This window comes from Elephas maximus, chromosome 4 (genome assembly GCF_024166365.1).
Source record: "Elephas maximus indicus isolate mEleMax1 chromosome 4, mEleMax1 primary haplotype, whole genome shotgun sequence".
NCBI lineage: Eukaryota > Metazoa > Chordata > Mammalia > Proboscidea > Elephantidae > Elephas > Elephas maximus.
This window is the reverse complement of record NC_064822.1, coordinates 103203947-103276035: the sequence shown is the minus strand read 5'-3', so window position 1 is coordinate 103276035 and position 72089 is coordinate 103203947. Positions and strand designations below refer to the sequence as shown.

Here is a 72089-nt window from a genome sequence, read left to right as displayed (position 1 = left end):
AAACGATCACAATAATCAAAAAGAGGGACTAAATATAGGAGGCATTGAACTGCCAGATGGAGAGTGATACAAGGCGATATAGAACGATACAAGTTAGGTTTTTACTTAGAAAAATAGGGATAAATAATAAGGTAACCACAAAAAGGAATATCAATTGATAACTCAAGAAAAACGTAACGACTCAACTAACATAAACTTAAACATTATGAAAACGAGGATCTCACAATCTACTAAGAAAACCGTCTCAGCACAAAAAAGTATGTGGAAAAATGAAATGGCCAACAACCCACATGAAAAGGCATCAAAATGACAGCACTAAAAACTTATTTATCTATAATTACGCTGAATGTAAATGGATTAAATGCACCAATAAAGAGACAGAGAGTCACGGACTGGATAAAGAAACACGATCCATCTATATGCTGCCTACAAGAGACACACCTTAGACTTAGAGACACAAACAAACTAAAACTCAAAGGATGGAAAAAAATATATCAAGCAAATAATAAGCAAAAAAGAAGAGGAGTAGCAATGTTACTTTCTGAAAAAATAGACTTTAGACTTAAATCCGCCACAAAGGATAAAGAAGGACACTATATAATGATAAAAGAGACAATTGATCAGGAAGACATAACCATATTAAATATTTAGGCACCCAATGACAGGGCTGCAAGATACATAAATCAAATTTTAACAGAACTGAAAAGTGAGATAGACACCTCCACATTTATAGTAGGAGACTTCAACACACCACTTTCGGAGAAGGACAGGACATCCAGTAAGAAGCTCAATAGAGACAGGGAAGACCTACTTACAACAATCAACCAACTTGACCTCATTGACTTATACAGAACTCCCCACCCAACTGCTGCAAAGTATACTTTTTTTTCTAGCGCACATGGAACATTCTCTAGAATAGACCACATATTAGGTCATAAAACAAACCCTTGCAGAGTCCAAAACATCAAAATATTACAAAGCATCTTCTCAGACCACAAGGCAATAAAACTAGAAATCAATAACAGAAAAACTAGGGAAAAGAAATCAAATACTTGGAAAATGAACAATACCCTCCTGAAAAAAGACTGGGTTATTGAAGACATCAAGGAGGGAATAAGGAAATTCATAGAATGCAACGAGAATGAAAATACTTCCTATCAAAACCTCTGGGACACAGCAAAAGCAGTGCTCAGAGGCCAATTTATATCGATAAATGCACACATACAAAAAGAAGAAAGAGCCAAAATCAGAGAACTGTCCCGACAACTTGAACAAATAGAAAGTGAGCAACAAAAGAACCCATCAGGCACCAGAAGAAAACAAATAATAAAAATTAGAGCTGAACTAAATGAATTAGAGAACAGAAAAACAATTGAAAGAATTAACAAAGCCAAAAGCTGGTTCTTTGAAAAAATTAATAAAATTGATAAACCATTGGCTAGACTGACTAAAGAAAAACAGGAAAGGAAACAAATAACCCGAATAAGAAACGAGAAGGACCACATCACAACAGAGCCAAATGAAATTAAAAGAATCATTTCAGATTACTACAAAAAATTGTACTCTAACAAATTTGAAAACCTAGAAGAAATGGATAAATTCTTGGAAAAATACTACCTACCTAAACTAACACATTCAGAAGTAGAACAACTAAATAGACCCATAACAAAAAAAGAGATTGAAACGGCAATAAAAAACTTCCAACAAAAAACAGTCCTGGCCCAGACGGCTTCACTGCAGAGTTCTACCAAACCTTCAGAGAAGACTTAATACCACTACTACTGAAGGTATTTCAAAGCATGGAAAATGACGGAATACTACCCAACTCATTCTATGAAGCTAGCATCTCCCTGATACCAAAACCAGGTAAAGACATTACAAAAAAAGAAAATTATAGACCTATATCCCTCATGAACATAGATGCAAAAATCCTCAACAAAATTCTAGCCAATAGAATCCAACAACACATCAAAAAAATAATTCACCCTGATCAAGTGGGATTTATACCAGGTATGCAAGGCTGGTTTAATATTAGAAAAACCATTAATGTAATCCATCACATAAATAAAACAAAAGATAAAAACCACATTACCTTATCAATTGATGCAGAAAAGGCATTTGACAAAGTTCAACACCCATTTATGACAAAAACTCTTAGCAAAATAGGAATTGAAGGAAAATTCCTCAACATAATAAAGGGCATCTATGCAAAGCCAACAGCCAATATCACTCTAAATGGAGAGAACCTGAAAGCATTTCCCTTGAGAACGGGAACCAGACAAGGATGCCCTTTATCACCGCTCTTATTCAACATCGTACTTGAAGTCCTAGCCAGGGCAATTAGGCTAGACAAAGAAATAAAGGGTATCCGGATTGGCAAGGAGGAAGTAAAGCTATCACTATTTGCAGATGACATGATCGTATACATGGAAAACCCTAAGGAATCCTCCAGAAAACTACTGAAACTGATAGAAGAGTTTGGAAGAGTCTCAGGTTATAAAATAAACATACAAAAATCACTTGGATTCCTCTACATCAACAAAAAGAACACCGAAGAGGAAATAACCAAATCAATACCATTCACAGTAGCCCCCAAGAAGATAAAATACTTAGGAATAAATCTTACCAAAGATGTAAAAGACCTATACAAAGAAAACTATAAAACTCTGCTACAAGAAATTCAAAAGGACATATTTAAGTGGAAAAACATACCCTGCTCATGGATAGGAAGACTTAACATAGTAAAAATCTCTATTCTACCAAAAGCCATCTATACATATAACGCACTTCCAATCCAAATACCAATGTAATATTTTAAGGGGATAGAGAAACAAATCACTAATTTCATATGGAAGGGAAAGAACCCCCGGATAAGCAAAGCATTACTGAAAAAGAAGAAGAAAGTGGGAGGCCTCACTCTACCTGATTTCAGAACCTATTATACAGCCACAGTAGTCAAAACAGCCTGGGACTGGTACAACAACAGGCACATAGACCAATGGAACAGAATTGAGAACCCAGATATAAATCCATCCATGTATGAGCAGCTGATATTTGACAAGGGACCAGTGTCAGTCAATTGGGGAAATGATAGTCTTTTTAACAAATGGTGCTGGCATAACTGGATATCCATTTGCAAAAGAATGAAACAGGACCTATACCTCACACCATGAACAAAAACTAACTCCAAGTGGATCAAAGACCTAAACATAAAGACTAAAACGATAAAGATCATGGAAGAAAAAATAGGGACAACCCTAGAAGCCCTAATACAAGGCATAAACAGAATACAAAACATTACCAAAAATGATGAAGAGAAACCAGATAACTGGGAGCTCCTAAAAATCAAACACCTATGCTCATCTAAAGACTTCACCAAAAGAGTAAAAAGACCACCTACAGACTGGGAAAGAATATTCAGCTATGACATCTCAGACCAGCACCTGATCTCTAAAATCTACATGATTCTGTCAAAATTCAACCACAAAAAGACAAACAACCCAATCAAGAAGTGGGCAAAGGATATGAACACACATTTCACTAAAGAAGATATTCAGGCAGCCAACAGACACATGAGAAAATGCTCTCGATCATTAGCCATTAGAGAAATGCAAATTAAAACTACGATGAGATTCCATCTCACACCAACTAGACTGGCATTAATCCAAAAAACACAAAATAATAAATGTTGGAGAGGCTGCGGAGAGATTGGAACTCTCATACACTGCTGGTGGGATTGTAAAATGGTACAACCACTTTGGAAATCCATCTGGCGTTGTCTTAAACAGTTAGAAATAGAACTACCATACAACCCAGAAATCCCACTCCTCGGAATATACCCTAGAGATACAAGAGCCTGCACACAAACAGATATATATGCACACCCATGTTTATTGCAGCTCTGTTTACAATAGCAAAAAGCTGGAGGCAACCAAGGTGTCCATCAACGGATGAATGGGTAAATAAATTGTGGTATATTCACACAATGGAATACTACGCATCGATAAAGAACAGTGAGGAATTTGTGAAACATTTCATAACATGGAGGAATCTGGAAGGCATTATGCTGAGCGAAATGAGTCAGAGGCAAAAGGACAAATATTGTATAAGACCACTATTATAAGATCTTGAGAAATAGAAAAAACGGAGAAGAACACATACTTTTGTGGTTACAAAGCGGGGAGGGAGGGAGGGAGGGAGAGGGTTTTTTATTGATCAATCAGTAGATAAGAACTGCTTTGGGTGAAGGGAAAGACAGCACTCAATACAAGGAAGGTCAGTCTAATTGGACTGGACTAAAAGCAAAGAGGTTTCCGGGATAAAATGAAAGCTTCAAAGGTCAGCGGAGCATGGTTTGAGGGGACTTCTAAGTCAATGGGCAAAACAATTCTATTATGAAAACATTCTGCATCCCACTTTGAAATGTGGCGTCTGGGGTCCTAAATGCCAACAAGCGGCCATCTAAGATACATCAATTGGTCTCAACCCACCTGGAGCAAAGGCAAAGGAAGAACACCAAGGTCACACGACAACTAAGAACCCAAGAGACAGAAAGGGCCACATGAACCAGAGACCTACATTATCCTGAGACCAGAAGAACTAGTTGGTGCCCAGCCACAATCGATGTCTGCCCTGTCAGGGAGCACAACAGACAACTCCTGAGGGAGCAGGAGACCAATGGGATACAGACCCCAAATTCTCATAAAAAGACCATACTTAATGGTCTGACTGAGACTAGAGGAATCCCAGAGGCAACGCTCCCCAGAACTTCTGATGGCACAGGACAGGAACCATCCCCGAAGACAACTCATCAGGCGTGAAAAGGACTGGTCAGCGGGGGGTAGAGAGATGCTGATGAAGAGTGAGCTAATTAAATCAGGTGGACACTGGAGAGTGTGTTGGCAACTCTTGACTGGAGGGGGGATGGGAAGATAGGGAGAGAGGGAAGACGGCAAAATTGGCACGAAACGAGAGACTGAAAGGGCTGACTCAATAGGGGGAGAGCAAGTGGGAGATGGGAGTAAGATGTATGTAAGCTTACATGTGACAGACTGTTCGGAATGGTAAATGTTCACTTGAAGCTTAATAAAAATTAATTAAAAAAAAAAAACCTAAGTCTTAAGAAATTCAGCTTCAAAAGGACCGACACTAGAGCCCAGTGGATACCAAAACACCACCAGCTGTCTGTACCTATCACTGGTCACTAAATCCACGTTTCCTGGAACCTGGTTTTTTTTTTTTTTTTTTTTTTTTTGGCTAGAAGCCTCTCATCTCCAGCTATGGAGCCAAGTCTCCTTCCAGCAAGAGTGCCCTGTGGCAGGCAACCTGGCTCAAAGTCCAGAAGACACGTCAGACCCACAGCAACTCTGCTAAATAAGGTTGGTGAGAGGCACGTAGATGTAACTGGGAGGAATTTGTATAGGCATCTGGTCCAAGCCTCTCATTTTACAATCAATCCAGATTAACCAGTTCCCAGACCAAGGTTAGGGGGTGTCTTTCTTAAAGTCAGAATCTGTTACCTCTAGTTAAGTACTGGCTGAGCTAGGAGGTTGAGCCTTCGGCCCTTGCTATTCTGGAGTCTTCCTGTTCTATTTCTCTATGCATCAGGTTTTGGACCAGAAAAAGGAAAAAAAAAAGTTAGGCTTTTACATTAAAGGGAAATAGGAGGTGGTAGATTCGAACCGCCAACATTTTTTTTTAATAATTTTTATTGAGCTTTAAGTGAACGTTTACAAATTAAGTCAGTCTGTCACATATAAGCTTATATACACCTTACTCCATACTCCCACTTACTCTCCCCCTAATGAGTCAGCCCTTCCAGTCTATCCTTTTGTGACAATTTTGCCAGTTTCTAACCCTCTCTACCCTCCTATCTCCCCTCCAGACAGGAGATGCCAACACAGTCTCAAGTGTCCACCTGATACAAGTAGCTCACTCTTCCTCAGCGTCTCTCTCCAACCCATTGTCCAGTCCCTTCCATGTCTGATGAGTTGTCTTTGGGAATGGTTCCTGTCCTGGGCCAACAGAAGGTTTGGGGACTATGACCGCCAGGATTCCTCTAGTCTCAGTCAGATCATTAAGTCTGGTCTTTTCATGAGAATTTGGGGTCTGCATCCCACTATTCTCCTGCTCCCTCAGGGGTTCTCTGTCGTGCTCCCTGTCAGGGCAGTCATCGTTTGTGGCCGGGCACCATCTAGTTCTTCTGGTCTCAGGATGATGTAAATCTCTGATTCATGTGGCCCTTTCTGTCTCTTGGGCTCATAGTTATCCTGTGACCTTGGTGTTCTTCATTCTCCTTTGATCCAGGTGGGTTGAGACAAATTGATGCATCTTAGATGGCCGCTTGTTAGCATTTAAGACCCCAGACGCCACATTTCAAAGTGGGATGCAGAGTGTTTTCATAATAGAATTATTTTGCCAATTGACTTAGAAGTCCCCTTAAGCCATAATCCCCAAACCCCCGTCCTTGCTCCGCTGACCTTTGAAGCATCCAGTTTATCCCGGAAACTTCTTTGCTTTTGGTCCAGTACAGTTGAGCTGACCTTTCGTGTATTGAGTATTGACCTTCCCTTCACCTAAAGTAGTTCTTATCTACTAACTAATCAGTAAATAACCCTCTCCCACCCTCCCTCCCTCCCCCCCTCGTAACCACAAAAGTGTGTGTTCTTCTCAGTTTATACTATTTCTCAAGATCTTATAATAGTGGTCTTATACAATATTTGTCCTTTTGCCTCTGACTAATTTCACTCAGCATAATGCCTTCCAGGTTCCTCCATGTTATGAAATGTTTCACAGATTCCTCACTGTTCTTTATCGATGCGTAGTATTCCATTGTGTGAATATACCACAGTTTATTTACCCATTCATCCATTGATGGACACCTTGGTTGCTTCCAGCTTTTTGCTATTGTAAACAGAGCTGCAATAAACATGGGTGTGCATATATCTGTTTGTGTGAAGGCTCTTATTTCTCTAGGGTATATTCTGAGGAGTGGGATTTCTGGGTTGTATGGTAGTTCTATTTCTAAGTTTTTAAGAAAACGCCAGATAGATTTCCAAAGTGGTTGTACCATTTTACATTCCCACCAGCAGTGTATAAGAGTTCCAATCTCTCCGCAGCCTCTCCAACATTTATTATTTTGTGTTTTTTGGATTAATGCCAGCCTTGTTGGAGTGAGATGGAATCTCATCGTGGTTTTAATTTGCATTTCTCTAATGGCTAATGATCGAGAGCATTTTCTCATGTATCTGTTAGCTGCTTGAATATCTTCTTTAGTGAAATGTGTGTTCATATCCCTTGCCCACTTCTTGATTGGATTGTCTTTTTGTGGTTGAGTTTTAACAGAATCATGTAGATTTTAGAGATCAGGCACTGGTCGGAGATGTCATAGATGAAAATTCTTTCCCAGTCTGTAGGTGGTCTTTCCACTCTTTTGGTGAAGTCTTTAGGTGAGCATAGGTGTTTGATTTTTAGGAGCTTCCAGTTATCTGGTTTCTCTTCATCATTTTTGGTAATGTTTTGTATTCTGTTTATGCCTTGTATTAGGGCTCCTAACGTTGTCCCTATTTTTTCTTCCATGATCTTTATTGTTTTAGTCTTTATCTTCAGGTCTTTGATCCACTTGGAGTTAGTTTTTGTTCATGGTGTGAGGTATGGGTCCTGTTTCATTTTTTTGCAAATGGATATCCCGTTATGCCAGCACCATTTGTTAAAAAGACTACCTTTTCCCCATTTAACTGACACTGGGCCTTTGTCAAATATCAGCTGCTCATATGTGGATGGATTTATATCTGGGTTCTCAATTCTGTTCCATTGGTCTATGTGCCTGTTGTTGTACCAGTCCCAGGTTGTTTTGACTACTGTGACTGTATAATAATAGGTTCTAAAATCAGGTAGCCTGAGGCCTCCCACTTTCTTCTTCTTTTTCAGTAATGCTTTACTTATCTGAGCCTTCTTTCCCTTCCATATGAAGTTGGTGATTTGTTTCTCCATCACATTAAAAAGTGTCATGGGAATTTGGATCGGAAGTGCATTGTGTGCATAGATGGCTTTTGGTAGGATAGACATTTTTACTATGTTAAGTCTTCCTATCCATGAGCAAGGTATGTTTTTCCACTTAAGTAGGTCCTTTTTAGTTTCTTGCAGTAGTACTTTGTAGTTTTCTTTGTATAGGTCTTTTACATCTTTGGTAAGATTTATTCCTAAGTATTTTATCTTCTTGGGGGCTACTGTGAATGGTATTGATTTTGTGATTTCCTCTTCGATGTTCTTTTTGTTGATGTAGAGGAATCCAAGTGATTTTTGTATGTTTATCTTATAACCTGAGACTCTTCCAAACTCTTCTATTAGTTTCAGTAGTTTTCTGGAGGATTCCTTAGGGTTTTCTTTGTATAAGATCATGTCATCTGCAAATAGAGATAATTTTACTTCCTCCTTGCCAATCCGGATACCCTTTATTTCTTTGTCTAGCCTAATTGCTCTGGCTAGGACCTCTAGCACAATGTTGAATAAGAGCGGTGATAAAGGGCATCCTTGTCTGGTTCCCATTCTCAAGGGAAATGCTTTCAGGCTCTCTCCATTTAGAGTGATGGTGGCTGTTGGCTTTGTATAGATGCCCTTTATTATGCTGAGGAATTTTCCTTCAATTCCTATTTTGCTGAGAGTTTTTATCATGAATGGGTGTTGGACTTTGTCAAATGCCTTTTCTGCATCAATTGATAAGATCATGTGGTTTTTGTCTTTTGTTTTATTTATATGGTGGATTACATTAATGGTTTTTCTAATATTAAACCAGCCTTGCATATCTGGTATAAATCCCACTTGGTCGTGGTGGATTATTTTTCTGATATGTTGTTGAATTCTATTGGCTAGAATTTTGTTGAGGATTTTTGCATCTATGTTCATGAGGGATATAGGTCTGTAATTTTCTTTTTTTGTGATGTCTTTGCCTGGTTTTGGTATCAGGGATATGGCGGCTTCATAGAATGAGTTAGGCAGTATTCCATCATCTTCTATGCTTTGAAATACCTTTAGTAGTAGTGGTGTTAACTCTTCTCTGAAAGTTTGGTAGAACTCTGCAGTAAAGCCGTCCGGGCCAGGGCTTTTTTTTGTTGGGAGTATTTTGATTACCGTTTCAATCTCTTTTTTTGTTATGGGTCTATTTAGTTGTTCTACTTCTGAATGTGTTAGTTTAGGTAGGTAGTGTTTTTCCAGGAATTCATCCATTTCTTCTAGGTTTGCAAATTTGTTAGAGTACAATTTTTTGTAGTAATCTGAAATGATTCTTTTAATTTCATTTGGCTCTGTTGTGATGTGGTCCTTCTCGTTTCTTAATCGGGTTATTTGTTTCCTTTCCTGTATTTCTTTAGTCAGTCTGGCCAATGGTTTATCAATTTTATTAATTTTTTCAAAGAACCAGCTTTTGGCTTTGTTAATTCTTTCAATTGTTTTTTTGTTCTCTAATTCATTCAGCTCTAATTTTTATTATTTGTTTTCTTCTGGTTCCTGATGGATTCTTTTGTTGCTCACTTTCTATTTGTTCAAGTTGTCGGGACAGTTCTCTGATTTTGGCTCTTTCTTCTTTTTGTATGTGTGCATTTATCGATCTAAATTGACCTCTGAGCACTACTTTTGCTGTGTCCCAGAGGTTTTGATAGGAAGTATTTTCATTCTCGTTGCATTCTATGAATGTCTTTATTCCCTCCTTAATGTCTTCTATAACCCAGTCTTTTTTGAGCAGGGTATTGTTCATTTTCCAAGTATTTGATTTCTTTTCCCTAATTTTTCTGTTATTGATTTCCACTTTTATGGCCTTTTGATCTGAGAAGATGCTTTGTAATATTTCGATGTTTTGGATTCTGCAAAGGTTTGTTTTATGACCTAATATGTGGTCTATTCTGGAGAATGTTCCATGTGCGCTAGAAAAAAAAGTATACTTTGCAGCTGTTGGGTGGAGTGTTCTGTATAAGTCAATGAGGTCAAGTTGGTTGATTGTAGTAATTAGGTTTTCCATGTCTCTATTGAGCTTCTTACTGGATGTCCTGTCCTTCTCCGAAAGTGGTGTGTTGAAGTCTCCTACTATAATTGTGGAGGTGTCTATCTCACTTTTCAGTTCTGTTAAAATTTGTTTTACGTATCTTGCAGCCCTGTCATTGGGTGCATAAATATTTAATACGGTTATATCCTCCTGGTCAATTGGCCCTTTAATCATTATGTAGTGTCCTTCTTTATCCTTTGTGGTGGACTTAGCTTTAAAGTCTATTTTGTCAGAAATTAATATTGCTACTCCTGCTCTTTTTTGCTTATTGTTTGCTTGATATATTTTTTTCCATCCTTTGAGTTTCAGTTTGTTTGTGTCTCTAAGTCTAAGGTGTGTCTCTTGTAGGCAGCATACAGACGGATTGTGTTTCTTTATCCAGTCTGAGACTCTCTGTCTCTTTATTGGTGCGTTTAGTCCATTTACATTCAGCGTAATTATAGATAAGTATGTGTTTAGTGCTGTCATTTTGATGCCTTTTTATGTGTGTTGTTGACAATTTCATTTGCCCACATACTTTTTTGTGCTGAGATGTTTTTCTTTGTAAATTGCGTGTTCCTCATTTTCATAGTGTTTGACTTATGTTTGCTGAGTCGTAATGTTTTTCTTGGTTTTTATTTTGAGTTATGGAGTTGTTATACCTCTTTGTGGTTACCTTAATATTTACCCCTATTTTTCTAAGTAAAAACCTAACTTGTATTGTCCTGTATCGCCTTGTATCTCTCTCCATATCCACGAACATTTTTGTTAGCAGCTGAGCCCTTAACCACTGCACGACCAGGCCTCCAGATGGAGAGTAAGAAAGAGATTTCCTGACAGATTAGAAGTAAAAAGGGTGGAGAATAGGGAGAGAAATCTTTTTATTTCTTCTGGCCATGGAATCTCTAGTTCACTGAGTTTCAAAAGTTTTTAGTAATAGAGCCCTTGTTTCAATGAAATGCAAAATTACATAGGATTCAATAGGTAAAAGGAGAAGAGAGACAATTGAGGTGAATGTGAGAACCCAGAGACTTCCCCTAACTCTTCACTCCCTCATCACTTATGGCGGCATCTAGAGCACTATGATACACCATATGTAGGGTTCCCCTCAACACACTTTGAAGACATTACCCTCATAGTGTTCTGGGATCCTAGGTCTAACAGACTTCCATAGGGTATAATCCAGTCCCATGTAGCCAAGTGGTATCAAACTACTGAGATTCCTGACGGTGATGGGGAAGGTACCACTGCAATTTGCTCTTTATGGGTTCAGTTTGTCTCTCCCTGGGGCTTTCCTCTCACTTCAATCCAGTTTCTCTTTTGCCTTTTCTCTCTGAAGAAAACAAAGCTAAGCTGAGAATTTCCCGCAGGTCACCAAGTCTTTTCTTTACAAAAAAAAAAAAAAGAAGTACACAATGGAGAAGTCTTTTTCTTTACCTGCCCAAAAAAGTATGCAACAGAAAAATAATCTTACACTATAGAAACTGTTTAAAAGGGGGAAAAAAGTCCATAAACCTACTACCCAGGGAGAAATCATTTCCATTGTTTAATAGTCTATGTCAATCTTTGTTTATACATACATAAATTTGATTTTTGCAGAACATGTCATGGCTTATATGGTTTACAAAGCTGTCCATTTCATCTGTCTGATTTTACAAATGAATGAGGTCAGGCTTAAAGAAAGTAAGTAGCTCCTCCTAGACGATACAGCTAGAATATGTGGGCCAGAATGGAAACTAAGGTTCTGACTGTAAGACCTGTACTCTTTATTCTTCAAGAGCAGCTAACACAGAACCACAGAGACCACTCTCTAAGTTTCAGAGCCAAGAGATATTTGGGTATAATTGGAGTGAGCTCCCTACTAGTGAAGTCGCAGATGACTGCCAAATTATACAAGACTTAGCCCTAACAATCAATTCAAAACAATTGATTCAAAAACATTTATCCATCACCCCTATGTGTGGTGCACTGGAATGCATATCTGATTAGTTAGAAAGTCTGGTTGTAGTCCCACCCTTGGCCCCACTCAGCTATGAGACCTTAGGTGATGCATTCTCTTCATTTGTAAAATGAAGGGGTGGAAGTCCATTATGAGAATATCCTCACAATAACATTACTATCACTTTCCCATGGGCTTTCCCATGACCTCCCAGCCCTTACCCATTGAGGGTTTTCCAGGCTTTGCTACTGGGGTGATTCCCCTTCTTTTGACTCCAGGGCCTACCTGATTTGTATGCATTGAGTACAATTACTAAAGGGTCATGAAATAGGATGAAGGATAGAGATCATGACAGAACAGTGCCAGAAGGTAGAAAAGGGCAAGTGAAGAGATTGTAGCTGAGAAGACACTTTCTTATCCAGAGTTTCCCATTTTAGTCTATAGGTAAGGAAGTATACGTACTGTCCGTGAGTATAGAACTCCTGTTCACTGAAACTGACTCAGATCAAATCCCACCAAGTGGAGAACTATGCATTTCTCTTGACGTACTGAATCTTTAAGCAACAATGAAAAATGTCAGCACTATTACTGAGTTTGTCCTCCTGGGATTGTCCAGTGACTCCCAGGTTCAGACTCTCCTCTTCATGATGTTCCTGGTGATTTACCTCCTGACCTTGTTGGGGAACGTGGTAATGATCCTTGTGATCAGGGTTGATTCTCACCTCCACACCCCAATGTACTCCTTCCTTGGACATTTGTCCTTCCTGGATCTCAGCTTCTCCTCAGTCACCGTGCCCAAGAGGCTGCAGAACTTCTTGTCTCAGAAGAAAAACATCTCAGTGTGGGGCTGCATTACCCAGAGTTTCTTTTTCACTCTCTCTGGGGGAACCGAAGCCTGTCTGCTGTCTGCCATGGCCTATGACTGCTATGCTGCCATCTGCTACCCTCTGGTCTACACTATGGTCATGAACAGACCTTTCTGCAGTGTAATTGTGAGCACAATTTGGGCAGTGGGGTTTCTGATCTCCTTTATAAACAGTCTCTTCATCCACAACTTACATTTTTTGTGGGCCCAACATTATCCCTCACTTCAGTTATGAGCTGCCTCCACTCTTCCTGCTGTCCTGCACTGATCCTACTGCCAATGAGATTCTTCTAGCTATGTCATGTGCATTCATGGGGCTGCTGACACTTCCCCTGATCCTCTTCTCTTACTCCAGAATCATCTCTGCTATACTGAGCATTCACTCTCGTAAGGGTCAAGGCAAAGCCTTCTCCACCTGCTCCTTGCACCTCACTGTGGTGTTCTTATTCTATGGGACAACATTTTTCTAGTACCTAAGCCCCACTTTGGGCTTCATGTTGGAGCAAGTGGTCTCCATTCAGTACAGCGTGATCACATCCTTGCTGAACCTCATCAACTACAGCCTCAAGAACAAGGAGGTAAAGGTAGCACTGCAAAGGATGCTCAGGCAGCAAATGTTTTCCTCCAGGTAAGAAAAAGCTGTGTGATTCTGCTCAGGAAATAGAGAAATCATCTGTAAAGGGGAAAGATTTTTACAGGCAGAGAGAACTTGGGGATATTGCATTTCAATTAAATTCAAGTATCTGTCTTTTTTCTTCAAAGTAAATAAACTTCCACAAAAGCTGAGGCCGGAGGGCAGGAGTTTGATGAAGGGACTCCTACCCAGCTGTACTTTGTAAAGTAATCCGAGATGAGGATTCTGGCTCCATCTGAAGGATCTTGGCTCCATCAGGGCTGAGAGAGGTGAAGTAGGTTGGCCAAATTGCTAATCTTTTCTTAGGGTTTCCACAAAGGTGCACGATAAAGAAAGAAACCTATGACAAAGGGGGAGCCAGATACTAATAATATTCCATAATGAATACAGTCAGAGCCTCCATTCACCTGACCTGGTGATACCAACTGGTATCAAATGGCCTATATACATAGGCAGGAAAAGTTTTAAAAAATTAGTAGATTATCATTTTGGAAATCACTATATCACACCTATTGTATTTTTTTTCAAAGCTCTCTTACCTGGGCCCTTCCATTAAAAAATATAGTATTTGCATTTGTTCTAGGTATATACTTTATACCAGTATACGGAATATGTATGTGGCAAAGGGAGGTAACATGAAAATCACAGAAGTGAATTAAAAGATCAATATGGTATTTACTTAATTAATAAACAAAAATATGTAATAACCTACTGAGAAACATAAAAAAAAAGATCTAAATAAATGTAAAGCAATATCATTTTCATGAATTGACAGACTATTGTAAAGATGTCAATTGTTCTCAAATTTATTTGTATATTTGGTAGAACATCAATCAAAATTCCAGGTTATTTCTTCTGAATTTGAAAAGTTGATTATAAAATTTATATAAAAATAAATGTCAAGCTACTCTTAAAAAGAAAAACAAGGTAGAAGACTGTAATAATATCAACACATATTATAATTTAAAACTAATTAATACTATTTGTTATTGACACAAAGACAAATTTGCCAATGGAAAAGGAAAGAGAACCTAGAAATGAATCCCAAATACATAAGTGGACCCTTGATATATGACTAAGTGGCAAAGCAAATCAATTAGATCAGGGTGGACTTTTAAATAAATGGTGCTGGAAAAATTAGCCCTCCGTATAGAAAATAAACAAAATACTATCAACACCCGTCATATGCAAAAATCAATTCTGATTGGATTGAAGTATTAAATGTGAAAGGCAAAACTATAAATCTTTTAAAAATAGTGTAAGACAATGTATTGAGGTGGTGGTGGTGGTTGTTTGTTGCCATGGCGACCTTAGGTATAACAGAACAAAACATTACCCAGTCCTGTGCCATCTTCATGATCTTGGATATATTTGAGCCCATTGTTGCAGCTATTGTATCAATCCATCTCATTGAGTGTTTCCCTCCTTTTTGCTGACTCTCTAACAAACATGATGTCCTTCTCTAATGATTGGTCTTTCTAGATGATGTGTCCAAAGTAAGCAAGATGAAGCCTCACCAGGAAGAATTTTTGAAATCAAGACACAAAAAGCACTAGCTATGAAAAAAAAAAAAATTGATAAGTAAAATTGCATTAAAATTAAGAGCTTTGATTCAATGAAAGACCTTAAAAGAGAATGAAAAGACAAACTATGGAGTGTGAAAAGATATTTGCCACACATATAAACAGCAAAGCCTAGTATTCTACATTATCAAAAAGAAAAAAAAATCAACTTGATAGGAAAATGGGCAAAAGAAAAGAATAGGAATTTCACAAAAGAGGAACTCCAATGTCTAAGGTTCTCAGTCTCAACAGAAATTATGCAGATTAAAATCACAATGAAAAATATCATTAAACATACATCAGATTGGCAAAAACTAAGAAGTTCAATAAAACAAAGTATTGACAAGAGTGCAGAGTAATGGGTACTCTCATTTTGGAAACAGTTTTGGCATTACGTTGTAAAGTTAAAGATACGCATATTTTCATCCCAGAATTCCACTACTAGGTATTTATCCTAGAAAAATTCATACACATTGTACCCAAAAAAAAGTACAAGAATAGTCATGGTAGCACTATATATAATAGCCAAAACCCTAAGCAGCTCAAATGTTCATCTACAGTAGGAACCAAAAAAAAAGTTGTGATAACTTCACCCAGTGGATTATATACACCAATGAAAACAAACAAACTACAATCACATGAAATACCGTGGGTGAATCTCAGATATAAAAAGGGACATATACCATTATTCCATTCACTAAAGTTCAAAAAAGGTAAACATGACTGTATTGTTTAGGGATGCATGCATAGGTGCTAAAACCATCAATAATGCAAGGAAATTACAATAAGAATGTTAGGCTGCCTGGGTTATCATTAAGGGGGAAGGGATAGAGTTCTGATAGCAGAGGGGTGCACTGAGACTTTCCTCGTGCTGATAATATACTATTACTTAATCTTTGTAAAAAAAAAAAAAAATTGTATATACTGATCAAGTAAAACTTTGCTTTATAATTATTTGTTAAATAATACATACATGTTATATATACTTTTCAGTGTATATGTCATATTTTATTTTTAAAAAAACTGAACGTTAAACTAAATGATGAAACACTGAAGCAGCTTCTATTAAAAGCAGAAGTTGGGCAGAGATGTCTGCCTCCAACACTATTTTCTAACATTATTTTGCAGAGTCTAACTAAGGTAATAAGGCATAAAAATGAAATACTTAGAAGAACTAGAAAAGACCAAATTCCTTATTTTTTATGTGACAGTATGATTATATTCTAGAAAACTCAAGAGATTCTATAGGGGAAAAGCTATCATAATTAAGGAGAGTTTGTTAAGTTGGCAAGATACAAAATAAACACACAAAAATAACATTTCACTATCCTATCAATAACCAGGTTTGAAAAGGAAATAAAAAAAAATTCCATTCACAGCAGCAAAAACCATAAAATAAAATTAACAAACATAGATACAGAACTTACATGAAGAAAACTGTATTGAATGACATAAAAACAAGATCTGAATAAATGGAGAGACATACCACATAGCCATCCTAAGCAAAAAATAAATTAAAATAATAATAGTAATAAAATCAACTTGAAAGACATTGAGAGTCTTACAAATCAAAGAGAAATCTAAAGATGCAGGTTTTGTGAAAGTAGGAACTAGAGAGGCTGTGGAAATCTATGTCATGGAAACTAATGAATAATCTCTTTAAATCACCTCTGTTGGACAACCACAGCCTTTGTTGATTCAAATTCCTGGGTGAAAGGGCCCAACTGAATTAGCTTGGGTCACCTTTAGCCTGGGAAAGGACATTTAAATTTTCTCTGCAACGTCATTTTTCCCATTGAACCCAACTTATTAACCTGTCCTTGAAAAAGGACCTAAAACTCAGTGACCACACAAAAGAAAACAGCACTGCTCTTTTAGTGTGTGAGTGGTTTGGCATGTCAGTCTCGAAATCAGACAATCATATCCATAAATTATTAAAGGACAGCCTTGTGGCCTTTAATTAGCTTTTCTCAACTTCAAGGCTAATTTCTGTGACATTTTTCTCTGATTTTTCTCAGTGATCATTTTGACCTTCTGTTTTTCTCAGCCTGCCTAGTAAGCCACTATTTCCTTTAGTGGTCCTCCTAGAAGCCTCCTTAAGTGACTAGGACAGGTCTTCTTAACTTTTCTCTTCATCCTGACTTCCAGCTCTGAGCCCTTTTGAAGATGCCCTTGGCCTTCCCCCCACTCGCCAAGATCAGAGTTTCTTAGCAGGCCACATTCTTTACTTCCTCCTGGTGCGTTTGTTGTGCCAGTGAGAGCCCTACTTCCAAGGGCTCAGCTCCCTTTTAACTCCCCTTGTCCCAAGGCAGTCAGTGAGCTGGACTCTACAGCCTTCTTCTTGCTCAGAGACAATGAGACTCCTTCCCTGTCCTGAAACTCATGTGCCTATGCAGGACATCAAATGACAGTACAGAATTAGTCCTCCTAGTCCTGTATGCGACCGAATGTAATGGCACCTACAACAACCCAAACTGTGATTCATTTACTTAACCTCTAGTCCTTTCTTCTTCTCCAAGACCCTACAGCTCCAAGCCATGCATTCAACTTAGGATGCTTGTGTATCCCTTTACTTGTTACAAGCTGAAGTTCTTTTGTATTTTGCTAGAAATGTAAATACCATTTTTAGATGAAGCAAACATGGAAAACCAACCTTGGGTGATTGTATCACAAGCTTTCGCTAAACAGAGGTAATGAGATCTGGAAGCCTGAGACCTTAAGAACACTTGGAACCCTGGAAGGGTTAGAAGGAGCCAGCAAAGAAAGACTTGAGCTAGCCTGGATAGCTAGACAGATTATGTAATAGCTTATTCCTGTATAGTAGAACAAGGACTGTGTCCAAATTCTTGTATTTTGATCTCAATACCTGTGTTTTTTCCTTATTTTATCACATTTTCATCTACGTTAACTATCCAAAGCCCTGATCATCCCAAAATACTTACTAGTTAGAAGGTGGAATTCTAGACAATCTTTTTATTTAAAAAATTCCTGTTCATATTGTTATGATGAATTGTAATAAATAGAATTTGGGGGTAGCTGAAAACAAAAATAAAAAGATGAACTACCCCCCAAAAGAATAACTGTTATATTTACCATATATTTATTTAAAGAAAATGAATATTGTATAATTCAGTCATTAATTAATGATACAGTAGAATCTATTTCAAATTCAGATTTTATGCTTGTTTCTCATTCTAATTACAGGTGTCTATTTTACTTAGCAAACTTCCAGCGTCTACTGTGTTAAATCAGGAACAGGGAATAAGGAACAGCATGATTTATACATGTCTCAGGAAGATTTTTACTTTCAAGAAACCTCATTCAACATTCAGTGGGTCTGTCAAAAAAAAAAAAAAAGATGTAGTGAGTATTTAATAGTGCTAGGTTCTGAGGACAAAAGACTGAATAAAACACAGTCATTCCCTCAAATATCTTGCCATCTATCTCCCTTTTTTCTCTCCTGTGTAGTATGCCAAATGAGTTTATAATCAAACGCGTGTGCTACAGTCTGTTCTGATTAATGTGTTTTTTCATATTGCCAATGCACCTTGATGAAAACCCATTTTTTCTTTTATTATACTATTAAGAAATGCCTAGTAAAGCAAATTTAAGTAGGGATTATTCAAGGATGAGGAAAAATAGAAAGTGTTCTCAGTAATAAAATTATCAGTTTTATAAAATGTGAAAGAATGAAGCCATAGTGACACAAACAGTAAGTCTCATCTGGGTCTGAGGAAGGTCCCCAGGCAAGGAGAGATCCCAAAACTATCACCTATGGTCTTCAGGATTGCTGCATTCCCACCATGGTATTCTACACAGGATTGTTTCTAACCAGGAAGTTCATTTTACAACAAAAATTTGTGAGCAATGGGCTCAGGATGATGCAATTTACTGGTCTTACTATGTTCCCCATCACCCTGAAGCAGCTGCCCTAATAGAACATTGGAATGGCCTTTTGAAATCTGTTATCATGGCAGCTGAGTGACAACACTTTGTGGGAGTGAGGTAATGTTCTACAGTAGCATTTCTCAAACATTTGGTATCAAGACCTCTTATATATTTTTAAGAATTCTTGGGGACCTCAAAGAGGTTTGTTGTTGTTGTTTTTAATATGGGTTATATCTATTGATATTTACTCTATTAGAAATTAAACTCGAGAAATTTAAAAAATATTTATCAATTCATTTAATAATAATAATAAATCCTTTATGTGTTAAATTAAATGGCATATGGGGAGGCAGGGCCAGATGGTGGAGTAGTCAGACGCTCCTGGTGATCTGTCTTACAACAAAGACCCCAAAAAACAAGCGAATTAGTTATATATATGACAAGTTAGGAGCCCTGAACATCAAAGGCAAAGTTAAGAAATTGGACCGAGCAGCCAGAGGAAGGAGAGACGGTTCAGAAGCAGCAAGGAGTTGCCAGACCTGACTCGGTGAGAACCAGTGCCCCTCTGGCCCAGTCCCCTGGCATGACTGCAGCCAAACTGGTGGTAGCGTTAAGGACACAGTTTCCCTAGCCACAGAGAGCTAGCAGCACAGAGTCTACTCACACCTCCAGAACCAGAGAAGAACAGCACTCTCAGCATAAATGATTGCGTCTAATTTACAGCACAGATCAAATAGCTCCCCTTTCAGAAGAGCTCCCTCCCATTTATCTGATCCCTCTGCCCTAGGCCCTGAGCCAGCTTTAGTGACAGTCATTTTCCCTGGACCTGAGATATGTCTTGCCGCACACACTGAGCTATTATCCCGGCCTTGGAGAAGGAACAAATTAACAAATGGAGAAAAAATAACCTGCTGGCTCCCAAAGCTGGGAACATAGGGCAGAAGCAGCTCCTGTCCAGGCACAAGTGATCCATGGACTTCAAATCCCTTTCACTCCTGCATGGACACATGTGGTCCCATTTCAGCACCTAGGCCCTTGTTGTTGCAGTGCAAGGGTGTATGTGCCTGAGGTCCGACTTCAACTGTTTCAGCTTTGTGGTGGAGAGATGGGTTTTTTATGTTTGACACCACTCTACCTATTAAGCAGGGGCTTCACCTGCCCACATCAGAGGCCTGAGGACTTGTGGCTCCACCCAGGCCACCTAGCCACCCACAACAGGGGTCCAAGGATAAGTAGTGCCTCCTAGTCCTTACATTTAAAAGCATTGGGTGCCTATGGTACAGCTGCAGAGCACATCCACCTGTGCACTCTAGAGAAGTATGCGCCTTCCTCACAGACAGGGGACAGTTGTCAGCCCCCTGCCTTGCTCAGAGTGTGACCTCCTGCTGCAACCAGAAACCTGTGCATATACCAATTACCATGGCTCCTCTAAGACCATTGGTGAGAGCCTGCACCATGTACTTGTACCTGGACACCTGAGCTGAATCCATACAAGAAAAGCAAATAGACTTCTAGGCTCATATGCCTGGTAACAGGTCTAGCCATCTGGTGACAGGACATTAGAGCTTCAAAGGCTAAAATAATCAAGCTACCTCACTCGAGCAGCCTATTTGGGTATATCAAAACAAAACAAAGCAGGAAGCTAGGACACAGTAAGCAAATATAAAACAAATTAATACAATAACTTGTAGATGGCTCAGAGACAACAGTCTATATCAAATCACATAAAGAAGCCAACCATGATCATTTCAACAAGCTCCCAAAACGAAGAATCAAGGAATCTTCTGGATGAAGATGTTTTCCTGGAATTACCAGAGGTAGAATACAAAAGATCAATATACAGAACTCCAAGAGATCAGGAAGGAGATCAGGCAAAATGCAGAAAAAGCCAAGGAACTCACAGAAAAAGCAGTCAAGGAAATTAAGAAGGCTATTCAAGAACATAAAGAGAAATTTAATAGGCTGCAAGAATCCGTAGAGAGACAGCAATTGGAAATTCAGAAGATTAATAATAAAGTTTCAGAATTAGACAACTCAGTAGAAAGTTAGAGGAGCAGAATTGAGACAATGGAAGTCAGAATTAGTGAAACTGAAGATAAGGCACTTGGCACCAACATATTTGAGGAAAATCCAGATGAAAGAATTTTAAAAAATGAAGAGACCCTAAGAAATTATGTGGAGCTCTATCAAGAGGAATAACCTACTAGTGATTAGAATACCAGAACAGGGAGAGATAACAGAAAATACAGAGAGAACTGTAGAAGATTTATTGGCATAATTGTGAAAGATGAGATGATATCTGTCCAAGATGCTCATCAAACACCACACAAGGTAGATCCCCCAAAAAAGTCACCAAGACATATTATAATCAAACTTGCCAAAACCAAAGATAAAAGAGAATTTTAAGAGCAGCAAGAGATAAAAGAAAATCACTTACAAAGGAGAGTCAATAAGAATAAGCTCAGACTACTCAGCAGAAACCATGCAGGCAAGAAGGCAATGGGATGACATGGATAAAGCCTTGAAGGAAAAAAAATTGCCAGCTAAGAATCACATATCTAGCAAAACTGTCTCTCAAATATGAAGGTGAAATTAGGACATTTCCAGATAGACAGAAGTTTAGGGAATTTGCAAAAACCAAACCAAAACTACAAGAAATACTAACGGGAGTCCTCTGGTCAGAAAATCAATAACATCAGATAACAGAACCAAGGCTAGAACACAGGACAGCGAAACCAGATATCAACCCAGATAGGCAAATTACAAAAATAAATCAAGATTAAAAGACACCCAAAACTGGGAAACAGAGATGTCATTATGTAAAAGATGACAAAATTAAAACAATAAAGAGGGACTGAAAAATGTAGTCATTAATTTTTCATATGGAGAAGAAGTCAAGATGAAACAAAGGGATAAAAGTTTGGTGTAAACTTAGCAAAATAGGGGTAAATATTAAAGTAACCACAAAAGAGACTAACAACCCTACATATAAAAATAAAATAGAAGAAAAATATACTCAGCAAAAACAAAATTAACAACAATGAAAAAGAAGGAAAGAAAATTTATAATGAAAAACTACTCAGCACAAAAATTAAGTGGAAAAAAGAAACTGTCAACAACACACAAAAAAAAACATCAAAATGACAGCACTAAATTCATACCTATCCATAATTAGCCTGAATGTAAATGGACTAAATGCACCAATAAGGAGACAGAGAGTAGCAGAATGGATTAAAAAACAAGACCCATCTGTATGCTGTCTACAAGAGACACATCTTAGACTTAAGGACACAAACTAACTAAAACTCAAAGAATGGAAAAACATATATCAACCAAACAGCAATCAAAAAATAGCAGGAGTGAAAATACTAATTTCTAACAAAAAAGACTTTAAAGTTAAATCCACCACAAAGGATAAGGACACTATATAATGATTAAAGGGACAATATACCAGGGGGATACTACCGTATTAAATATTTTTGCACCCAATGACAGGGCTTCAAGATACATAAAACAAACCCTAACAGCATTGAAAAAGGAGATAGCTCCACAATAATAGTAGGAGACTTCAATACACCACTTTTGGTAAAGGACAAAACATCCAGAAAGAAGTTCAATAAAGACACATAAGATCTAAATGCCACAATCAAACAACTTGACCTCATAGACATATACAGAACACTCCACCCAACAGCAGGCAAGCATAATTTCTTTTCCAATGCACATGGAACATTCTCTAGACTAGACCACATATTAGGTCATGAAGCAAGCCTTAACAGAACCCAAAACATCAAAATATTACAAAGCATATTCTCTACCACAAAGCCATAAAAGTAGAAATCAATAACAGAAAAAGCAGGGAAAAGAAATCAAACATACAGAAACTGAACAACACCTTGCTCAAAAAAGACTGGATTATAGAAGAAATTAAGGACAGAATAAAGAAATTCATAGAATCCAATGAGAATGAAAACACTTCCTATCATAACCTTTGGGACACAGCAAAAGCAGTGCTCAGAGGTCAATTTATATCAATAAATGCACATATACAAAAAGAAGAAAAGGCCAAAATCAAAGAATTATCCCTACAACTTGAACAAATAGAAAGCAACAAAAGAAACCTCCAGGAACCAGAAGAAAGCAAAAAATAAAAATTAAAGCAAAATATATGAAACAAAAAACAATTGAAAGAGTTAATAAGACTAAAAGCTGGTTTTTTGAAAAGATTAACAAAATCAATAAACCATTGGCCAAACTGACAAAAGAAAACCAGGAGAGGAAGCAAATATCCCAAATAAGAAATGAGATGGGCAATATCACAACAGAACCAACTGAAATTAAAAGAATCACATCGGATTACTATGAAAAATTGCACCCTAACAAATTTGAAAGCCTAGAAGGAATGGATGAATTTCTAGAAACACATTACCTACCTAAACTAACACAAACAGTGGTAAAACAACTAAATAAACCCATAGCAAAAGAAGAGATTGAAAAGGTAATTTAAAAGCTCCCAACAACAACAAAAAAAAGCCCTGGTCCTGATGGCTTCACTGGAGAATTCTACCAAACTTTCAGAGAAGAATTAACACCACTACTACTAAAGGCATTTCAGAGCATAGAAAAAGAGAGACTACTCCCAAACTCATTTTATGAAGTCAGCTTTTCCTGGATACCAAAATCAGGTAAAGACACCAGAAAAAAAGAAAATCACGGACCAATATCCCTCATGAAATTAGACGTAAAAATAAATCCTCAACAAAATTCTAGCCAATAGAATTCAATGACATATCAAAAAAAATAGTTCACCATGACCAAGTGGGATTCATACCAGGTATGCAGGGCTGGTTCAACATTAGGAAAACAACCAATGTAAACCATCTCATAAATAAAACAAAACACAAGAACCACATGATCTTATCATTTGATGCAGAAAAGGCATTTGACAAAGTCCAACAACCATTCATGATAAAAACTCTCAGCGAAATAAGAATAAATAATAAAGGGCACTTATACAAAGCCAACAGCCAACATCATCCTAAATGGAAACAGTCTGAAAGCATTCCCCTTGAGAATGGGAACCAGACAAGGATGTCCTTTATCACCACTCTTATTCAACATTGTGCTGGAAGTCCTAGCCGGAGCAATTAGGCTAGATAAAGAAATAAAGCGTATCCAAATTGGCAAAGAAGAAGTACAAGTATCTCTATTTCCAAATGACATGATCTTATACACAGAAAACCCTAAAGAATCCTCAAGAAAACCACTGAAACTAAGAGAAGAGTTCAGCAGAGTATCAAGACACAAGATACACAAACAAAAATCAGTTGGATTCCTATACACCAACAAAGAAAACATCGAAGAGGAAATCATCAAATCAACACCATTTACAATAGCCCACAAGAGGATAAAATACTTAGGAATAAACCTAACCAGAGACATACAAAGAAAACTAGACACTACTGCAAGAAATCAAAAGAGACCTACATAAGTGGAAAAACATACCTTGCTCATGGATAGGAAGACTCAACATTGTAAAAATGTCTATTCTACTAAAAGCGATCTATAGGTACAATGCAATCCTGATCCAAACACCAATGACATTTTTTAATGAGACGGAGAAACAAATCACCAACTTCATATGGAAGGGAAAGAGACCTCAGATAAGTAAGGCACTACTGAAAAAGCAAAACAAAGTGGAAGACCTCACACTACCTGATTGTAGAACATATTATATCACTACAGTAGTCAAAATGGCCTGGTACTGTACAACAACAGATACATAGACTAATGGAACAGAATTGAGAATCCAGACATAAATCCATCTACATATAAGCAGCTGACATTTGATAGAAGCCCAAAGTCTATTAAATGGGAAAATGTACTCTTGAACAAATGGTGCTGGCGTAACTGGATATCCAACTGCAAAAAAATGAAACAAGACCCATACCTCATACGATGCACAAAACTATCTCAAAATGGATCAAAGACCTAAATATAAAATCTAAAACAATAAAGATCATGAAAAAAAAAATAGAGACAATGCTAGGAGCCCTAATACATGGCATAAACAGTATACAAAACATTACTAACAGTGCACAAACACTAGAAGAGAAACTAGATACCTGGGAGCTCCTAAAAATCAAATACCTATGCTCTTGCTGAAAGCAGAGACTACCAGCGGATGTTTACCTGTGTTTTATTGACTATGCAAAGCCATTCGACTGTGTGGATCATAACAAATTATGGATAACATTGCAAAGAGTGGGAATTCCAGAACACTTAATTGTGCTTATGAGGAATCTTTACATAGATCAAGAGGCAGTTGTTCGGGCAGAACAAGGGGATACTGATTGGTTTAAAGTCAGTAAAGGTTTGATTCAGGGTTGTATCATTTCACCATGCCTATTCAATCTGTATGCTGAGCAAATACTCCAAGAACCTGGATTACATGAAGAAGAACAGGACATCAGAGTTGGAGGAAGACTCATTAACAACCTGCATTGTGCAGATGACACAACCTTGCTTGCTGAAAGTGAGGAGGGCTTGAAACACTTACTGATGAAGATCAAAGACCACAGCCTTCAGTATGGATTGCACCTCAACATAAAGAAAACAAAAATCATCACAACTGGACCAATAAGCAACATCATGATAAATGGAGAAAAGATTGAAGTTGTCAAGGATTTCATTTTACATGGATCCATAATCAACAGCTATGGAAGCAGCAATCAAGAAATCAAATGATGCATTGCATTGGGTAAATCTGCTGCAAAGGACCTCTTTAAAGTGTTGAAAAGTAAAGATGTCATCTTGAAGATTAAGGTGCGCCTGACCCAAGCCATGGTATTCTCAATCTCATCATATGCATGTGAAAGCTGGACAATGAATAAAGAAGTCTAAAAAAGAATTGATGGCTTTGAATTGTGGTATTGGTGAAGAATATTGAATATACCATGGACTGCCAAAAGAACAAACAAATCTGTCTTGGAAGAAGTGCAACCAGAATGCTCCTTAGAAGCAAGGATGGCGAGACTGTGTCTCATATACTTTGGGCATGTTGTCAGGAGGGATCAGTCCTTGGAGAAGCACATCATGCTTGGCAAAGTACAGGGTTAGCAAAAAAGAGGAAGACCCTCAACAAGGTGGATTGACACAGTGGCTGCAACAATGAGCTCAAGCATAACAACACTTGTAAGGATGGTGCAGGACCAGGCAGTGTTTCGTTCTGTTGTGCATAGGGTCGCTATGAGTCGGAACCGACTCAACAGCACCTAGCAACAACAACAATGCTCATCCAAAGACTTCACCAAAAGAGTAAAAAGATTACCTACAGACTGGGAAACAGTTTTTGGCTACGTCAATTCTGATCAGTGTCTGATCTCTAAAATCTACATGATACTGCAAAGACTCAACAACAAAAAGATGAATAACCAAATTAAAAAATGAGCAAAAAATATGAACAAGCACTTCACCAAAGAAGACATTCAGGCAGCTAACGGATACATGAGGAAATGCAAATCAAAACTACAATGAGAAAACTACCATCTCACCCCAACAAGGCTGGCATTAATCCAAAAAACACAAAATAATAAATGTTGGAGAGGTTGTGGAGAGACTGGAACACTCACACACTGCTGGTAGGAATGTAAAATGGTACAACCACTTTGGAAATCGATTTGGTGCTTTCTTAAAAAGCTAGAAATAGAACTACCATACCATCCAGCAATCCCACTCCTTGAAATACATCCTAGAGAAATAAGAGCCTTCACACAAACAGATACATGCACGCCCCTGTTCATTGCAGCACTGTTTACAACAGCAAAAAGATGGAAGGAAACAAGGTGCCTGAGAACGGATGAATGGATAAATAAATTATGGTATATTCACACAATGGAGTGCTACACAACGTTTAAGAACAACGATGAATCCGTGAAACATCTTGTAACATGGAGGAATCTGGATGACATTATGCTCAGTGAAATTAGTCAGTTGCAAAAGGACAAATATTGTATGAGATCACTATTCTAAGAACTCAAGAAAAAGCTTAAACACTGAAGAAAATATTCTTTGATGGTTACTAAGGCGGGGAGGGAGGAAGAGGGGTATTCACTAGAAAGTAGACAAGAATTATTTTAGGCGAAGAGGAAGACAACACACAATACAGGAAAGGTCGGCACAGCTGGACTAAACCAAAAGCAAAGAAATTTCCTGAATACAGCCAAATGCTTAGAAGGCCAGAGTAGCAGGGGCAGGTGTCTGGGGACCATGGCTTCAGGGGACATCTAGGTCAATTGGCATAACAAAATGTATTAAGAAAATATTCTGCAAACACTTTGACAAGTGGTGTCTGGGGTCTTAAACTATAGTAAGTGGCCATCTAAGATATATCAATTGGTCTCAACCCACCTGGAGCAAAGGAGAATGAAGGACACCAAAGACACAAGTAACTATGAGCCCAAGAGACAGAAAGGGCCACATAAACCAGAGACTACATCAGCCTGAGACCAGAAGAGCCATATGGTGCCTGGCTACAACCAAAGACTGCCCTGACAGGGAACACAACAGAGAATCCCTGATGGAGCAGACATCAAATTCTCGTAAACACCAGACTTAATGGTCTGACTGAGACTAGAAGGGCCCTGGAGGTCATGGTCCTCAGACCTTCTGTTAGCCCAAGACTTGTACCATTCCCAAAGGCAACTCTTCAGACAGGGATTGGAGGAGACTATAAAACAGAAGGAAACCCTGGTGGCATAGTGGTTAAATTGCTATGGCTGCTAACCAAAGGGTCAGCAGTTCGAATCCGCCAGGCACTCCTGGGAAACTCTAAATAAAACAGAAAATGATACTGGTGAGGAGTGAGCTTCTTGGCTCAAGTAGACACATGAGACTATGTGGGCATCTCCCATTTGGAGGTGAGATGAGAAGGCAGAGTAGGACGGGAGCTGGCTGAATGGATACGGGGAATTCAGGGTGGAGAGGAAGAGTGAGCCGTCCCACTAGGGGGAGAGCAGCTAGGAGTACATAGCAACGTGTGTAAGTTTTTGTATGAGAGACTGGCTTGATTTGTAAACTTTCACTTAAAGCACAATAAGTAAATCTAAACGGCATATGGAATTTCCTTTGAGGAAAGGTTTAGAATTACAAACTGAATTTCTTTAGTTGATGCAATGCTATTCAGGTTTTCTACATTTTCTTATAATTAGGTAACAGGTGTCTTTCAAAGAATTTGTCTACCTTCTCTAAATTATCAAATTCATTGATATAAAATTGTTCATCAGATTCTATTAGCCTTTTAGTTTGTGAAGGATTTGTAGTGATGTCCCCTTTTATTCTTTTTTTTTTAATTATGGCAAGTGTATATACAAAAAAAGTTTGCCTTTTCAACATTTTTTACATGTACAATTCTGTGACATTAATTACATGTATCATGTTGTACAACCATCACCACTACTTGTTTTCAAAATTTTTCATCATCCTTTTATTCTTGATCCTAATAATTTGTGTCTTCTTACTTTTTCTGTTCCTCAGTCCAGGGAAGGTTATTGATTCTATTGATTTTTTTCACTGAACCAGTTTTGGGTTTAATTTGTTTTCTCTGTTGCATGCTGTTTGCTATTTCATTAACTCCTGCTTTTTATTATTGCCTTCTTTCTACTTATTTTGAGTCTATTTTCTCTTTTTAGATTTTTAAGGTAGAAACTCAGACCATTGATTTTAGACCATTCTTCGTTCCTAATATAAGACTTTAATTTCTGTTTACACGTTCATTTATCTGTATCTCTCAAATGTTGATGTTTTGATTTTCATCCAGCTTAAAATTTTTCCTCCTTCCTTCATAATTTTGTCTTTGAAATTTAAATTTCTATTTAAAAGTGTAGTGTTTGATGTTTATTTTAGGATTAATAATAAATAATATCTTCAATTTTTTTTTCAATTATTTATAATTTATTTCCATTGTGATCCATTTGTTTAAAGGCCCAGCACGGGTATAGCTTGAGAGTATTCCATCCAGACTTGGAAAGCATGTATATTCAGCTGTTGTTGGGTGGAGGGTTCTATAAATGTTTATTAGATAAAATTTGCTGATAGTGATATTCAAGGCTTCTGTGTCCTTACTGATTTCATGTCTACTTTTTTGTCAATTCTGAGAAAGGAGTCTTGAAATTCCAAGTATAATTGTGAATTTATTTCTTCTTTCAATTCTGTCACCTTTTACTTCATGTATTTTGAAGCTCTGTTACATACTGTTAGAAAATTGATCCAATTATTATTATGAAATGTCCCTCTTTATCCCTACTACCATGGCTTGATCTGAAATCTACTTTACCTAATGTTTATATAGGCACCCCTACTTTCTTATAGTATATTGCAAGCTTTATTTTCCATCCTTTTATTTTTAACCTTTGTTTTTATATTTAAAGTGGATTTCTTACAGATAGCATCTAGTTGTGTCTCTCATTTTTACCCATTCTGGCAATATATGCATTTTAATTGACACATTTAGACCATATACATTTAAAATAATTATAGATATGGCTGGGTTTAAATCTATCATCTTGCTTTTTCAGTTTGTCCCATCTGTTCTTTGTTCTCTTTTTCCTCTTTTTCTATCTTTTTTTTTTTAAAAATAAGATTTTATGGTGCTTTTGGTGAAGGTTTAGACAGCAGTTTAGGTTCCCATTCAACAATTTCTGCACAATTTGTTCAGCGACATTGGTTACATTCTTCACAATGGGTGACATTCTCATTGTTTTTGCTCTGGTTATTCCGTTCCATTGATCTAGTTTCCCTGCCTCCTTACATTCTCATTTTTGTTTTAAAGGATGCCTTTGTTTTTTTCATTTGATTGTTTTAATTGTACTTTAGATAAAGGTTTACAGAGCAAACTTGTTTCTCATTAAACATTTAATATACATATTGTTTTGTGACTTTGGTTGCCAACCCCACGACATGTCAACACTCTTCCCTTCTGGACCTTAGGCTCCCCATTACCAACTTTCCTGTCCCCTCCTGTCTTCTCCTTTTTGCCCCTGAGCTGGTGTGCCCATTTAGTCTCAGTTTGTTTTATGGGCCTGTCTAATCTTTGGCTGAAGGGTGAACCTCAGGAGTGGCTTCATTACTGAGTGGCTTCGTTACTTAGCTATAAAGGCATCCAGGGGCTGTACTCTCAGGGTTTCTCCAGTCTCTGTCAGATCAGTGAGTCTGGCTTTTTTTGTTTTTTGTATTCTAAATGAAGGCTTACAGAACAAACTAGCTTCTCACGTTTGTTTTATGACATTAATTAACAACCCCACAACATGTCAACACTCTCCCTTCTGAAATTTTGGTTCCCTATTGCCAGCTTTCCTGTCTCCTCCTGCCTTCTAGTCCTTGCCCCTGGGCTGGTGTGCCCCTTTAGTCTATTTTGTTTTATAGGCCTGTCTAATCTTTGGCTGAAGGGTGAACCTCGGGAATGACTTTGTTACTGAGTTAAAAGGGTGTCTGAGGGCCATACTCTCAGGATTTCTCCAGTCTCTGTCAGGCCAGTAAGTCTGGTCTTTTTTTGTGAGTTAGAATTTTGTCTACATTTTTTCTCCAGCTCTGTCCAGGACCATCTATTGTGATCCCTGTCAGAGCAGTCAGTGGTGGTAGCCAGGCACCATCTAGTTGTACTGGACCCAGTCTGCTGGAGGCCATGGTAGATGTGGTCTATTAGTCCTTTGGACTAATTTTTCCCTTGTATCTTCAGTTTTCTTCATTCTCCGTTGCTCCCAAAGAGTTGAGACCAGTAGAGTATCTTAGATGGCCACCCACAAGCTTTTAAGACCCCAGGCACTACTCACCAAAGTAGAATGTAAAATATTTTCTTTATAAACTATGTTATGCTTGTTGAGCTAGATGTTCCCTGAGACGATGGTTCCCACAGCCCTCAGCCCAGCAGTTCAGTTCCTCAGGGAGATTGGATGTGTCTATGGACCTTCCATGACCTTGTCTTGTACATGTTGTGCTGGCTTCCCCAGTATTGTGTACTGTCTTCAAAAAAAAAAAAAAACCAAACCCAGTGCCGATGAGTCAATTTCAACTCATAGCGACCCTATAGGACAGAGTAGAACTGCCCCATAGTGTTTCCAAGGAGTGCCTGGCAGATTCAAACTGCCGACCCTTTGGTTAGCAGCTGTAGCACTTAACCACTACACCGCCAGGATTCCCTGTGTACTATCTTACCCTTCACCAAAGTTTTCACTTATATTGTCTATTTAGTGTTTTTCCATCCCTACCGCTCCCCTCCCTCGTAACCATCAAAGATTGTTTCTTTTTGTGTGTAAACCTTTTCATAAGTTTTTACAGTAGTGGTCTCATACAATATTTGTCCTTTTGTGATTGACTTATTTCACTCAGCATAATGTCCTCCAGATTCATCCATATTAAGATGCTTCACAGATTCATCATTGTTCTTTATTGTTGTGTAATACTCCATTGTGTGTATGTATCACAGCTTGTTTATCCATTCATCTATTGACAGGCATCTATAAACCTAATCCTTTCTGACTGGTGTCTTATAAAGGGAGTACAGACACAAAGAGACAAACACACAGCGGTTAAGACACCATGTAAGAATCATTAAGAACACCAAAAAATCCCTGAGCTACAGATGCTGAAAGAGACAAGAATTTTCCCAGAGAGCCCAGCCCTGCCAACATCCAGAGTTTAGACTCCTAACCTCCAAAAGTATGAGACAATAAATTCCTGTTCTTTAAAGCCACCCACTTATAGTGTTTTTGTTATACCAGCATAGGAAACTAAGATACATGCTAAGATAATAGCTACACCTCACAGAGTTTGTTGATTGATAGCTGAAGAGATGGCATATCAAAACATAATATAAAAGTATTTTACATTTTTTTCCCTGTGGTGTTCAAAGCAATGTTCTGGCATAAAGTAGAGGTTTATTAAATATTAATGACCTACTGTCATGCCATTAGGCCAAACCCTATTTTGCCTCCTTTTTTCTTTTTTTAGGTGACGATCTCACATTGGTTTCCCAAACAGTAGCAGAGTCTGAGCTGTCTGTAACATCTGCCAGCTACCTCAAGGCTTCTGTGAGGCTTTCTTTGACCTCTCTCCCATACCGTGGTAACTTCTCTTTGCTTTCAGTGCAGAGAGTATCTCTCTAATTTAGTATCTTATCACACTTTATTCCAAATGTTTGTTGATGTTGGCAAATCTGCTGTAAAAGACCTCTTTAAAGTGTTAAACAGCAAAGATGTCACCTTGGTGATTAAGGTGCACCTTACCCAAGCAATGGTATTTTCAGTTGCCTCTTATACATTGAAAAGCTGGACAATGAAAAAGGAAGACCAAAAAAATGATGCATTTGAATTGTAGTGTTGGCAAAAAATATTGAATAGACCATGAACTGCCAGAAGAACGAACAAGTCTGTCTTGGAAGGAGTACAGCCAGAGTACTCCTTCCAAGGGAGCATGGAGAGGCTTTGCCTGGCTTACTTTGCATGTTACTTTGGTAGAGGGTCAGCAAAAAAGAATACCCTGGATGAAATGGATTGACACATGGTTGCAACAATGGGTTCAAGCATAGCAACAATTTTGATTATGGAGCAGGACCCAGCAAATTTTTGTTCCCTTATAGTTATACATAAGGTCAACATGAATTGGAAGCAACTCGATGGCACCTAACAACAGTACAGTGTCTGGCACATAGAAGAAACTCAATAAATATGTATTAAAGGAATGATTGTCACCTATGACTGACTTTAAGTGAGTCACTTTTTTGTTATCCTCTTAGTTTCCTCAATAAAATAAAATTTTACAGAAACGTTGTGTTGATGAAATAATAAATGTGAAAAAGATTAAAAACAGATTTTGATGTGATGTGTATATTCTTTGCTTGGCTGGCCTTACTCATCTTTTCCAGTCAAATTCATCTTAATGCTTCAAGGTAGCTCTGTCCAATAGAAACACAAGCCACATACGTAATTTAAAAAATTTTAGTAGCCACATTAAAGGGGTGAAATTAATTCCAATAATGCATTTTACTTAATATAACCAAAATACTGCTAATGAGGTATTTTACATTTTTTAAATTAAATCTTCTAAATCTGGTGTGCATTTTACACTTAAAGCAAATCACAATTCGGTCTAGCTACATTTCGAGAGCTCAGGAGCCATATACGGCTAGAGGCTCCCGTATTGGACAAGGCAGCTTCAAGGTCTATTTCAGATATTGGTGCTTCAGCGAAATCAACCTCATTCAGAATTAACGAATTTTCTCAATCTCAAGCCCCTTTCCTCGGTATCTGGAAGCCTTGCATTATGGTTTGTAGTGTTTCATCTCCATACTAGAAGGTAAGCGCCTTGAGGAATTCCAGACTGTTTTGTGAAATCCGTCTCACAGCTACCGTCCGACCTATAAAGCCGGCGGTTATTACATGTCGAAGTAATTAATGAACAGCGGCGGGAGGTGGAGCGGCGGGTGGGGAGCCGGAGAGCTGCGGCGCCAGGCCGCGATCCGCCTCGGCACGTGTGGCAGAGCGCGCCGCACGCTTCGGCCTGCAGGGTCCCCGGGGCGGCAGACGCCAGGGACCCGGGGCTCGGCCGGCCCGGGCTGCGCTCGGCTCTCTCCGGGGTGCCGGACCCAGGACTCGACCCCGCGGCCCCCTCTCTCCTCCCTCCCCTCCCCTCCCCCTCCCACCCCCGCCGCCCCCGCCGCCGCCGCCGCCGCCGCCGCAGCCGCCGCCACCGCCGCTGAGCCCCGGAAGCGGGCGGGGATTTCCTGTGCCCGCCCCGCCCGCGCCCGCCCGCCCGCCGGCCCGCCGCTGTCTCCGCCCGTCGCTGGCTCCTCGGGCTGTCGGCTCCGAAACGCGAGCGAAGGGCGGAGGGGAGGGGCAGGCGGCACCCGGGAGGGAGGCACCGGGCCGCGGGCCAAGCCGACCGGGGGTGAGTGGGGCCGGGCCCAGGGAGCCGCGGCTGGAGGGAGGGACGCGTGGCTTCCTAGGGCGGCGGGTGGGGGCCGGTCACCTATGGGTGGGGGGGTGGGGATCGATGCGGCCTCCGGGTCGCTGTCTTTCTCCAGGGGTCGGCCCCAATGACATTCTATCCCCGACCCTCGCCCTGTCTACCCGGTCCCTATCAGCACTGTCAGGCCCGCGGGTTCCCCTGCTGTCATTCCCACACAGGTTACCCCACTTGTTCTTGCCCCAGTTCACTGGAAACCTGTTTTCTGACCTCACTTCCCCTGTTCCAGTTTAACGCACTCGGATTCTTGAAATCTGATCCTCTCCAGGGGCACTGTGACAAGAAGGGGGAAGAGGCAACATTATCCTGGAGCTGGCTCCTGCCCTGCCCACGCCCAACCCTGGGCAGGGGCCAGAGATCCCTGAGCCCTACACGTCCCCATGCCCTTGGGCTGCACACTTCGATGACATGGCCCTTTCTCCGTCCAGCAGCACTCGCTGCAAAAGCTTCCTTCTGCAGGTGCCTTGCCACCCAGATATGTGAGGAAAAGGGGGAGATGGAAGTCCTAGAACCCAAGCCCCAGTAGGCATAAGATCATCATGGCACCAGGAGAAACCAGGTTAGGGCTTGCTGCCCAGGTGCTGGCTCTGACACAGTGAACACCTTAAAAAATGCAGTCCAAGGATAGGAACCCTCCCCATGCTTTGCTGAGGTTTTGCCATCACATCTACAGGTTGTCTGTCAGCAGTCAACAAAGGCTCACAGCTGGCCCAATGGGCTCTAAGAGGCATCTCATCAAGAGACTTTGCTGTTGGGGGACATGGAGAAGTGGGTTTGAGACTGGTGTCTAGAATTTAGCAAGAAGTAAAGCCCTGGAAGAGGATTTGCCAAGGGAGCTAGGAAACAACGAAGACCTTGGAGGAAGAGGGGAAATCACTGTCTTATGTGGTAAAAGTGAAGAGAATACAGGGGATGGAGTTCAGTAAAGCCCTTGTAGAGGAGCTAAACCAAAAAAAAAAAAACCCACTGCCGTCGCGTCGATTCCAACTCATAGCGACCCTATGGGATAGAGAGAACTGCCCCATAGAGTTTCCAAGGAGTGCCTGGCGGATTTGAACTGCTGACCTCTTGGTTAGCAGCTGCAGCACTTAACCACTACGCCACCAGGATTTCCAGAGGAGCTAAAAAAGAGCTAAAATGGAAATTTCTCTTTTGGTTTATCAGAATTTTTATTTTCTCATGAGAAGTGTCTGAAAAGGAGACTTCTCCTAAACTGGGAGTCAGTCCAGGATGCTCCCATGAGGCCCCGATGTGTTTCTGGACTTCTGAGATGAAAGGGGAATTTGTTCTTCCTGTGCATGGGCTTAGGGGTCCCACTTCTCTTCCCCTTCCTTTGTCATGGACAGATATGGAAGAAAATAAATGATTGTGATATTTGTTGTTACCTACCCTGGCCTTCAGGGTTCTTAAAAACGTTATTCGATAGATGTCTTTTCAGGAGTGGGCCAGAATAGTTACCAAGGTTCTGACCTGTTCTTGGAAGCTTTTCAGTGGCTCTGACTGCTTGGGTATTGAATGAGAATCACAGAAATACGATGTTGCTAAGCAAGAAAGGATTCTGCGCAGTCCCATAGACTATTTCTCTGCCACAAGGCAGGGAGGCCCTATCACAACACAAGTGGTACCTGTCCTGCTCTCACAGGACAGGGAAAAGAAGAGCTCACAACCTGGTCCTGACCACTGCAGGATTATTCTTAAACATTGTTTTTGAATCTGATCTAAATCTCTTCTCTTGCAATCCAAGTCCATTTCTTCCGTTTGATCCACATAAAGATAGAAAACACCTCTCTTTTTATAGCGTCATTCATCAGCCTTCTTTAGGCAAGAGAAAATTGTCATCGTTTTTAACTTTTTCCCAACGGCCCTGTTTCCCATCCCTCTCTCTTCACTTTTGTTTCTTCCTCCAAACACACTCTGGCTTCTCCACACCCTCCTTTAAAATCCAATATAGTTTTCTACTGAGCCCTGACTCATGCCTGCCAAACAGGTTCATTCCTGAGTCTCAGATCACAGGGCCATTAATTCACCCCGGGGTCATGTTAGCCCCACTGCTTCCTCTTTTTCCACCTCTGGTCCAAACCGTTTTGTTCATTTTTGCTTTTTCCTACTGAACATTAGCTCCTCACTGACCAGTAATTTCTTTTATCTATTAGAGTTGCTTCGGAGCGTTATACCCACTTCGAAGACACTGGTCTTTCTACCATATTTACTGTCAGTTCTCATCAGAAATAGGTGATGTGTCTGTGAAGGCTTGTCCTACGTGAGGCACACTGGATTCAGACTCATCGAAGAGATGCATGCTCATTACATATGTAACCCTTTGCCAGGGACTTCTGCTTAGAGTAATAATTTCATTCTAATTGATGAGAATGTGATTTGTGACAGAGAATTTTATATGCAGTTATATCCATCTTTGTTTAGTGCAGATCTGTATGCATTCCTGTTTTTTCAGTAGTAGAAATTAAATGGATAACTTTTTTAATTTCCAGAATTGTTCTTTTTTTTTTTTTTTTTAATGAACTTCTTCCAACCTTAAGGAATACTCGGTTTCTACCACAAGGTCCCCAAAATAACAGTTAGTGACTTCGCTATGTAGCACCTGGCCAATTTCTTAGTTCCTCCAAGAAGTCTGGTGTCAGGCTCAATTGATTAGGACACATCAAGCTTTTAAAGTTCATCTTCCATCAGGCTCCTTCTATCCAGTTTCATCTTTTATCTCTGGGGCTGTTCTCCATAACTGCCTTGGGAATATCATCCCATTCCATTTTCATGGGCACAGCTGATATGACTTTGTTCCAGGTCACAATTTGGGTTTGCAGCCAAAATGCTTTCAGAACAGACAGCAGCCCTGGGGGCCGGATGGGAGTCCATGAATGTCCAGCTAGATGGAGCAGAGCCCCAGGTGGAAAGGAGACGCCAGGAAGAGGGGCCATGGAGAACATCTCCAGGGCCACTGGAACACCTGTGCTGTGACCTTGAAGAGGAGCAGCAGTCTCTTCAGGAGAAGGGTGAGAGCCCATGGGTATTATGGGAAGCACAGTACAGAGTCATCCCTTAATCTCTGTTCAAAAGGTAGAGTTAAGAATCTCCAAATTGCCAAGGACCAAACAATATAAGCAATACCAGGACCAAGCAGGTCGTCCTGGTCTCAGGAACAGAAGGAGCTTCAGGATTCTGTAAACCATGTGACTGGACTTTTCTCTGCTCTTAGCACAATCCCTCCCTCCATATAAGCCAAGCACTCAGGTTAGTGGGTAGTGAATGTGGAAGATGAGGAAGTGACAGCAATACTGGTTGGAGGTACTCACCCAGTAAGATGTACTTTACTAGATGAAAATCACATTCAAATAATATAAATTCAAATCATAACTGGGCTAGTAGAGATGGATGACATAAAAACTACTAAAAGCCACCCAATACCCTTACAGAACGTTTTGAGTGAAGGCCTCTTCATCCACATTTATATGTCTCAATGTTAACTACAGACGAAGATACAGGAGAAGATGGGACCTTTAAACTCCTCTAAAACGGGGCCCCAGATCTCACTGGGAAAGAGTGCTGGTTCTCTAATGGTTCCTGTCTCCCTCATCAGCTCAGTCAGCTCCTTGGGTTCCTGCCATTCCCCAGGAGGGAAGCACTGGAGACTGGGAGATGGCAGCTGCACTGCTGGCAGCTGGATCACAGGTGGGCTGTGCTTCCCTGGGCCTCTCCTAGGGCCTCATCACTGCTGCCTTTCTATACCTTTATAATCGCCCCATTTGTTTATGTCACATGATCACTAATGGTGTGCTCATCTAAAAACTGAGCAGATTCTATCCCTGCCTTGGGCAACATACGTTTGCAAAGAAGAATGGAGGCATAGCAAGAAGAGGGGAATTCCTTGGAGATAAGGGGTTGTTAATGGATGGCTGTGCTAGCCTCAGGGGGATTTTCAGAACAATTAATTCCTTTAAGAAATGAATCTAGAAAGAATAGGAAAAGAGGACCTGAGAAAGGCTTGGAAGAACATTGAGTGGACAGGATTGGGTGGATGATGGAGCAGAGGTGAAGAGGGGCAGAGCTAGAGAGGGAAAATGGCTTTAGATTCAGAAGGCAATAAGAGAGCCATGGGAAGATGATAATAATAGCGACACTCCCAGAGTATTTACCATGTGTGCTGTTCTCTGAATACTTTTACATATACAAATTTATTTAATCCTGAGAGCAACCTGATTATCCCCATTTTACAAATGAGAACATTGGGGCAGGGAGAGATTAAGGTACTTTTGTAAGGTCATACTCCTAGTAAGTGGCAGATCTAGGAGTCATTTGGCTCCAGAATCTGGGTTCCTACACACTATACTATGCTGCCTCGAAAGATGAGGATGCTGTTTCAAAAGATAAGGATACGGCATGGCAGGTGATGCAAGAAAGAATATTTTATCTATATCATTTCGTGCTGATAGAAAGGGAAAGGTCACATAGAGGAGGGAGGAGACGGTACAGAATTTCTGCAGTGAAAAGAATAAGGCAGGTGAGAAGAGACTGGGCAGACACCTATGATAGGTAAATTGAGGCAGCTGTGAGTTAGCAGTGCCTCTGACTGCTCATGGTTCCACACAGGAAACTCCCCTAGAGACATTACCTTCACTCATTCCCTGATGATCTACCTCATCCCCTCTTCATTTCCCCTTTACGCAAACAGTGTGCCCTACCCAGGGACCTCTGGATGATTAGTTCCTTTCCTAGGTCCTCTCCTGCCCCCTCTCCTCTACCACCTCAGCCTTTTATCCTGAGGTCACATTTTCCTTAGGGAACAGCTGCTGACAGAAGATGCCACATTTTGTTTCAGGGCCTGGTAACCATTAAGGATGTGTCGCTGTGCTTCTCTCAGGAGGAGTGGCGGAGCCTGGACCCCTCTCAGACAGACTTTTATGGAGAATATGTCATGCAGGAAAACTGTGGGATAGTGGTCTCTCTGAGTAAGCATGACCTTCCCCAGCCACTAAAAGATTGTACTCTGGGAGGATGGAGTCATCTGCCCCAGGGCTGTTGGATAGTGTCTGTCTAGGGTTTTTTCCTTGGCAGGATATCTAGGCTCCCATCAGAGAAAGAATATTGGAGCTAATCCAAAAAGAGTGGAAGTGAAGTGTCTTTAAAAAAAAAAAAAAGCAAAATAATTCTGAATCGTAGAGAAAGAACTTTAGGTTATTCTTGGTTGGGAATTGGGAGGTTCTTACAAAGCAGGGAAAGGGACATCTGAGGTCAGACTCAGTGGGGAGGAAAATGTGAATTTCTAGGGTAGGAGAAAAAGAGGGACTTAACTGAAATGGGACAGTGGAGAAGAGGGGAGGGGAAAAAAAAAAAGCCTGTATCTGATCCTCTTTTATCTAAAATTCCAAGGAATAATCTAGGAGACAGCTATTTTTCAGAAATATAAAATTACTGTTGAACTAATTGACATCTGTATTTTTCTTTTCTATGGACAGGATTTCCAATTCCCAAACTGGACATGCTTTCTCAACTAGAAGGCGGGGAAGAACAGTGGGTCCCTGATCCCCAAGACTTGGAGGACAGGGACATCCTAAGGGTTACATATACAGGTGAGGACCTAGAATAAATTTCCAGCCACTGCCCTCACTCCTCTCAGGATGCCATCAATATGTGTCCCTCTAATCCCTCTGCAACCTCAGAGAGTTATAAAGTTGAAAAGTTTAGAGAATTTTTTCCTCAAAAACAAGGCAGGGTAGCAGAATGGTTTAGAGGGCAGGGTCTAGTGCCAGACTTTCTGGATTTGAATTCTGAACCATAGCAGTTGTTGTCGTTAGGTGCCATCGAGTCAGTTCCAACTCATAGTAACCCTATGTACAACAGGAGGAAACACTGCCCAGTCCTGCGCCATCCTCACAATCATCGTTATGCAGGATCCCATCATTGCAGCCACTGTGTCAGTCTATCTTGTTGAGGGTCTTCCTCTTTTTTGCTGACCCTCTACTTTACCAAGCATGATGTCCTTCTCCAGGGACTGATCCCTCTTGATAACCTGTCCAAAGTATGTGAGACATAGTCTTGCCATCCTTGCTTCTGAAGAGCATTCTGGTTGTACTTCTTCCAAGAGAGATTTGTTCATTCTTTTGGCAGTCCATGGTATGTTCAGTATTCTTCACCAACACCACAATTCAAAGGCATCAGTTCTTCAGTCTTCCTTATTCCTTGTCCAGCTGTCACATGCATATGAGGCAATTGAAAACACCATGGCTTGGGTCAGGCACACCTAAGTCTTCAAGGTGACATCTTTGCTTTTTCAACACTTTAGAGAAGTCTTTTGCAGCCAATTTGCCCAACACAATGTGTCTTTTGATTTCTTGACTGCTGCTTCCATGGCTGTTGATTGTGGATCCAAGTAAAATGAAATCCTTGACAACTTCCATCTTTTCTCCATTTTTTGTGATGTTGCTCATTGGTCCAGTTGTGAGGATTTTTGTTTTCTTTATGTTGAGGTGCAATCCATACTGAAGGCTGTGGTCTTTGATCTTCATCAGTAAGTGCTTCAAGTCTTCTTCACTTTCAGCAATCAACATTGTGTCATCTCTATAATACAGGTTGTTAATGAGTCTTCCTCCAGTCTTGATGCCCCATTCTTTTTCATAGAGTCCAGCTTCTTGGATTATTTGCTAAGCATACAGATTGAATAGCTATGGTGAAAGGATACAGCCCTGACTCACACCTTTCCTGACTTGGAGCCATGCAGTATCCTCTTGTTCTGTTCAAATGACTGCCTCTTGATCTGTGTACAGGTTCCTCATGAGCACAATTAAGTGCTCTGGAATTCCCATTCTTCGCAATGTTGTCCATAATTTGTTATGATCCACACAGTCAGATGCCTTTGCAAAGTCAATAAAACACAGGTAAACATCCTTCTGGTATTCTCTGCTTTCAGCCAGGATCCATCAGCAATGATATCCCTGGTTCCATGCCCTCTTCTGAATCTGGCTTGAATTTCGGGCAGTTCCCTGTTGATATACTGCTGCAGCCGCTTTTGGATGATCTTCAGCAAAATTTTACTTGCTTGTGATATTAATGTTCGATAATTTCCACGTTTGGGTGGATCACCTTTCTTGGGAATAGGCATAAATATGGATCTCTTCCAGTCGGCTGGCCAGGTAACTGTCTTCCAAAGTTCTTGGTATAGATGAGTGAGCACTTCCAGCGCTGCATCTGTTTGTTGAAATGTCTCAGTTGATACCCTTCAATTCCTGGAGCCTTGTCTTTCACCAGTGCCTTCAGTGCAGCTTGGACTTCTCCCTTCAGTACTAGCAGTTCCTGCTCATATGCTACCTCTTGAAATGGTTGAACGTCGACCACTTCTTTTTGGTAGAGTGACCCTGTGTATTCGTTTTATCTTCTTTTGATGCTTCCTGCATCATTTAATATTTTCCCCGTAGAATCCTTCACTATTGCAATTCGAGGCTTGAATTTTTCCTTCAGTTCTTTCAGCTTGAGAAATGCTGAGCATGTTCTTCCCTTTTGATTTTCTATCTCCAGTTCTTTGCACGTCATTATAATACTTTACTTTGTCTTCTCAAGCCACTCTTTGAAACCTTCTGTTCAGCTCTTTTACTTCATCATTTCTTCCTTTTGCTTTAGCTATTCAACGTTCAAGATCTAGTTTCAGAGTCTCTTCTGACATCCATTTTGGCCTTTTCTTTCTTTCCTGTCTTTTTAATGACCTCTTGCTTTCTTCACGTGGGAGGTCCATGTGTATGTGTATAGTTGCCATTTATGTTGACCATCTTTATTTTTTCATATGTAAATTATTGTGCAAATTAAGTACGTTAGCATATTAGAACACTAGCACAGTGCCAGGCACAAAATAAGCTCTCAGTAAATGTTAGTGGTGGTGATTGTTGTTCAGCCACCCACACAGCGTGGGATTTCCTTCTACAATGTCTCTCATATTGTTGACAGGTGGTCACCCAGCCTATGATGATCACAGCACATTCCTTAACCTTTTTCATGGCTCAGGCAGGTGATTAATAGTAATAAATAAATAACAATAGCATATACCATTCACCAAGTGGATACTAGGCAGCAAGCTATCTATGCTACCTAATAAAAACCTCGAAAGAGAACTATTATTATTCCCATTTTACAAAAGAAGAAATGGAGGCTTAAAGAAGCAGGAAAGCTGAGATTCACACTTGGGTGTCTGCCTCCTAAGCTGAGGCTTTTAACCTCTATACCAGTTGCACTGTCTTGTACATTCGAATCTGTTGTCTCAGCCCTTCTAGGTGTGGCTTGGCCTTGGCAGGCATCATATAGGCTCATCTGTGATTTGGGTCCTGGAGTGCTGTCTTGTGACTTCCCTCTTGGGGTTGATATTTTCCCTTCTCCACAGGAGATGGAAGTGAGCACGAGGGGGACACCCCTGAACTAGAAGCAGAACCTCCCAGAATGTTATCCAGTGTGTCTGAAGATACTGTTCTCTGGAATCCAGAACAGGATGAAAGCTGGGATTCCATGCCCAGGAGCTCCAGAGGAATGCTCCTGGGCCCACCTTTTCTTCAGGAAGATAGTTTCTCCAACCTTCTGTGTAACACAGAGATGGATTCCCTTTTGAGACCCCACACATGCCCTCAGTGTGGGAAACAGTTTGTGTGGGGCTCCCACCTTGCCAGGCACCAGCAAACCCACACTGGGGAGAGGCCCTACAGCTGCCTCAAGTGTGAGAAGAGCTTTGGGCGAAGACATCACCTGATTCGGCACCAGAAAACCCACCTACATGACAAGCCCAGCAGGTGCTCTGAGTGTGGCAAGAATTTCCGGTGCAACTCTCATCTGGCCAGCCACCAGAGAGTGCATGCAGAAGGCAGATCCTGCAAGCCTCCAGAGGCTGGGGAAAGCACTGGTGCTAGGAAACGGCAGCGTACCCCACCAGTGCCAAAGTGCCATGTGTGCACCGAGTGTGGGAAGAGCTTTGGCCGAAGGCACCACCTGGTGAGACACTGGCTGACCCACACTGGGGAGAAGCCCTTCCAGTGCCCTCGCTGTGAGAAGAGTTTTGGCCGCAAACATCACCTGGACAGGCACTTGCTGACCCACCAGGGACAAAGTCCCCGGAGTAGCTGGGACAGAGGGACATCTGTCTTTTGAAATTTGTTTCTCTGCAGCTGTGGTCAAACCCATCAGCCGGTGCTACCAGGAGTCTCTAGCAGGGCTGCCCCTCTCCTGCACCCCAATGGCCAGCATCTCTAGAAAAATGAGGTTCCAGCATTGGGCAGAGCATTTCTCACCAGTTCTGTGAGACACCACACAAAAACAGGGCTCTTTGGACAAAAATTTTTGGGAAACAGTATATACTTCATGGGCTGATATTTAGCCTGAGCCCATTTTCAAGTGTACGGTGGTACCAGCATTTTGTGGCTGAGGTCCATTTTGATTGGTTGGAGCCCATGCCATACCAGTTGTTAAATACTTTTGAGTATCGCTCTTGTATACTATAGTATATTTTCTCTCTCTCTTTCACACACACGTATTAGTGTGGTACGTGCATTAGCATATTAAGGCTCTGAAAACTTCTGCAGTAGAGCAATCTGTTAAGCCTCTCAATGTGGTGTTTCCTAAATTGATTTGACCTCAGAACCCTTTCTGTTTCACATCCCACAGAACTGGTAACTCTATGAAGCACACCGTGGTGAACACTGTGGGTTAGAGAGTAATGAGGAAACAGGAGAAGAAAGAGATAGTGATCAGATGCCCAGAGCCCCCTTTATTTATCCAGATGAAAGGCAGGGGGCCAGACGTCATGGCAGTGTGGGTCAGTCACCTTTACCCCATCATCCATACAGACCTCCACACTCATACTACCCCCTGCTGAAAAATAGAATAGCCTTTCCACCCCCTTATACCTACCCACTTCATCCTGCTCATACATATATCCAGCTGAAAAATCACACTACATGCTTAGAGATGAACCTTATACACCCCCAAGTAACCCAGGCCCACACAGAAAAAAAAAACTTTATCCCCTTGAACAGACCACCCCGCCCCCGCCCGTCCTCTTGACTTTTTATGTGTCTATGTGTACCTGTGTGCAGGGTCTTTGAAGAGAGCATGCTACGTACAAATTGTACAAGCTAGGTTTCCTGAGGGCTGTGTTGTGGGGATGAGTGTAGTGGGGCTGTATGGGGTTTTTCTGTTTGAGATAGGAAATAATCCGAGTGACTATGGGAGCCCTAGTGGAAAGGACTAAGTGATGGGTTAAGTTGTGGGAATTGAAGTATAAACCTTTACCCACCATCACTGAGATCAAGACATAACTGTGGATACATATGCCTGGGTCTGAATCTCTGGACCACAGATTGTTTTGGGAGGGGAGGAGAGAGAAAGACCTTCAGTGAAGTGAGTTGTTTCCTGTTGATTTCCAGTAAGCTCTGTGCTGAGTGGGCTGTTTTATGTAAGTGTTGGGCAGTCAGGGCAGGGATTATGGTACTTGCAAGTTGTCATGACTCTTGTTGGACTTCGATTGCCTAGTCAAAGGGGCAGAATCATTCTTGAGGATCTTATTCTCCCAGAAACAAGACTTTAGGGGTAATGGCTGTGGCTTAGCTTTTCAGTTGATACAGAGTAATAAGCTCTCCGGTTGCTTTTTCTCCCAGTTCTAGAAAGGTGTTCACACCAAGACTCTTAACTCCAGGATTCACATAAGTATTCTAGCATCTGTCAGTTGACGAGTTGGTCATTGTTTCTCTATTGATGATTGTGTTAATACCAATCTTAAAAATAACTTATCTTGTATGTAGAGCAGTTTGGGGTTAGGGAGGGAGAGGAACAAAGAGGATGAAAATGGGGTGGTTTCTCTTTGATGCTTAGATTCTGGTTTTTCCCTGACACTTCTCAATCACAATTGGTGGAATTAACCAGAGAGATAAGAAGAAGTGAGTTGCAACCATCTTGTTCAATGACAGTTCCATTTGCATAGAAAAACCTGGGTAAATCACAGTTCCTTAGAGTCCTGAACTCAAATGGAGCTGAAAATAGGGTCATTTTGCTGACTAGGCCTATTAGAATGGATGTGACTTGGGCAGCCCTGCCTCCACCTCCCATATGTTGCTCAGAGCATCCTCCCTTCTTTGCCTGGAATGCTCTTCTTTACTTATGTTCTTAGGAACAGAGCAAAATGACCAGCAAGATGGCAGGCCTTGCCCTAGGTCCTCAGAGACAGGAATATTTTTAGGATCAGTACTAGGATGCCCCAGGAAGTATAAGGTATTGGGTTCCAGTGGTGAAAGTAGACTATGCCATTTCCTTTACCCTCCCACTTTGCCTCAGTCTTTAATACATACCAGCTGTATATAAGCAATGGTTCAGACCTGTTTTGGATCACAGACCCTTTTAAAAATCTGATAAAAACCAGAGCCTGTCCATGGAATTGCTGAACTGGGGCCAAAGAAGGGGAGTTACCCTGAAGGAATATGGTCATTTCATATTTGTGTTAAGAATTACAGGAGAAGGATCACTAAATATTATAAGGACTAAGATACCAGAAGGTGAGGATAGGGTTTGGTCTTCAATGACTAGAAGGGTATTGCTTACATTCTACTGTATGTTTTAAAAATATCTAATGTGCAGAGAAATACAGCTCTTCACCAGTCATGTTTTAAGGACTTGTGGAAGATGACATTCCTTACTATCAGAAGAGCACTATATTGGGTTCTTCTGGACCAGAGGCATGACATCTTACCTCTTAGTCACCACTTGTTAGCCTCCACCTTTTATCTGTTTTAGTGATCATAAGGATAAAAAGTGAAGCCCCCAAAGCACAGGTGCAGTCATGACACCCAACAGAAAGGTCTCATGAAGTCTAAGGTCCTGCAGCGGAAGGGGCAACCCTTTGGGTCATTTCTCGTGTACCATTCTCTTCTCTACCTCAGTCCAACACCACCTCCCCTTGGACAAAAAATAAAGCAACAGACATCAGATGGGTGAACAGATTTGAATGATTTTTCCCACTCAGAATCAGCCTCAAACTCTCATCTTCATCCCAACTCCCTCTGCCACGCATCCTCTCTACCCCCTTTAAATGTGTTCACTCTGGGAAAAATGTATAACAGAGAAGTTCATCTTCAGACACCTGTCTCCTTTTTCCCTCTTGGTACCTCTGTTCTCTTCAGGGCCCAAGTATCCTCCCCTTTCCATCCCATTAAAGTATGCTGCAAAAAATCCTTGGTATAGGGGAACATAGCCCAAAGTGTTGACTTTTCCCAGGGCTATTTACGTTTTAAGCCTTACCTCTAATTGTGGGGAAAAAAAGCTTGCCCCTTATTAAAGCAAATCTGTGCCCTCAAAGGGGGCGGGCAGTAATGATTCAGTGGTAGAATTCTTACCTTCCATGCTGGAGACCTAGCCAGGCACCTCATGCACAGCCACCACCTTTCTGTCAGTGGAGGCTTGTGTGTTGCTGTAATGCTCAACAGGTATACATTGGAGCTTCCAGACTAAGAAGGACTAGGAAGAAAGACCTGGCAATCTACTTCAGAAAAAAAACAGCCATTGAGAACCTTATGGATCACAATGGTCTGATCCCATTGTGCATGGAGTCACCATGAGTCGGAGGTGACTAGAGGGCAGTTAACAGAAACAACATGCCTTCAGAGAGCTAACCCAACCAACCCAACCCACTGTCATCAACTGAACTCCGACTCATAACAACCCCATAGGGTTTTGAAGGCTGTGAATCTCTATGGAAGCAGTCTGCCACATCTTTCTGCTGTAGAACCAAGGGTGGGTTCAAACCACCGATCTTTCATTTAGCAATCGATCACTTTAACCACTGCACCACCAGGGATCCTTTCAAAGAGCTAAAGGGCTGATAACCTGGGATAATATCCCTTCCTTTCTAGCACTCCTTCAGTCAAACCACTGTTGTCTATTTCCATCAAGGGTACGGCCAGTCCTGACTCAGCTCCAGAGGGTCCAGAAGGCAGGTTCTTTCCACCTCTATCCAGATGGGTGCAGTGGATGGGGGTAGGGCTGAGAAAATAACACCAAAAATGAAATCTATTCCCCTTGATCTCTTAAAAAGCCTCAGCTGGTAAAATTTCCCTCTATTTCCCAGAAAGCTATGTTAGGCAACAGTGTTTCTTTTCTCAAAGTGGGACCAGCACCAGTAGCATCACTTAGAAATGTGTTAGAAATGAAAATTCTCAGGCCCTACCACGGACCTACTGAATTAGAAACTATGGGAGTGGAGCCAAGCAGTTACCCCCAGGATATCTGATGGATGCTAAAATTCGAGGACGACTGGCTAGGGAATTCAAATTCCATTAAAAGTGGTGTCCCTCACCCTTTTCAAATGAGTAGGGGGAGGGAATCTTCACATCCCTGTTGTCAGGTTTATTTTCTGCAGCCACGCTAGGCGTGTTACTCCTCGGTTCTGTTCCCCTTCCAGCCTCAAGATCTTCCCCAACTTTTCAGTCAAAGGACTCGGGTCAGTCACCAATTTCAGAAACTGTGGTGGGTCAACTACCAAGTTCCTTGGTTGGTTGGGGCTGGAGTTTTCCAAAATGGGTACTGAAGATGCTTGGATCCAGAAATCTGAAAGGACAGAAAGGAGCAGAGCCCCCAAAGAAGGGAAATGCAATGTTAAGCTGGCATCTGAGGAAGTGGTGCTCTTTGCTAGTTATCTAGTCCTCTGCCAGGCCTTCTAATAAGGTGCCCTGCACAGAGGCAGAAAGGCTAGCTGTGGCCAGGTTTTCCAACCTCACAATTGGATTAGAGACTAATATGAGAGCATGCAGGGGATTTCTAACCATGATTTGGCCTATCTTGCGGATCAGACCATCAATTACTCATATGCAAAATCAAGTTGAAACAAGAAAATTAGAATAAGTCCACAGGAGCCAAAGTACAACCTTGAGTATATCCCACCTGAATTTAGAGACTATCTCAAGAATACATGTGATACATTGAACACTAATGACCGAAGACCAGACAAGTTGTGGAATGACATAACAGACATCATACATGAAGAAAACAAGAGGTCATTGAAAAGACCAAAATTGATGTCAGAGGAGACTCTGAAACTTGCTCTTGAGCATCGAGTAGCTAAAGCAAAAGGAACAAATGATGAAGTCAAAGAGGTGAGCAGAAGATTTACAGGGCAGCTCGAGAAGACAGAGTAAACTATTATGATGACATGTGCAAAGAGCTGGAGAAAACGGAAGAATATGCTCAGCATTTCTCAAAGTGAAAGAACTAAAGAAAAAAATTCAAGCCTCAAGTTGCAATACTGAAGTATTCTACAGGGAAAATATTAAACGACACAGGAAGCATCAAAAGAAGATGGAAGGAATACATAGAGTCACTCTACCAAAAAGAATTGGTTGACATTCAACCATTTCAGAAGGTAAGATATGATCAGGAACCAATGGTACGGAAGGAAGAAGTCCAAGCTGCAGTGAAGACATTGGCAAAAAACAAGGCTCCAGGAATTGACAGAATATCAATTGAGATGTTTCAACTATAGGGTCACTATGATTCGGAATCGACTCGATGGCAACGGGTTTTGTTTTGTTTTTTTAACAAACAGATGCAGTGCTGGGAAGTGCTTACTCACCCATGCCAAGAAATTTGGAAAACAGCTGCCTGGCCAACTGACTGGAAGAGATCCATATTTATGCCAATTCCCAGGAAAAGTGAGCCAACTGAATGTGGAAATTATTGAACAATATCATTAATATCACATGCAAACAAAATTTTGCTGAAGATCATTCAAAAGCGGCTGCAGCAATATATTGACAGGGAACTGCCAGAAATTCAAGCTGGATTTAGAAGAGGACGTGGAACCAGGGATATTATTGCTGATACCAGATGGATCCTGGCTGAAAGGAGAGAATACCAGAAAGATGTTTACCTGTGTTTTATTGACTATGCAAAGGCATTCAACTGTGTGGATCATAAATTATGAATAACATTGTAGAGAATGAGAATTCTGGAACATTTCATTGTGCTCATGAGGAATCTGTACGTGGATCAAGAGGCAGCATTCGAACAGAACAAGGGGATACTGCATGATTTAAAGTCAGGAAAGGTGTGCATCAGGGTTGCATCCTTTCGCCATACCTATTCAATCTGTAGAGCAGTTCTACTCTGTCCTGTAGGGTCGCTATGAGTTGGAATTGAAGCAACAGTAATGGCTTTGGTTTTTTGGTTAATTCAATCTGTATGCCGAGCAAATAATCAGAGAAGCTGGACTATATGAAGAAGAACAGGGCATCAGGATTGAAGGAAGACTCATTAACAACCTGCATTATGCAGATGACACAACCTTGCTTGCTGAAAGTGAAGAGGACTGGAAGCACTTACTGATGAAGATCAAAGACCACAGCCTTCAGTATGAATTACACCTCAAGATAACGAAAACCAGAATCCTCAGGACCAATTAGCAACATCATGATAAATGGAGAAGACACTGAAGTTGTCAAGGATTTCTTTTTACTTGATCCACAATCGACACCCATGGAAGCAGCAGTCAAGAAATCAAAAGACACATTGCATTGGGCAAATCTGCTGCAAAAGACCTCTTTAAAGTGTTGAAAAGCAAAAATGTCACCTTGAGGACTAAGGTGTGCCTGACCCAAGCCATGGTGTTTTCAATCACCTCATATGCATGTGAAAGCTGGACAATGAATAAGGAAGACAAAAGAATTGACACCTTTGAATTGTGGTGTTGGCAAAGAATACTGAATATACCATAAAAAAAAAAAAAACCCAGTGCCGTCCATGGACTGCCAAAAAAAAAAAAGAACTCTGCTCCTCCAGCTCCTCTCCCAGGTGCCCCTGTAGGGACAGAGCTGAATTGACAGTTGAAAACCTGACACCCATTTTAGGCTATCCAAGGTCAAAAGGTTAGGGCAGATTTAAGTGTCTTTGTGGGGGATGATCAACCCCTTCCCTCCCAGGCTGTGTATGAGAAGCTGGTTGCAGAGCCTCAGGCTCTCACTCTTTCCTGTCACTGCCCTATTTACCCAATAAGCGGCACTCTTCCTCCACTCTTAGCTCCTACGCCAGTTGGCTTTGGTGTTTTGTTTTTGTTTCGTCGGGAATGCCACCCTTCCCGGGTGTATTTGTTCTTCTCAAGTCCCATTCTTCTCCCATCATAGTCTCTCTCTTCAAGCTTCTGGTTAGTTCCATTCATCATGAGCCTACCACCTGTCCCTTCTGCCTACTGTCCAGTTTCTTTTCTATCAGCTCTAAGCCCGCTAAACAGGGGTCAATTTCTCACCTTTCCACTCTTTTCCCCGTGATTCTTGGCGTGGCTGTAGCAGCGCAGCAGCTGTCTCACCCCCTCTGCATCTTCCTGCCTCTCACATACACACCCCACATCCAGGCTTGGCGAAGGTTGCCGATATTATGAATGGTACTGCCCAATCCCTGCCCTTTACTTCATTACTACAGATCTTCTTCCCTTGATGTAATTTCTAAAGTCTCTTTCCACTTTTCACAGTTTTTATTTACTCTGTCCCTTCCTGGTTCTTGTAGCTCCTGAGAATGTCTCAATTCTATAAGCAATCTTTTGTGTGCCTAAAATTCTATAAGCAATCTTTTGTGTGCCTACCCACTGCCGTCAAGTCGATTCCAACTCATAGCGACCCTATAGGACAGAGTAGAACTGCCCCATAGAGTTTCCAAGGAGCGCCTGGTGGATTCGAACTGCCCACCTCTTGGTTAGCAGCCGTAGCACTTAACCACTACGCCTACTACGTGCCAAATGTCGGCTATTCCAGGCCTGGGGGGATCCAGTGTGAATATGATCCCTGCTCCGGAGGGTTCCTTAGCCAAGCCCTCCCACCACCCACCACCCACCACTTTTCCTTACATTTGTCTCTTGCCACTGAGTGCCAAGGCGCCCTCCTCCAGGAGGTTTTGAGCTGTGGTGCCCACTTGCTATTCAGCCCAACGTGTTACTGCTCTGTGCCTGCAGAACTTCTAGCTATTGTCTGACCTCGTTCCCTCCGAATTACTGTGAACTTCCTATGGGTTATCCAACAAGGAACCTTACTTAGGAATCTATACTAAGCTCCTTATTGTCTCTGTCAGTTGAATAAAGGACGTGCTGGCTGTATCACTGACTTCCCCTCTCCATCCTCTCCTCCATGTTTCCCTCCATTCCACACTCCTCTCCCCTAACAAAAAGGCTGCAGCAGAGTGGTGGGTGCCGAGCAGCTCCCGGGGCTGTCACAGGGCCAAGGGTGAGCTTCCTCCACGCCTCGGCCCCTGGCGAAATACCTGCCTGGTGACACCACTGGTTGAACCACACCCCTCCCTCCTGGGGTTGGCTCCGAGTCAGAGGAGCTGTCTGCCAGACATCTCTCCCCTGCCAGCCTCAGCCAGGTAGGACACCCAACCTGAAGACTCTGCCTGATGCCACTGGTTGTCTGTTCCCACTGAGTGCAGTGGTGGGAGAGTGCTAAGGCGAGCGAGGTGCCTAGGGTGCAAACTTTAAGGAGGCACTCAGTCTCAGGATGAACACTGCTCTGGTGAGCCCCTCAGAGTGCTGAGTCCAAGTCTGGGTTTCAGGGTGGTGCAGTGACTAAGAACTGCCCCCCAGGCAGGTTCACAATAATTGGAGATTCTGAGCCATGTAAGGCACGCACTATCGCCCAGACGAAGTTGGGCAGGCACCTGGTCCACCAGACCCATTCATCGCTGAGGGTGAAGAGGATGGGTGTCTGACGGAGAGTATAGACAGGATAGTGCAGGAAATGGCTGTGGGAAAAAAAACAGTGAGCCATTGACCCACTGACAAGGCCTCCAGATCCCAGGGCTTCTCTGTGGCTGGGAAAGGAAACCACCTTGCAGGCATTGAGTGCATCCCAAAGGCTTGGCTTTTCTTGGATGTTATCGTTAGCTTAGATTCAGTCACCCAGGCTCTTGGCAACCCCATACAGAACAGAACGCTGCCAGGTTCCATGACCATTGATTGGCTGGTTTTCGAAGTCTTTCTTCCTAGTCTGTTGTCCATCTTAGTCTAGAAGCTTGGCTGGAACCTGTTCATCATCATAGCAACAAGCAAGACTCCACTGAAAGGAGGGTTGTGGCTTCCCATTAGGTGCATCAGCAGAATTGAACTGGGACTCTGAAATGGAGGGGAAAACTTCTACCACTGAATCACCAATACCTCATCTTCCTGGTTTGGCGTTGCCTCAAAGAGCTACCAACTTACTGCTTAGAGGAATATCCACAGGTGCTGGTGCAGCTTTCCTTACACAGCCAACCTGTTTTGTTGCCTCTAGACTTCCTGTGTTTATTTTCTTGCATTCACTCTTACTTCCTCCCAGCCACTTGGAGTAATACACTTTTGACAAGTCTGATATTTAACCAAAAAGCGGGGAGGGGGTTAAGGGAAGATGGAGAAAGACAGCTGTGATTGCTCATTGGGGGACCACTTCACTCAGCCAGCTCGAGAGTGTACTATTGAAATCCCTATATCCTTCAGTGCCTTTTCCAGCCTCATCTAAATCCTCAGTGTTGACACCCCCTCAGTCTTCAGTTCTGCTCCTCTCTTCCAAATTCTTTGGCTTTTGAAAAGCCCTTTCCTGCCATGGTGCCCTATGTTAACTTCCAAAAAAAAAAAAAACTATCTTCCTGTCCCTCCTAGGCACCCAGGTTTCGACTGGAGTAATCGCCAGCTCAACCATAGTCTTGCCCTATTAGAACTCCCTAGAAGAGGGGTAGGAACAGGACAGATCTGTCACTTTCAGACCACTAACAAATTGTGATGTTTGCATTGAAATCTTTGCCTACATAAAAAAGATGTCTTGTGGAGTCATGAATAGATTGGGAGGCCCTAGTCAACATCTATGACTGTAGTGAAGTGGAGAGAGCAATGGATTTGCAGGAAAAAGTCATGTGTATTTTCTAAACATTGGCTTTTTTCACCTAAGATCTATCTTAGAGACTGAAGTGACAGTAAGACGAAATAACGCATGGAAGAGTACAAACCACCTTTTAATTGAAAGAGCCGTAATTGCCAATTAAGTGGAAATTTTTATCTTACTTTTCAACAAGTTACAATTTATATGATTCAGAAAACAAATACAATAGGGTGAAGAGTCATTTCTACCTATCCCCTTCAGTTCCCATTACTTTCTTCTCATAATAGATTTGTTGTGTATCCTTACAAATTTTTTTCATGCAATTACAAACAGATATTCATATTTTCCCTCTTTTTTACGTAATAGTATACTGTCTTGAACCTTTGTTTTTCACTTTATGTATCTTGGGGAGGCTTTCATAACAATACGTAGGGAATCTTCCCCCTTTTCACAGCTGTATGCTATTTCACTGTATGGAAGTTTCACAGTTTAACCGATCCAGCGATATTTGGGTTATTCCCATTTTTATTCTTGTTGTTGTTAATGCAACTCTGCACATTACATACCTTGGACATAAGTCATTTCACACATGGTATCAATATCTAAAGAATAAACTCTAAAAGTGATCCTGCTGGATCACAGGGTATTTGCATTTGTAATTTTGATAGCCAGATTCCCTTCATTAGGGGTTGTAGCAATTTACACTCCCGGTAGCATTGTATGTGAGTGCCTGTTTCTCCAACAGAGTAGATTCTCAAGATTTAGATTTTTGACCATCTAAAAGGTGCCCTATTAGCACAACAGTTAAGCTCTTGGTTGCTAACTGAAAGGTTGGTTTGAACCCACTCAGCCCTGCTCCACCGGAGAAAGACCTGGCAATCTGCTTGAAGCTTACAACCAAGAAAACTCTGTGAGGCAGTTCTACTCTGTCACCTGGGGTCACTATGAGTTGAAAATCGATTTGAAGACACCTAACAAGATAAAATGCTGTTTTATTTTTTTAATGTGCATTTCTCTGAGTAAAATTGTACCTTTTCATATTTGTAAAGGCCAGAAGATTTCAAAGAGCAGTTCTAGAAGACAAAGTATTATAATGATATGTGCAAAGACCTTGAGATAGAAAACCAAAAGGGAAGAACTTGCTCAGCATTTCTCAAGCTGAAAGAACTGAAGAAAAAATTCAAGCTTCAAGTTGCAATATTGCAGAATTTTATGGACAAAATATTGAATGATGCAGGAAGCATCAAAAGAAGATGGAGGGAATACACAGAATCACTGTACCAAAAAGAATTGATCAACATTAATCATTTCAGGAGGTAGCATATACTCAAGAACCAATGGTACTGAAGAAAGAAGTCCAAGCTGCACCAAAGGCACTGACAAAAAAACAAGGCTTCAAGAATTGACAGAATACCAACTGAGATGTTTAAAGAAATGGATGCAGCGCTGGGTATGCTCACTCATCTATGCCAGCAAATTTGGAAGACAAATTTGCTACCTGGCCAGCCGACTGGAAGAGATGAGCACCTTCTTGCTTCCATCTCTTTGCCCATTCCAAAGAAAGGTGATCCAACAAAATGTGGAAATTATCAAAAAAAAATCATTAATATCACACACAAGTAAAATTTTGCTGAAGATCACTCAAAACCAGTTAAAGCAGTACATCAACAGGGAACTGCCAGAAATTCAAGCTGGATTCAGAAGAGGACGTGGAATGAAGGATATCATTGTTTACGTCAGATGGATCTTGGCTGAGAGCAGAGAATACCAGAAAGATGTTTACCTGTGTTTTATTGACTATGCAAAGGCATTTGACTGTGTGGATCATAACAAATTATGGATAACATTGCTAAGAATGGGAATTCCAAAACACTTAATTGTGCTCATGAGGAACCTGTACATAGACCAAGAGGCAGTCATTCAAACAGAAAAGGGGATACCGTGTGGTTTAAAATAAGGAAAGGTGTGTGGTATGGTTGTATCCTTTCACCATACTTATTCAGTCTGTATACTGAGCAAATAATCTGAGAAGTTGAACTATATGAAGAAGAACGTAGCATCAGGATTGATGGAAGACTGACTTACAACCTGCAAAATGCAGATGACACAACCTTGCTTGCTGAAAGTAAAGAGGACTTGACGTTCTTACTGATGAAGATCAAAGACTATATAGCCTTCAGCATGGATTACACTTCAACATTAAAAAAAAAAAAATCCTTACAATTGGACCAATAAGCAACATCATGATAAATGGAGAAAATGTTCAAGTTGTCAAGGATTTCATTTTACTTGATCCACAATCAATGCTCATGCAAGCAGCAGTCAAGAAATCAAAGGAGGCACTGCATTGGGCAAATCTGCTGCAAAAAACCTCTTTAAGAAATGCAAACCAAAACTACAGTGATAAAACATCCCACTCCAACAAGGCTAGCATTAATCCAAAAAACACAAAATAATAAATGTTGGAGAGGTTGTGGACAGACTGGAACACTGGTAGGAATGTAAAATGGTACAACCACTTTGGAAATCGATTGGCGCTTCCTTAAAACACTGGAAATAGAACTACCATACAATCCAGCAATCCCACTCCTTGGAACATATCCTAGAGAAATAAGAGCCTTTACACGAACAGATATATGCAAACCTATGTTCATTGCAGCACTGTTTACGATAGCAAAATGATGGAAGCAATGAGGTGCCCATGAACGGATGAATGAATAAATTATGGTATATTCACAGAATGGAATACTACGCGCCAATAAAGAACAATGATGAATCCATGAAACATTTCATAACATGGATGAATCTGGAAGGCATTATGCTGAGTGAAAACAGTCAGTTGCAAAAGGACAAATATTGTATGAAACCACTATTATAAGAACTCAGGAAAGAGTTTAAACAAAGAAGAAAATATTCTTCGATGGTTACAAGGGTAGGGAAGGAGGGAGGGAAAGGGGTATTCGCTAATAACGTCATAGACGAGAACTATTTTAGGTGAAGGAAAGACAACACACAATACAGGAGAGGTCAGCACAACTGGACTAAACCAAAAGCAGTTTCCTGAATAAACCAAACACTTTGAAGGCCAGAGTAGCAGGAGTGGAAGTCTGGGAACCATGGTTTCAGGGAACAGCTAGATCAATTGGCATAATAAAATCTATTAAGAAAACATTCTGCATTCCACTTGGGAGAGTGGCATCTGGGGTCTTAAACGCTAGCAAGTGGCCATCTAAGAGGCATCAATTGGTCTCAACCCACCTGGAGCAAAGGAGAATGAAGAACACCAAAGACACCAGGTAATTATGAGCCCAAGAGACAGAAAGGGCCACATAAATCAGAGACTCCATTAGCCTGAGGCCAGAAGAACTACATGGTGCCCGGGTACAACCGAAGACTGCACTGACAGGGAACACGACAGACAATCCCTGATGGAGCAGGAGAGCAGTGGGATGCAGACCTCAAATTCTCATAAAAACACCAGACTTAATGGTCTGACTGAGACTAGAGGGACCCCAGAGGTCATGGTTCCCAGACCTTCTGTTGGCCCAAGACTGGAACCATTCCCAAAGCCAACTCTTCAGACAGATATTGGACTAGGCTATGGAATAGAAAATAATACTGCTGAGGAGTGAGCTTCTTGGTTGAAGTGGATAGATGAGACTATGTGGGCAGCTCCTTTCTGGAGGTGAGATGAGAAGGCAGAGGGGGACAGAAGCTGGCTGAATGGACATGGGAATGCAGGGTGGAGAGAAGTGTGCTGTCTCATTAGGGTGAGAGCAACTAGAAGTACCCAGCACGGTGTATACAGATTTTTGCATGAGACCTACTTGATTTGTAAACTTTCACTTAAAGCACAATAAAAAAAAGAAAAGAAAAACCTCTTTAAAGTGATGAAAAGCAAAGATGTCACTTTGAGGACTAAGGTACGCCTGACCCAGGCCATATTCTCAATCCCCTCACATACATGGGAAAGCTGGACTATAAATAAGAATGACCAAAGAAGAACTGATAAATTTGAATTGTGCTGTTGGCGAGGAATACTGAATATACCATGGACTGCCAGAAGAATAAGTCTGTCTTGGAAGAAGTACAGCCAGAGTGCTCCTTGGAAACAACGATGGTGGGACTTCGTCTCATGTCCTTTGGACATGTAACCAGGTGGGACCAGTCCCTGGAGAGGGACATCATGCTTGGTAAGGTAGAGGGTCAGTGAAAAAGAAGAGGGCCCTCAAAGAGATGGACTGACACAAGTGACTGCAACAATGGGCTCAAACATAGCAACAATTGTGAAGACGGCGCATGGCTGGGCAGTGTTTCTGTTGCAGTATAAGGTTCCTATGAGTCAGAACTGACTATAAGTCACCTAACAATAACAACAACAAAGGCCATTTGTGTTAACTGTTTTTTAAACAATCATCAAATATTTGATGGTGGATCAGTGGCTAGAGGGTTATATAAGGTTCACTACAACTCTGAAGTCCAATTATCTCATCAACAGTTGAGGCAAAAGGTAAAAAAGCAAAGAACTGAGGTCAGAGATGCTCCAGTTGCTCTGATTAAAGTTAAATAACCAAATACTCCACTAGAATGTAAATGCTGGAAAGTGAAGATGGTATTTTACATCTTGGTATCCCCAGCACAGGGTCCAGAATCTTGCAGGCACTTCATCGTTAATGAGCACTAGGGATGATATTACCTGTGCTTGGGAATTCCCTTCCAGAACCACCCAGCTAGTATTATGATCTGGATAATCCAGATAGCTTGCCAACGAGTCATGGTAATTTATTGTTATTTCATTAGGGTACAGCCACCATAAAGCTCATCAATGAAAATTAATCTGAAATGAATATGGTTGGGTCTGTGTTGCCACTGGTCCTGTACACCCTAGGCATGCAATAAGCTTGTTAGGTCTGCCAAAGAAATGAATGGAAGTTTGCTTCAATGAAGAAATCATCAGAATGCAGCAGAAGGAAGATGATCTCCAGGAAATTTAGAGGACAAGTTGGCAAGACTCTGCCAGTGTCCTTCGCCTCCTACTTTAGGGGAAAGGAGCTTTCAATTCTAGATCACCTGGTTCTTTAGGTAAAAGCATTTCCAAACTATAAAGGGGCAATATATCTGGCTATAATAAGGGCATTTGATTAATTTTGTACTAATTGTGTTCAATAGACAATGTTTGATTTTCTCACTGCCTCTTTTCAGGTGGCTCCCTATTCTGAAGGATTCTGTTTGCTGCACTCTACCACTCAGACAATTCAAATGCACAGCTAAACTTAATTCCAGCATGGGGAAATTTCAAAGTTCAGGTATAAATGAGATACACTGCAAGCATTTTGCTGTTTGTGGGCTTAAAGCAATGATTCTCAATTAAGTGTGTGGGAGGGCAAATATTAGCATCACTTAATTTTTTTTTTTTTTAATATACATACCTGTTCCTTTCAGAAGACATCAGATTCTCCTGGGAGAAAAGCTTGGTCAGATATCACTGGAAAGAGTCCCTGAGTGATTCTAACACCTTTCCACCTCCCGCCTTTACTCTCACCTCTTTTCCAGAATGAAAAGCACTTCCCAGGTACTTTCCCTTTCCCTGCTCCTTTAGTTTCTGCTGGAAAACAATTAGTGGTTTCTACGAATTGATACACTGATTCCCTTGGAATCATCTCTGTGTCCTGTCATAGTCTATGGCATGGGACTTGCTCCCACACTGTCCCTGACCTCTGCACTAAGAACTGAAAGAAATCACACATTTGCTCCATGCCCCGTATATACAGCACAATACTTTTTTTTTAAGCAAAACACCTAGATATTATCTAGCTTTCTATATCCCCTTATATATTTCTGATATGCACTCTGTAAATTTTCATACTTCCCTTTCTCAGGCGTTAGTACTTTCCCAATTGATATTTCCCCTATTGTTGAATTCTGTCAAGCAAAATATATATGTCACAATGCTTAAGTTCCCCACCCCTTATCATTTTACTGACACTTAAAATCACCTAAAATGATCCTAGCTGGTTCTCAACTTTTCACAGAGAAGGAAACCAAGGCCATAAAAGGTTAAATAATAAGTCAGTTATGGTCAGAGTGGCAGAGCTCTGACTAGAATCCTGGTTCCCTAAGTACTGATCTAGTATAGTTTTCTGCTATACCACATTACCACCCCATCACAAGTTCCTTATACATGTATTTAACACACACGGATGAGCACCTGTGCCAGGCCCTGTGCTAGATGCCTTCACAAACTATCCCATTTAAGTTAAAATAAATTATCAATTCAGGGGAAAACTGAAAACTCATTAGAATCAACTTTGGAAGAAGGGGTTTCCTAAAAGGAATTTTCGGTGAGAACACTTTTAAAAAGTGGGACCACTGTACTTGCTTGTCCCAATGATGCCTTCCCTTATATGCCCCTTTCCCTTTTATGCCCTCCTCCCCAAGACTCAATTTAGATTAGCTATTGTCTTTTTTTTGTCTAGCATTAATTCAACACTCTTTCTGACCTGGTTAAATTGCTGATTTTCTTCTTTTCTTCTGAAAAGCACTTTCCTGGATCTTGCACCAGGAACAAAATCTCAGCCCCATTCCTCTGTTCACCCCAAATACCCTTGCTACAAGTCTGACCCTAACACCCACGCTTTCTCTTCCAGGAGCATCAAAGAGGAAACAGACACAATGTGGTGGAATGGTCGTGTAAATAGTTTTTGTCCATTTCAATGAGTGTGACAGCTGCTATTGTTTGAGCCTCAGGGGAAGAGCCTCTATGCCTGGAGGGAGGGAAGCCGCCCCAACACTAGGGATTCCCAGTTGCAGTCTGAGGACTTTCAGATTTAGAAGTCTTGGTGCGAGCCGCCTTTACGTCCTGAGTCTTAGCCTGCCCACTAGAGGTCCGATCGGTTTTAACCGGGGTTGGCTTCTGGACGGTCCGTTTTACCGACTTCTCGGAGTCCTGCTTCTTCGCTTCCCTTTGCTTTGAGCTTGGCCTCTTGTCCTCTCGCACTGTTGGCCTCAGCTCCTTAGTAGTCCCTGGTCTCCCCTCTTCCATCTCTTTGGGTCTCGCTTCCTCCTTGGCCCTAGGACGCACCAGGTCCTTGGCTCTTGGCCTCTGTCTCCTCATCCTCAAGTCGACCTTCCTGCTCCGCCTCCATACTTCCCTGGCCTTCTTGGCCGCCTTGCGACGCGTGCGGCGCCTCCGTGGGCTCCAGGGCCCCGGTGGGGCCCTCCTCGGAGAGCGGGAGCCCTCTTCCAACCTAGGGCGTACGGTCTTCTTCTTCGGCTTCGGAACCTTCCAAACCCTGAAGTAGCCCGCGGCGTCGCTGCCGCTGACTCGGAGGTTCGTGCCCTTAACCTCAGGCCTGGGCGTTTCGCCCGAGTGGCGGCCACTCTTCCTGCGCACTTCGTAGCCAGCACTGCCGAGCTCCTTCTTGAGAGCGGCCAGAGTCAGCCCTTTGTGTGAGGTGATGGCCCGGAGCAGCAGCTGGGACACTTTGAGCACGGAGCGCTGGCCCCGCCTTGGCGGCCTCGCGAGCATTTTTTCCACGGGTGGCTGGGTTTTAACTTGAGCGCCAAGGGATTCGCCACTGGGCTCGGCCGCCTCAGCCATGGCCCCGCTCCGGCCTCCGCGGGGCCGCTGACTTTGGGCCTCGCCCGCCAAGGCATGATCTGGGCTAAGGCTGGCTGGGCTACGTCACAAAGGCTGGCCCAGCCGAGATATTCAGGTCCTAAAATTTAATACAAGGGCTGTCGGGTCCCACCCGGGTAAGGGCCATTTTCATTTTTAATAACCAATCAGACGCCACTTCCTTCTTGGTCGAAACCAATCGAGATTTTCAGCGCCTGTGCGTCCCTAACAATCACAGCCCTTTTTAATCCCCAGGGTTTTGAGCCCTACCAAATTGCCATAGGAAACCCTGGTGGCGTAGTAGTTAAGTGCTACGGTTGCTGACCAAAGGGTCGGCAGTTCAAATCCACCAGATGCTCCTTGGAAGCCGTATTGGGCAAATCTTCGCTGCCCTATAGGGTTGCTATTAGTCAGAATCGACTTGACAGCAATGGGTTTGTTTGGGGTTTTAAACTGCCGTATATCGGAATAGACGCCACAGCAACTAACAACAAATTCTTATTGATCCTGACCTGGACCTCGTGAAGTCTGCGGTTTTTCTGTGGCCTTGCATACCGCCTTACCCACGATTCCCTAAGGTGAGAGAAACCACAAACCAAAACCTGTTGCCCTCCAGTCGATCCCAACTCATAGCGACCCTACTCCCAACTATAGTAAAACAAGCAAGGCAATGCCTATAAAAAGTAAATGTGCTTGTCTATAAGACATAACTCGGCCCAGAAACTGTCAAGTTTAGGTTAGGTCTCATCAGTTAGTTATCTGCAGACATGTCTCCCTGACTCTCCCATGTTGGATTTTATGCAGGAACATGAGACAACAGAAACTGCTGTGGTCCCTCTATCCTAAACAATAATTCCTGTACCTAGAAAGTTTAGATGCATCATTCAGCTGGATTGGAACAATCCAGATTCCAAATAGCCTAAGAATGCTGGTCTAATCATTATTTTTGGAACATAGGTTTTTCTTTTCTGCCCATCCCTTTACCTTTGCTATTCCCTCTTCTTGGATTGCCTGCTCCCTTTGCCCAACCAGATAAGTCCTAGACAAAAAAAAAAAAAAAACTGGCCTTGGATCTGGAAGACACAGATACATATCCTAGCTCATTAATAGGCACATGACATCAATAAATTCTTTATTATCTGACTTCATCTAAAAAAAAAAAAAGGCTAATAATCCTTTTTTTTTTTTTTACCAATATCAGAGAATTACTGCAAAGGTTCAGAGTAAGTGGTGGCTCTTTGCAGATGAGCAAAGACTATCCAAATGTACGGGGAAAATATGTATACATATACATTTTTTTTTCTGGCTGAGGGCCAGAGAGAGGAGTGCCTGTGGACACAGCTGAAAAGAGGCTGTCACGATCGAAGACCTGTGTCCTGAGCATTCCTGAACCTGATTGTGACCTATTTATTCTCTAATAAACCCCATAATCATGAGTATTGTCTCTGAGTTCTGTGTGGCCATTGCAATGAATTATTGAACCCAGCAGAGAAGCAGAGAGTGCCATGGGAGGGACAGTTGGTGTCCGTGGGATAAACTTTGAATGTTTATACCTTGTCATTTCAACTAAATAAATAGGTCCATGAGAGCCAGATAGTCTTTGAACTTCTATGTCCCATTCAGCACCTAACACTATCCTTCATTATACATAGCAGTATTTGATTGATTCTCCTTAACGGCTTCCTTTGTGAGGAATCACTGTGGATTCAGAAGGAAACTCCCAGACCAAGGAAAAGGAGCAAAGTGAACTTCAAAAGGTTGGAAATAAAGGGGAGCCAAGTAAGGACTAGCTGCTCTAGTAACTCTTCATCTTGGAGTAACTTTTAGTTGAGAATAACACAAAGAATTCTTCAAATACAACGCATATTACACTTTTCCAGAGGACATTCACATATACTAAGAAGTCACAGGCTGGACTGTGACATAGTTTCCTCCAAGGATCAAGGTTCCAGGAAGCCTTTTAGACCAGCTCCTTGTAGACTTTAATGTGCATATGGATCAGCTGAGGATCTTCAGAAAGTGCAGATTCTAATTCTGTAGCTCCTTAACCAGGTAGTTCTGTCTGGTCAAAACACAGATACAAGGGAAGGGCAGTAGATAATAAGAAATGGAGTGACAGGAGATACAACTGGAAACGTAGGTTAGGGCCAAGTTTTGAAGGACAAATATGATTTCAGGAGAGTAAAAGAAGTAGTGAGGAATGAGCACAGTAGTAAGCAATAAGAAATAGAGTTGGTATTCAAAGCTAAGTTTATTTAATTTTAAGGCCCGAGCCCTTAGGTTTTCTTTTTCCCCAAGATTGACCACATTGTATATCTCCTCTATAGAGCAGGGGGCAGTTAATCTCCATAATCACAGCTGAGATTCAAGAGTATCTCGCTGTACCTTCTCTTAATCTTTAAATTAGGGTACAGTACCATGACCTGCAGCATCTCCATGGGACATTGCACTACGGAAGCATTGCCAGGTAGAGAGGTAGAACCACATGGAGCAGGATTTCTCCTGTGTGTTTTTTCTCTTGGTCTGGCTATGCTTCCTGTTTGCATAGGCCAGTGTCCACAGGATGGGGTAGCCATCAGAGAAAGGAGCTAAGGAGTTGCTTGCTTTGAGAATAAGAGGAAAATAAATGAAGTCTGACATTTGAAGTCAGCCGACTCCAGGTTTTAAAAAAAGGCTGGCTGTTCACAATGGCATAATCATGAAAGAAAGACAAGAACCAAATCAAACAAACAATCATGTTTATTGATACCCCTATGATCAGAATGGAGGCTAATTACAAATCTTTGGGAGAGGCTGAAATCAAAGGAAAAGAAATATACGAAAAAATATATTAAAAAGCTACAGCAAAAAGGCAAACATTTCCATTTATACATAAACCATCATTTTTGTATATATTTCTATGTAAATAGGCTATAAGTGATAGAAGAATAAAGAAAAATGAGAGGTAGAAAAAAATGTCCCACTGTCGCTCAGCTAGCTCAGAGAAGAAGGCTAGCTGGAAGGCATTTTTCCATAATCAGCACTTACTGTAAAAATGGCATGGGGAGCAATGGCATCTGACCTCCTGTAACTTCACAAGGAGGAAGGAGAATCAAGATCAACAACCCAAGGCTGATTGCTATGAGGCAGAGGTCAGACATGCCTCCACCCTCCCATGTTTTTACCAATTCCGACACCAACCATCCCTCCCACAGCACTCTAGTTCTCTGCTGGATTTGATAACACATTGCAATGGCTGCACTAAACTCATTGATAATACTTGTGATTATGGGGGTTACTAGGGAAGCAAGAGGTTACAATTCAGGTTCGGAAATGCTTGGGATACAGTTCCTCGATCATGACAGCCTCTTTTCAGCTGTGCCCGCAATACACCTCTCTCTGACCCTCGGCCCCTCGGCCTGGCCTCTGCCCTGCTCTGGCAAGTGTTACAAAGCTCTTTTAGCTCTGCTGTTAAGTGCCCAAAGGAACCCCACTCTGTCAGCAAACCTAGGTCAGCAAACCTAGCTCTAGCAAGTGCCCAGAGGCACCCTACTCTACCAGCAAGCCTCCTATCTGAAGGCATTCAGCTTTTTTGCTCCATGGGCTGGAAAACCCACCACGCCATCTCCTTCTGGTCTCCTGCCTCTAGTGCCACCATTTCATTGCTGCCGCTTCTCACCATCTTTGGTATTACAGCTGTCTCTCCCTCTCTCTTTCTATGTCTTAGTCTCCTGGTTCCAGGTGCTTCTCAGTGCAGGAATTCCAGGTCCAAAGGATGTGTTCCATTCCTGGCTCTTCTTTTTTGGTGGTGAGATCCTCTCCTTCCCACCTCTGGTATGGCTCATTTTAAGCCTAGCAGCATGACAAAAAATCCCCTCTTTAGGGTTCCATATACTTAATTTGCATGGCCCCATCTACCTTATTTACATTGTTAGCAAGCTATCCAATCCCCTTGTTGGGCCACAAGCATCTCATTTGCGTAGTCCCACCCAGTCATTTGGTGGGAGTTACAAAGACTGTGGCTGGAAGAGTCACATTAAGCAATACACTGAACACACTTATTAATTAGAGTTCTTTCCTTCCCCTTTGGAAAAAGTACACTTGCCAGGCCTCTTCTTCTGGTACCCCAAAAGGAAACAGTTTTCTCAAACTTCAGAAAAGATATTTCATTAGGAAAAGAGTCGATACAAACTAATACCACACCCCTAATTGGTAGACACCAACCCCAGCTCTTCTATTGGTACTCGGTATGATTATTAGCACTCCACTGCTAACCAAGAGGTTGATGATTCGAACACACCAGCTGCTCTGCAGGAGAAAGATGTGACAGTCTGCTTCAGTAAATATTAGAGCCTTGGAAACTCTATGGGGCAGTTCTACTCTGTCCTATAGGGTCGCTATGAGTTGAAGCAACTCAACAGCAACATGCTTGGTTTGGTTTATGATTATAAGCCAGAAGTTATCACCTAGAGAGGACAGTACCATCCTGGTATGAGAAAGAGCAATCGCTCTTATCTCCTGAAGCTTTGAGGGGAGGGGAACAAGAGAAAGGGATATTTGAGAATGATATCAAGCCTCAATCCTTCTTACTCAAGTTCCAGAGCAAAATTGTTTTGTTATCAGTTGGAAGCAAGTCTTCCCTTCTAGGATAGTCATGCTTCTCTGAGGTCTCTGGAAAAACGTGTTTGATTTAAATCTGGTGCCGAGTCGATCCCGATTCATAGTGACCCTATAGGACAAAGCAGAACTCCCCATATGGTTTCCAAGGAGTGCCTGGTAGATTTGAACTGCTGACCATTTGATTAGCCAACCATAGCACTTAACCACTTCACCACCAGGGTTTTCAATGGGCAACGTTTAATCACTATACTAAGTTCTAAGAGCATCCGAGGTTTCATTAATATCACTCCCTAATACAGGGTTATATACCTTTAGCTACACCAAGGATACTTCCATGCCACTGCACATCAAAATTTAGTAGCACACTCTGATCTGACCTCAATCCAGATCCCACTGCCCCTCTCTGGTCCACCAGCCTGAGCTTCCAAGGTCCTAGGTCTTTTTGACTCAATTATGTAGACTTGATTCAATTTACCTCTCTCTAAACTGAATGACAGGAGGTGGAGCCAAGATGGTGGAATAGACAGATGCTTCTAGCTAGCGCTGTTTACAACAAAGACCTGAAAAAACAAGTGAAACAAGTGTATTTGTGACAAGCTGGGAGCCCTGACCATCAAAGGCAAGCTTAGACAACGAACTGAGGGGCAGGAGGAGGAAGAGACAGTTCAGAAGTGGAGAGGAGATACCAGACCTGAATTGCGGGGAGCCCTCAGGCACCATTCCTGGAGTGACCGCTACGGTGGGCTGGTACTAGCCTACAGCTGCAGTTTCCTCAGGGAGAAACAGCCAGCCACACAGCCTACTCACAGCTCCAGAACCTGAGGAGAACAGCACTCTTGGCAAAAGCTAAGTACTCGCGTATATTTTACTGCACCACCCCCCCACCCCACCCCCGCGCCCAAGCCAGCTTCAGTGGCTAAATCCCTGGGCCTGAGATAGACCCTGGTGAGCACCTAGAGCCATCCTCCCGGCCTTGGGGAAGGAAAAAATTTGCAATTGGGGGGAAAAGATAATTTGCTAACTCCATTAACCGGGGGAGCTCAGGACAGAAGCGGTTCCTGTCCAGGCATAAACCACCCGTGGACCTTGAGCACCTTTCCCTTCTGCATGGACCTGTGTGGGCCTATTTCAGGAGAATAGGCCCTTGTTGGCAAACTCCAACCATTTCAGCTGTGTGGTGGAGAGGTGGGTGTTTGACATTTGACATTGCTTTGCCTATGAAACAAGGTCCTTACCTACCCACATCAGGGACCTAAAGACTGGTAGCTCCATTCAGATCACCCAGCCACCCGTGACAGGGGTCCGAAGATAACTGGTACCTCCCAGTCCTTACAACCAAAAACTTTGGGTGCCCATGGTCCCTCTGCAGAGCCCACCCGCCAGCATGCTGTACGGAGCAGGGACACGTTTTCCTCAGAGACGCTTGGGGATCAGTTCTCAGCCCCCTGCCTTGTTCAGAGCTTGACCCCCTGCTGCAATCAGATACTGGTATATATGCCAGTCACCCCTGCCCCTCTAAGACTGTAGAACAGAGCCTGTACCACACACTTCATGATCAGCTACCTGGAAACCTGAGCTGAAGTCATACAAGAAAACTAAATGGACTCTTAGAATGATATACCTGATAACAGCTCTAGCCAGCTGGGGACAGGACACCAGAGCTCCAAAGGTGAAAATAATCAAGCTAGCTCACTCGACCAACCCATAGGGGAATACCAAAACCAAACAAAGCAAGCAGCTACGACACAGTAAGCAAGCATAAAGTAATACAATAAATTATAGATGGCTTGGAGACAGCAGTCAATATCAAGTCACATAAAGAAACAGACCTCGATCACCTCAACAGGATCTCAAAACAAAGAATCCAGGGATCTTCTAGATGAAAGTGCATTCCTGGAATTACCAGATGCAGAATACAAAAGTTTAATATACAGAACCCTTCGAGACATCAGGAAGGAAATGAAGCAATATGCAGAACAAGCCAAGGAAAACACAGATAAAGCAACTGAAGAAATTAGAAAGATTATTCAGGAACATAATGAAAAGTTTAATAAGCTGGAAAAATCCATAGACAGACAGCAATCAGAAATTCAGAAGATTGACAATAAAATTACAGAAGTAGACAGCTCAATAGAAAGTCAGAGAAGCAGAATTGAGAGAGCAGAAGCTAGAATTTCTGAAATCGAAGGTAAATCACTTGGCACTAATATATCTGAAGAAAAATCAGATAAAAGAATTTAAAAACATGAAGAAACTTTAAGAATCATGTGGGACTCTATCAAGGGAAATAACCTACGAGTGACTGGAGTACCAGAACAGGGAAGGATAACAGAAAATACAGAGAAAATTGGTGAAGATTTGTTGGCAAAAAACTTCCCTGATATCGTGAAAGATGAGAAGATATCTATCCAAGATGTTCATGGAACTCCACATAAGGTAGATCTTAAAATAACGTCACCAAGACATATTGTAATCAAACTTGCCAAAACCAAAGATAAAGAGAGAATTATAAGAGCAGCAAGGGATAAACGAAAAGTCTCCTACAAAGGAGAGCCAATGAGAATAAACTCGGACTACTCAGCAGAAACCACGCAGGCAAGAAGGCAATGGGATGACATATTTAAAAAACTGAAGGAAAAAAATTGCCTGCCAAGAATCATATATCCAGCAAAACTGTCTCTTAAATATGAAGGTGAAATTAAGACATTTCCAGATAAAAAAGAAGTATAGGGAAATCGTAAAAACCAATAGTGGCACCATTTTGGAATTAAAGAGAGTAGCTATCCTCTAGGAAGCCCACAGTGCTTTTAATAGCCCTGTGTGGCCTGTGAAGAAACCAGATGGGTCCTGGTGTATGATCATGGACTATAGGGAACTTAACAAAGTGATCCTTCCTATACATGCTGCAGTCCCAAACATAACTTCCTTCTTAGAAGAAACCCATAGTAGAGATCTGGGCACATATCATGGTGTGTTAGATCTGGCCAATGCATTCTTTTGTATCACTCTAGCCCCATTGGCCCAAGACCAATTTGCCTTCACCTTGTAGTGGCAACAATGGACATTCCAACTGCTACCCCAAGGATATCTACACAGTCCCACTGTTTGCCAAGTATGGTTGCTAGAGATCTGACTCTTTTCCCCTTCTCTGCTACTGTCCACCGATTTCATTACATTGATGATATCATGTTAACTGCTGAACATGTTTCTCTGTTACAGGAGTGTCCAGAAACCCTAATCATCCACCTATAGGGGAGAGGACAGGCCATGAATCCCCACAAAGTGCAAGAGCCAGGAACACTGGTAAAATTCCTCGGGGTCATCTGGTCAGGTAAGACCCATGTATTGCCTGAAGCCATAGTCGATAAAATACTAGCTTACCTCATCCCGTGGATGCTAAAGGAAGTGCAGGCCTTCATGGATCTTTTGGGGGTATTGTTGTTGTTGTGCTGTTAGGTGCCATTGAGTCAGTTCCGACTCATAGCGACCCTATGTATAAAAGAACGAAACAGTGCCTGGTCCTGCACCATCCTCACAATCACTGGTATGCTTAAGCCCATTGTTGCAGCCATTGTGTCGATCCATCTCATTGAGGGTCTTCCTCTTTTTCACCGACCTTCTACTTTACCAAGCATGATGCCGTTCTCCAGGGACTGATCCCTCCTGACAACATGTCCAAAGTATGTGAGACATAGTCTTACCATCTTTGCTTCTGAGGAGCATTCTCGTTGTACTCTGGTTGGGGGTATTGGAGAGTATTTATTCCCCGCTTGGCCCAGTGTTTCAGACCACTGTATCAACTGGTAAAAAAGGGTGCCTCTTGGAAATGGGGTAATTAACAGCAGCAAGCTTTTGAGAAAGCAGAGGCGTCAGTTGCATAAGTAAAAACACTGGGGACAATACACGAAGGGTTACGGTTATGGATTGAATTGCATCCTGCCAATATGCAAGTCAACATGCTAGGCCATGATTTCCAGTACAGTGTGATTGTCCATCATTTTGTCATCTGATGTGATTTTCTTATATGTTGTAAATCCTATTTCTACAATGTTAATGAGGCAGGATTAGAGACAATTATGTTAATGAGGCAGGACTCAATCTACAGGATTAGGCTGTATCTTGAGTCAATTGCTTTTGAAATATAAAAGACAGAATTGACCAGGGAGGAGAGGAACCATACCACAAAGAAAGAAACACCAGGGGTGAGTGCATCCTCTAGACCTGGGGTCCCTGCCATGAGAAGCTCCTAGACCAGGGGAAGATTGATGCCAAGGAGCTTGCCCCAGAGCCAATAGAGAAAGAAAGCCTTCCCCTGGAGCTGGCATCCTGAATTTGGACTTCTAGTCCCCTAGACTGTGAGAGAATAAATGTCTGTTTGTTAAAGCCAACTACTTGTGATATTTCTGTTATAGCAGCACTAGATAACTAAGACAGTTACCCTTCCAGTTAGATGTGAGCAGCACCAAGGATGGCTTTGGTTGGGCCTTGGGGCAAGATCCCCCAGGTTTTTGGTCCCAACTGTGCAGGGGGGCAGAAAATCAATACAGTCCCATGGAGAAACTGTTGTTAGCAATCTATGACACTCTCTGCCAGGTAGAGCTGTTAACAGGGGCAGGAGCTGTCACCATTTGCACAGCTTTGCCCATAAATGGGTGGGTCAATGGGCTGTTTTCCAAACCGTCATCAGCTATCACCCAGCACTGAGCAAATGGCATGCATATCTGCAACAGCGCAGTGTCCTTTCTGCCAGTCCATTGTCCCAAGAGTTACAGGCTGTACTTGGTCCAGGACATGTCAAGATGACCCCCAGCACAGGCTAGCATGCCAGCAGAGCTGCCTCCCCTCTCCTCCAAGAGAGGAGAAGACCTGCTGCCAGCAGATGCCTGCTACACAAATGTCTGTAGCCAAGGCATGCAACCACTGTGGACAGTGGTGGCTGTGCAAGCCTCCACTGATACTATTTGGTTTGAAACTGACTCAGGGCAAAGCAGTCAATGGGCTGAGTTGAGACCCACGTGGATGGTCATCACCCACGAATACTGACCCTCAACCCTGTGAACAAACATTTTGGCAGTAGCTCTTGGGCTAACTATATGGATAGGCCAATGGCATAAGGAGCAGTGGGCAATAATGGGTAAAATCTTATGGGGGAAAGTCTTGTGGCAGGACACCTGGGATAGCCTCCAAACCCCAGATGCTGACCTAACTGCTTTTTCATGTAGCAGCCCATTCATCCTTTTCCCCACCAGGAAACCAAGAAGCAGATGCTATAGCACAAGTTAGAATGGTACATCCTGAGGGGGAAGCTGCCATTGGATTCACCAGAAAAGCGGACACCATAGTGCCCGTGTTTGTTGGAAAAAAGCCAAAGAAGTCGGCCTAGCAATAAAGCATAGTGATCTGGTGGGTGCTGTTCAAACTTGCTCTGTGTGCTCACTCCAGCACCCAAAGTGTCTGCCACAGGATCCTGGGGAGATACATAAGGGAATACAGTCAGCAATGGACTGGCAGGTAGATTATATAGGGTCCCTAGCCTCCAGTGGAGAAGCAAAGCATGCTCTCATTTGTGTGGACACTGTCACTGGCTTGACACAGGCGTTCCTTTGTAAATGAGCAAAGGAGGCTGCTACAATAAAGGGGTTACAAAAATAAAATATTATGTACGTGATACCCTGAAGTGTTTATAGTAACCAGGTGTCATGGCTTGAATTATGTTCCCCCAAAAATGTGTGTATCAATTTGGCTGGGCCATGATTTTCAGAACCACGTGGTCGTCCTCCATTTTGTTATTGTAATTTTATGTTAAAGAGGACTAGGGTGGGATTGTAACGCCCTTACTAAGGTTGCATCCCTGATCCGATGTAAAGGGAGTTCCCCTGGGGTGTGGCCTGTACCACTTTTTATCTTACAAGACATAAAAGGCGAGGGAAGCAAGCAGAGAGAGGGGACCTCGTACCACTGAGAAAGAAGCACCAGGATAAGAGTGTGTCCATTGGACCTGGGGTTCCTATGTAGAGAAGCTCCTAGTCCAGGGGAAGATTGACAAGAAGCACCTTCCTCCAGAGCCTACAGAAAAAGAAAGCCTTTCCCTGGAGATGACACCCTGAATTTGGACTTCTAGTGTGAGAAAATAAATTTCTCTTTGTTAAAGCCATCCACTTGTGGTACTTCTGTTATAGCAGCACTAGATGACTAAGACACCAGGCAATACACTTTACAGGTCATGATGTGTGCAAATAGGTGGCTGAGAACAAGGTACAATGGCATTGCCACCCGCCCTGCAATCCCCAGGCTATGGGCCTGGTGGAAGGGAAGAGTGGTGTCCTGTGAAACAAAAAATACAGACTTTTATAGGCAAAGCCAGGGGACAGGGTGGACCAAGGTGCTGCCTGACATTTTGAGGTTCATAAGTTCTGCTCACACTGGAGTTTTAGCCCCATATGCCAGACTAGGAGCACTTAGTGACCCTCCAGCAATGACACAAGGGACATCACAAGCTTCAGAAGTGTATCCACCAAAGTTCTTGCCAGATCAGAACAGCATGGTCCTCCAGACACCCCAGGGCCTGGCGCCAGGACATGGAACCACCTATTGGCACTTGTCATGGGTCACCTTACTGGGGTGGACTGATTACTTCATCCCTCTGGAGACAGAGGAACCGTTTGGCCTATCGTGGGAGCCCACCATCCTACTGCATGGAGGGTCACGCTTCACATGGAAAGGAACAACTGCTGTACCATGAGGGAGAGAAGTGGGTCTCCTTTTCCCCCAGCAAAACAGGTGACTTATACCCTCTCATGTGACTAGGCTTAGGTAGCAAAGATGGTACACTCAACCAAGAAAAACATCTAAAGCAGCCACTATTCTCACTACCCGAGAAGCCACTAGTGTGATCCGAATGGAAGAGGAAAATCTACCCCTCTCGGTATCTACTAAACACCTGTATTTCCAGCCTACTCTGCTTTCTTCCCTTCAGGGCTGCCAACCTCTTCCTAGAGTGGCCTCACCGCTTTGCCATAGTCCCCAACAAAAGCAGCTGCTGGGGAGGCGGGGCCAAGATGGCTGACTAGGTAGAAGCTACCTCGGATCCCTCT

At 41.9% G+C, this 72089-nt stretch overlaps 2 protein-coding genes across 6 annotated transcripts; one reads left to right on the top strand and one right to left on the bottom strand.

The window, feature by feature from the left end:
* The first annotated feature begins 33171 nt into the window (after positions 1–33171).
* Positions 33172–48809, top strand: ZNF641 (zinc finger protein 641). Of its 5 annotated transcripts, none has more exons than XM_049882955.1 (7): positions 33803–33843; positions 34595–34809; positions 36721–36929; positions 37514–37605; positions 38753–38882; positions 39390–39503; positions 42299–48809. In XM_049882955.1, the coding sequence occupies exons 2-7, from the start codon at positions 34805–34807 to the stop codon at positions 43051–43053; spliced, it is 1305 nt and encodes a 434-aa protein (XP_049738912.1). In that variant the 5' UTR covers positions 33803–33843; positions 34595–34804; the 3' UTR covers positions 43054–48809. The 5 variants fall into 5 exon arrangements, with proteins under 5 accessions (XP_049738913.1, XP_049738915.1, XP_049738912.1 ...); XM_049882954.1 differs by having other exon boundaries at positions 33826–33843; positions 34151–34809; XM_049882956.1 differs by lacking the exons at positions 33803–33843; positions 34595–34809 and adding an exon at positions 33172–33252.
* Positions 48810–59568: 10759 nt separating this feature from the next.
* On the bottom strand, positions 59569–60949 carry LOC126076301 (testis-specific H1 histone). The gene is made up of 2 exons (XM_049884858.1): positions 60909–60949; positions 59569–60457 (listed from the first exon to the last, which is right to left on the bottom strand). Exons 1-2 carry the CDS (start codon positions 60947–60949, stop codon positions 59569–59571), a joined length of 930 nt encoding a protein of 309 aa, XP_049740815.1.
* Positions 60950–72089: the final 11140 nt, after the last annotated feature.

What these genes read in the sequence shown, in the direction of transcription:
- ZNF641 (XM_049882955.1), top strand. An exon ending in GCAGTCTCTTCAGGAGAAGG is followed by an intron (nt 36,930 to 37,513) that starts GTGAGAGCCCAT and finishes CTCCCTCATCAG; the next exon opens with CTCAGTCAGCTCCTTGGGTT. An exon ending in TGCTGGCAGCTGGATCACAG is followed by an intron (nt 37,606 to 38,752) that starts GTGGGCTGTGCT and finishes ATTTTGTTTCAG; the next exon opens with GGCCTGGTAACCATTAAGGA.
- LOC126076301 (XM_049884858.1), bottom strand. Translation starts at nt 60,949, where the DNA reads ATGCAAGGCCACAGAAAAACCGCAGACTTCACGAGGTCCAG. An exon ending in GCAGACTTCACGAGGTCCAG is followed by an intron (nt 60,458 to 60,908) that starts GTCAGGATCAAT and finishes TTTGTGACGTAG; the next exon opens with CCCAGCCAGCCTTAGCCCAG.